Genomic DNA, 72,089 nt, shown 5'->3' on the forward strand with positions numbered 1-72,089 from the left:
ACATGGCACTACTATTATTTCTTCCGTGAGGCGAACATCATCCGAATTCAGCTCTATTGGAAAGGGAAAGAGGAAGAGTCACTTCTATTAGGAAAAAGGAGAGACTAACTTAGAAATTTTCATAGACCTTCATCTAATATAATGGAGGATGAGAATGGTATTGATCTGATTCATATCTCAACAAAGAGAAAAGAGGTAGACTTGACATATGATACTTAATTGGGCCATAGAGAAGCGACTCGGTTGCACAACAGCAAGAGAACTTCCTGACAAACCAACATGAGAATTGAGAGTGAGGGTAACTCATGGCCAGAGGCTTTTAAAAGGTGTAATATGCCAATTGAGGAAATGAAGGACCAAAAGAAGTACATAAGGGAAGTTGAGTATGCTGATGTGCATGGTAAGAATTGTATGGGCATTACGATTAGTGAGTTTACATGTTTTGTTAACTACTAAAGAGAGTTCGTGCCTTAGTGAGTTTGCATGTTTTGTTAACTACTAAAGATAGTTCATCTGCTGAAAATGAGGACTGGCGGATTCCGAAGTCGAATTCTCAGCATCAAGGTTGATCTCTCAGCATGACGATAATGTCAAACAGTATATAGATAGTAGCTCTGAGGTTGAGAAGTTTACCCAAGGCCAGAAAATGTCTCAACATCTTTAGAAAAGAATCTAGCCTTGAACTTGGAAACTTGGGATATGGGGTTCCATCATCGACCCGACAACTGAACTTGGAAACTTGGGATATGGGGTTCCATCATTGACCCGACAACTGAACTTCATGTTTGGACATTACTTGCTACCTGTTAAGGTGGTTCCTACAAATGCGGCTACTTATAAGTAACCAACAATTGTTTCCTCACCCAGTATTATGCAACTGATGCCTTTTGCAAATGGTGAGCAACCCAGAATCCAATCGATCAATCCTGACATTCAAGTGGCTTTTGGTTACTCAGCAGTTGCTGGCATTGGAGACAGATTCTTCTCAGGGGGTGGTTTCTCATCCTCAACAGCTTTTTGGGTATTCTAGCAGAAGGTTTGGTGACAGAGTACCAAATGCAAATCATTCCAAAGATTACATAAATACATCGCAAGGTTCCCCTCTCTTCTGCCTTTTGTGTTTTTACATATGTACTAACGTTGCTGTTGATGTTGCTTATTCAACTTCTGTTGGCTTTTATTGTCTCGTCTCTGAATCATATGTGCCTATTATCATCGTCAGGTCTATGCTGGCAGTGTTTATGTATCATGAGTAATATAAGGCTTGTGATGGTGCAATACCCAGGGATGGGGCATTTTGGCAACTATGGAAGATTAATCCATTCCCATTTTATTAGATGATTTAGGCAGGGAATTTATGTAACTTGAATGAAGTTCTTGGCCACTATCCTGTCCAGTGTTGTATAACTTGGGAAAGCGTTGACCATGGTGTGCTTTTCCCCACCAGTTCTCAAACAGTGGCAAGTTATTCACCACAATATAAATGTACCTTACTATGGACCATTATTTTGTGGGCCCCATTTTGGATGAAGCATAGGCCGTAATCATGTTAATTGTATAATGTTAACCATTGCATGTTGCCCATTAAATTTGCACCATGGACATTTCTATTTTTTTTAAAGGTCCATTTGATGGCCATCGATTTGATGTTAATTGTCTGATCAGTGTGATTTTCAGGATTTATGCCCCCCAACAATGGGACTCACATTTTGGATGATCTAGATTGACATACATTTATGCAACATGTATGGTGGATGAGTTATTGCAATTGAGAGTCTAGCCCTTCAGGAAGTCGATGTTGATTGCTGAGCAAATCACTGATGAGTATTGGTTGCCGGAAGGAAAAGAAAATAATAGAAGACACAGTATATGGAATGCTAGTATTAATTTAAAGGGTCATGGGCCAAGCTTGTAATCTTCTTTTCTTTTCTTTTCTTTCTTTCTTTCTTTTTTTTTTTGTTTTATTTTATTTTATTTTATTTTATTTTTTTATTTTTTATAAACTGATTTGGCAGAAGCTGGTGGCAAATCACATGTCCTTGAAGAATCTAGTACATGTTCATCTTCTCAGATAGAGGAGAATCAAAGAGAAACAACACAAAATTCTGCATGAAAGGAGTTTCAGACCAACTGGCTGCAGAGGGCTTTCTCAATGAAGGTACAGCTATAAAGCCAGGTGGAGCTTCTGATCTAAAATTTGGGGTGTGTGGTTCATATTCAGATCTGCCATGGGTGTCAACCACTGTACTAGTTTAAGTGGAAATACCATTTCAGGCTTTCCCTATAGGTATAGAAACAGGCATATAAGGATTGTTTGTGCATGCCATGGTTCCCACATGACCCCTGAAGATTTTGTTCAGCATGCTGGTATGGATGCCTCTAAGCTTGGAAACAACACAGGTTTGACATCATTTTCCAGTAACTACCCTGCAGCATCAGCTTAGAGATGATATTCCATGCTGTACTTTTTTTTTTTGGTGATGTGAAATAGAAGCATGAAGTCTTCCTTTCCTACATGACTCGTTTCTATGCAATTGAGATGCGAAATTCAGATACTAGACTGTCATTATTCATACGAAAATTAATCTTTTATTAAGGCTAGCACATGGCATCAAGGTGTTGGCTTTCAATGCTTATGTGGTTGGAAACACCTTTGCAACAGTTGATTTATGAATGGCTTTGTTTACAATGCAACTTCCTAGGAATAGTTGTTTCCACTCCTTGATAAGCAGGTGATCCATGACAATGTCATAGCTAAAAACCATGGAAGAGAAGGAAGGAGTAACACAAATAGGAAAATATATCCAAAGGCATTATTTTAAGGGTGATCGCGTATGAGCTTTTGCAAACTCTTTCTCCATTCTCCACTTCCACGACTTGAAATAATTCAGTAATTTTTTGTAAATGAGTTAAAATTAGAAACAGTCCCTAATTTCTGTTCATTAGAAAGTGAATGGAAGACCCTGATCCATAGCTCAAGTGGTAGACCGAGTGAAGATACCCTCGTTTCAACACTGAGGTCTTGGTATTGATTCCCAAGTGGGGGTGGCTTACAGTGGAGTGTCTACTAACAGTGTTGTGTGTACTAACAAGCTAACCCAAAAAAGAAAAAAAAGTGAATGGAAGACATGTTAAATTAAAAACAAGTCAGAAATACCCTTGAATTGTAGTTGTTTTCATGTTTTAATTTTGGGAACCACATGTTGTATGGTTTGTATCATATATGTGGTATTAAATACTACAAAGTATTACACCTTTCACCAACAAGTTGTGAGAAGAAGTTTTACTTTGCAAGATTAAATTGATTTCACAGCTTTCTTATCGAATATAAGCGAAGATTTAAGTCCCCCTACCCAGCTAGTTGAAATTAGAAGACAAAGAAGTCTTGTTTCTCTGCTGTACTCCTTTTCTTGTTCCCCTCTTTCTTTTGAATCCACTATGTTTTGGATCTTTGACTATTGTGTAAAAACCAAAATAGATTGATGTCTCAAGAGCTGTATTCACCTTCTGAAGCATCTCACAACTCAATAGAATCGACTTCATTCAAATTATGTTTGGATTAAGGAAATCACATCCTCATGGACCTTCTCAGAGGTCTTCAATCTTGATAATATCCATGGCGTGAAACCAATCTCAGCTGTAATATCCATGGATCTTGTCAGTCTTGAAACCAATCCAACTACTCTCTCTCTCTCTTCAACCCAACCCCTCTGCGCCACACACACACAAAAATAAATAAATAAATCAAATTGGTGTTAGTGGCTCTAATGAAGCAGGGATTAGAGCCTTGAGAATTGGTCAAAGTTTGGTTGTAATTTTCTAGAGCATATGGCTTGCAGTTTGGGAGTAGTTTTCTTTTGATGGACATGTCTGTCTCCTTTTATGTAAATCTTTCTTCTTTTTTCAGTAGGTTACACTGTTAACTAAGTGGTTCGGGTCACTCGGACCAGAACTTGACAACCGAATTCCCCTGTTGAAAAATCTGGCTACCTATTTTTTACTCGAGTCTTTTTTTTTTCTTTGAACTAATGGATGGTGGACCAGGGGAATGTGGTTTTTATATTTTGCATATGAGTCAAACTTCATATGGTAATCAGGTGCTTAACTGAAATGTAGGATGTAGAGTCGGACTAGACATACTTAGAAGACCTCGAATCACATGAGAGTAAAACTCTATGAACTGAACTTTTTTCAGCATTTTATTTACATATAAAAGTTCCACTCTATGAACTGAACTTTTTGCAGTGTTTTATTTACATATAAAAGTTCCATGGTAACCATAAGGTACTCTTTGAGGTAGAGTTATTTTGGCCACAGGCTTCTCAGTGAAATTCTTTGCATCAATTATGTGAACCTGCAATATAAAAAGAAAAATGGGTTTTGTTAGATCTACAAATATATCCTAGATTTTAGGAGTCATTGTTCAAAACTCACTTCAGTCATTGAAATTGGTCTCTCAAATTATGATCTCGCCTTTATTGGTTGCTGAATATCTCAAGCTTGCCAATGGAATTGGAGTTTACACTAATACAAGGCGGCCTACATAATTGGGCTGACTTGGTTGACTTCTAAGTGAGTCAGTGAGTTTTTTGAAGTATGCTAGAAGTTAGATGATTGATACTCACTTGGGAGATATTTGTTTTCTCATCATGAACGTAACAAATGAGCCAACCATCGTCTTCATCAATGCCTCCAGGTTTTGGAATGAAGTGAAGACCAGAACAGAACTGGTTTTCCTCCAGGACATGATATTCTACCTTTATCCAATCTTCTCCCTCCTGGAAAACATTTCACACAAGAAGTAAGTTGAGCATTAGAAGATACAGGCATCACAATCTCTCAGTTGATGTCAAAAAGCTCATGCCTTCAACTTGAGTTAGGACACCAAAATTAGTACAAGCAATAACATAATGATAGCATGGCTAATAACAAAAAAAATGAATGGTAGAACAAAATAATCAAAGGAATAGAGGGAGAAATTAAGAAATCACGTAAGAATCTGAAACGAATATGGAAAACTAAGAACTGATTTAAGAAATGAAGGCGACATGCTGATGATGAATCAGGACTGAGTCATGATTATCTTAATGATCTAAACAGGACAATGCATACTTCTTGTCAGTTTGCAAATAAAATAGTGTACCAGTCCATTTTCCTGATTCATCTAGTTTTCACACCTCCTAAATTGCTTTAAACATGAAGGTTGTAGTTTGTTCTACCTTGATCACAGGCTTCTTTCGTTCTTCAAAGTATAGCTTCGCAAACAAGTTAAACGCAGATAACCCTGTATGGATCGATGATGGTTTACAAAGAGTCAAGGCCTATACATCTGCATTGAGAACTAAGGTGAGATACCAAATAAAAGCCACAAAATAGATTGAGTTACCTGTTTTAGAGCTTTGTACTGAATCCAAAACTTGGGTATAGCAATACTTGTTCTTCATACCCATGAATGTGTCATTGATTGTAGGGAAATCCATGGCAAAGTTTGTCCCTGTGAGATAACCTTCTTTTACTGCACCAGTTTTCACATTCAATCTCCACTCATAGGGACGGGGAAATACTACTCCATCGACAGAAGGGTCAAATCCTTCGGTTACAGCTGATACTGGCCTGAAGGCTCTTCTAAACCATTCTTGTTTATTAGTTCCATGATCTGGGCCTGGGAAGATGGAACCAATTGCTCGACACCCTATCACAACCACCTGTATTAATGAATTAGTCATCCTACTCATCATAATTACCAAAGAATCAGATGTAGAGATTTCAATTGGCAGTGCACCTCGTCTCCTTCCTCAAAGGAATTGATGATGTGGAAAGTGCAATGGTTTTTTATGCTGAACCAGATAACAGACTCTACATCACCGTATCGAGGCATGACTCCAATTCGTGCTCTCTGATCTCTCTCGTATTTGATTAATCTGCATTCTCATTACATATGATTTTATTGTCAAAGAAGTTTCGAGGCTAGTTTCTTTTTTTTTCCCAAGTTCATGAGGAGAGATTGATTGAAAGCTTTGAAAGGGTACTCACGAGCCACCTCTGATAAGTCTGCCGACGTCTATTATCAGAGGGTAATCAATGATAATGTTGTAGCTGAAAACCATGAGGAAACAAGTATAGGATTATCATCTATGCAAGGAAAGCAAAAGAAAGATGAAAGGAAAATGATCAAGTGTTATTCTCAATTATTGTTGATTTTAGAACTTGGTAATTGTTTGCTGATTGCAAAGGATTCACTATATTTCAATCATCCATCCTAAGCAATTCAACTTACAAACCTCTCAATCTATACAAATATAATGATAGAAAGTCCCTTGCAATGCAAAGCATTCTTTGTTAGAAGATTTTCATGGGTATTTTCATGAACCTTTCGGTCAACAATTGGTGCTAAACTCAGTACTTATTACATGTATTTTTGTATATTCTCTTTGTTTGTGTTGGAAAATAACAGACAGTCTTACTTTTCTGTGACACCCAAATCATGAGAAAGGGTGCTTTTCTCAAACTTCAGGTCAACCTTGTGAATCAGTTTCTTCCCGTCTGCTGAAGACAAAAACCCATGTTAGTTCATTTATCATCTGAATTTCCAGCATGTACTGTCTGATATGAATGCACAAAGATTGCCATGAAAACAAGCTAGCTAATGCACACATGCCTGATATTATGCCTAAAACATAGTATGGCTTCTTAGCATCTATGCCCATGGCGACCATCTCTCCAGTCTTCATATCTATCTGGTACAAATCAACATATATTAGAAATAAGAGATCAACATCTGTAGAGGTTTAATTATCCTATACTAGGTATATAGCCAATCCTATCTCTATGCTAGCAGATTTGCAAGACTGGCATGTTTGGTGAACATCCCAACCATCCATCATGTGGTTGCATTTATAATTTATGCCCTAGCCCAAAAGTCAGGCCATTCCACCCAACAGGAGGGTCACAGTATATAAAACAAATATGCACCTGGAAAGCAAGTGTTTAGCCATCCATTTTGTTTCTTACATAGTGGCCCCCTTGATGAACGTCTCAGACGCCACATTCCTATGCCAGTTTGCCACGTGTGCTTGTATGTGTAGGAGCTGGCCTACGTGCGTATATTGGATTAGCAGATCTTGACCTAGTGGAGATCAAACAAACCTTTGGATGACTTGTAAAGGGGCGATTCCAAGCATCCTTCAACTCCCAATCATTCAATGTTTCCAGATTGGAGACATCAACCTCATATGGCATATGGTTCTCTGTAATGGAATAAACCTTCCCTGCATGCTTGAACAAGTTGGTGTTGTTCAAGTCCTTGTTTACTTTGCCAAATCTCAGCTGTCATGAAACAAGGAAGAGGATGAGCACATAAACCCAACTCTACCAATTAATTTAGATTTCATTGCTAGGCCTAACACATCTGGAATAGCTATGACTTACCAGGTTGAGTATATAGGCAGCTACAACAGCAGAAGAGTCGCCTTCTGTTGCTGGAAGAAATAAGGCTTTTTTCTTCTCCTTCTCTACCATGAATGTTTCAGCTTCCACATATCTGTTTTTGTATGTAACAACCCAGTTTTCTCTCTCGTCTTTGCTAAAGTAAGTGGCATGAAGCATCCCATCTCCCTCAAACCATAACAAAGTGGATTTTCCGAATATCGATATCGCTGCTGTTTTATCTGCAAAAATGGGATTTGGACCTGCATTCATCCAAATGACGTGTTGGATCAGATGTGTGTTGAAGAAGATGCTCATGGAGTCATGGGGAAGAGAATACCCAGCAACCACCATTCACAAGCTTTTGCATGCTGAACTCACACAAAATAAAGAAAGAAAATCCATTTACACAGGAACCCAAAAAATAATATCCTAGATTTTTAAGTACATTTAGGAGATCTTCTACATGATCTTTAACATGTTTAACATTGAAGTTCTTAAAAATGAGTTCCTCGTTTGATCTGCTTATGCTTTTAAGAAACTGCTTTTGCACTGCTCGTGTTAACATACCCACCATTTCTTATATAAACACCTTCAGGGAAGTCCTTTGGAATCTCTCCTTCAATACTTGGAACTACCACTGTTTCGCCAATTTCATTGACTGGTGCAAAATTTCCCTGTGACAAATCAATGAAGGGGTTCAACAGACATGAGAGAGACCATAGTGAGAAAAGGTAGGATTTTATAAATTTGTGTTTGTGTGCGCCTTTGCATTTATGATTTTTTTAAAAAGGAATAACAGATTGCATTAAATAAAAAAGAAGCAAGTTTCCAAAATACAAAAAAGGGAGTGACGACCCAGCTATAGCTAGAGATACAGTGAGGTTACCTTTGCATTTATGATTACATGCAAATGCGTATCTGTGCTTTGTCTATGGGCATGCATGCCCGATGTGTTAGAAACTTCAGTGTAACTTGTACGTGTTAGCATTCCCCATTGCATTTAGAGGTATTACACATGGCTTGTGTGGAATGTTTATCCAACACCATTGAGGTTTTCAGTTTGCCCAATGGTATTGGCATGCCCGATCCTACTGGTATTTTTTTGGCCTTTCTTTGGTTGAGTGTGAACCATTGCTGTATTTGCTTTATTAGATGCCTGTTTGTTATGTTTCGTTGCCACTTAAACATGAGTTCATCTTATTTTAGTAACAGTAATTATGCATTAGGGATCATAGCTTATATAAATCTCTAACTCATAATTTCTGTTCAGTAAAATGATTTGAAATCATTTTTAGTTGGCAACCAAACAGGCCCTAAGATTCCTCCTGTCTTGAGAACTTCTGGTGTGTTAGATAATCCTCATTAGTTGTGGACGAGTTAAAAATTTATTTGAAGGAAGAGATCCCATGGCGTAACGCCCCGAAAATCGGGGGTCGAGCAAAGCTCAACTCCCAAGTTCCAACGCATCACATATGCAACATAGATAATGATAATTAAATGTAATATTTGTGCACTAAACATGAGTGGGATTACACCAAAACAGTATATCATACTCTAGAGTTACTTAAATTGGGCAAGCGGAAGACTGAGATGAACATATAAAGTATGTAAGTGTTTATCAATCCCCAGAGTATAAGTATGTTGTCAGGTTAAATAGATACAAGTATTTGTTCCAAAATTTACAAAATATCAAAATGTAATTGTCCAACTAATCCATGTAACCCTGTAATTCCGTCGAATTAGAACAAGGTATACAAAGACCCATCTGATAGCTGAATATAGGAGAATTCCTCCTCCTCATCCATGAAGTTCGGCTCCGACACGTAAGCCGCATCACAATCTACATCTAAATCAGAGTCTGGTTAGTGTTTTAAAGCACCGTCCCAGAGTGGGAGTGAGTGATCAACTCAGTGGTACTATAAGACAAAGGTTAACATGTTATCAATTCAGTCAAGCAGTAATGATAAAGCAATACAACAATCATATCCTAAGTACTCTTGTTAATGCAGGAATGATATGCGTAATGATGCATGCCCTCGCCTGCACTCCCTCAGCGACATCATCTCACGATCGCACATGGCAAACTCCCTAAACGTGCACTTCCTCGCCAAAGCACATGCAATGCGGTGCATGGTCATGTTAGCCAAGTAATTTATTAGGCTTATTCATACAGTAGATTCGGGAAGCTAAGGTACCTCCCTTTATATCACTTACCCAAACAATGATCCATCTAGGGTCATCAATCCTAGTTACTCACATATGATAGGTAAGTTGTAGGGCATCACCCCTGATGAAAGCAGTGGATAGGTAAGTTCACGAGTTTACACTCAAGGTCACTACGGAGAGGCTCGTCACCTCAGCGTAGGCCTAATTTATACTCGAGGTCACTACGGGAAGGCTCGTCACCTCATCGTAGGCCGACAACTAAAATACAATGTCTCATACCACCGTATTCAACTCACGAGTTTGAGTTGCTCACTAGTCATTACGGGGAGGCTCGTCACCCCAGCGTAGGCCGACAGCTCGACCACGGTGTCTCATACCACCATGTCTGGCTCATGAGTCTTAGCAGATCTTGGAACTATGGTTGAAACGGGTTTGTATTGGTAAGTGGTACCTTAGATTCAAGCAGTAGCGTCCATAAATGGTAAACACACAATAGGCCAATCTGGTTATTTGATAAGTGCGATTGGTATGAGAGTACATTGAATTAATCGACATAGAGTGCATAAATACTCCTCGTAGCCTAACCACTGTCGACAATCACCGTACGACTCGGATTCTTTGAACACATCTAACATGGCAAAACTAGTTCGGCCACTCACTTAAGAGCCATTACCGATTGCCTGGACTAGGTGGTAGTCTCAAACATACTCAAACGCAGCATGTGGATACATATGATATTCATAACAGCATTTAACCAACAGTTTAAATATAAATCCCATTCGATCATTTTATCGAACACATTGAACATATTGTTATACGTATGCATTTCAACCATAAATCACGTAGTAGCAATTTACATTAAATGAAAGAAACTATAACTGTGGACAAGTTAGTTGAGAATCCTATCTCAACACCCTTGTTGGAAGCGATTTACCAAACAATTTCTCATTCAAACATTTTATCGAACACTTAGACTACATAATACTATATACATAGACTAAATTAGTTATAGCATATATTATGACAGATCCTTTCATAAAGGAGTTGTCATATATACAACAAACACGTATACTAGATTAATAGTCATGGCAAGCATAAATCATAATAGCAATTTCATTCAATCATTTCAACAAAAACATGGAATGCATAATATATTCACCTAGTTCACACACATGTAAAATTTATCGAATACATCGTAACTAAGGTCATGTGGCAGCAATCAAGTCAGACATAAATCATTCCTGACATTGAAAGCCTTAAAACCCATAACCTAAATGTTTATAGTCTGCACCTTTCGTCGGTTTGCTCGTTACGAACTCGGTTCGTACACTACGCTTCCGTCTACAACACAACGGCTACCTAAATCACGAAACAGGTTAGCTATTTTGTCGTTTCCTCTATTTGAATTCCTATAACAAGATTAGGGTTAGGATTTCTCACCTAAATCGAAGTCAGAATCGACAGTGTAGCGATGGTGGGGTGGCGATTCGGCGTGTGGAGTCGTGGGAAAAGATCCTAGCAACGATCGCCCTATCTCACTCTCTTCTCCTCACTCTTTCCTCCTCTTTCCTCTCTTCTCTCTCCTAGGGTTAGAGAAAATCGTATGGAATGAGAGAGGGGTGGTTTAAGGGCATTACATAGGCCCAAAACTGATGACAATGGCCCTAGGGCCATGGTATACTTAGGTTATAGCCAGAAGGCGTTTGTTTCGGGCAAACATAACTCATCTGGAGGCCCATTACTCACCTATGTCATGGAGTAAGTTCCCTGACTATGGATCTAAGTCAGGCTAAGGTTTTGGTCCGATCGGATTTGTGGATCGACTGTGGAGGACCTGTTTCAGTTCAACGGTCATCGTCACTCGATCAGGGCCACAAGGATGCTGACTTATGTAGGGAAATTTTCCTAATCCACAGGTAAAGTTTGGTCAGAAACTGACAGTCTGAAACCTTCAAGTTCGCCTGCAAGCAAATGATCCAATTCACTTAAGTTCATTTTCTAAAGATATTCGCATTTCTCACACACTTTGCTCCGGGCTCAAGTTATACATTTTTGGATACTATCTGGGCTCGATTCTCGCAATGCTTGTCAAGCCCAGCATGGCGGTCATAACCTTAAAGTTTGGAGGTAATCGGACTTTCGATGCGTGGTTTAGATCCGATACGGAGTTTCAATGTGCTCCCAAGAGTAACTGGGTTTTGAGATTGCTCCTGGGTCTTTAAGTAATGTTGAGTTAGCGTTTCTAATGGTTTTGGGTCTTGCAGTTCATACAGATAGTGGTTCAAGATAATTCATCGATTGATTTAGCTTAGTACTTAACTGATTTTCGTTTAATTTCTAAAGGATTCGGTCATTAAGGATTTCTGCCTGAGGTGGTACTCGGGTCTTTGTATGGATTTTTTTCCGAGATGTTATAATCTACCCCCTTTAAAGAAAAATTTCGTCCTCAAAATTAGTACATTTTTGTACTCTTCGAGAATCTGAGGGTAGTTCTTGCGGACCTCGGCTTCTGTTTCCTAAGTAGCTTCTTCCTCAGTGTGGTGAGTCCACAATACTTTCACAAGAGGGATAACTTTGCTACACAGCACCTGTTCCTTCCTATCCAGGATACGTGTTAGCCGAAGTACGTATATAGCATCTTCACTCAACTGCACTTTCTCCCACTTGATAATGTGAGTAGGATCAGGAACGTATTTATTCAGCATCGATACATGAAATATGTTGTACACACCTGCGAGTGGTGTGGATAAGGCGAGGCGGTATGCTACCACACCCACTTGGTCTAGAATCTAGAATGGGCCAATGAATCGCGGCGTAAGCTTCCCCTTCTTACCAAAACGAAAAATTCCCTTCATTGGGGAAACCTCAAGAAATACATGGTCCCCAACCTTGAATTCCAACTGCCACCGTCGTGTATCGGCATAACTTTTTTATCTGCTCTGTGCTACAAGAAGTTGACACCTGATAATGTCAATCTTCTTAGAAGTCGCCTGTACTAAATCTGGGTCAATCGGGCTTCTCTAGTCAACTTCTGCCCAACAATGGGGTGCTCAACATGGGCGCCCATACAGTGCCTCGTAGGAAGCCATGCCAATGCTGGCTTGAAAACTGTTGTTATACGCAAACTCTACATAGGGAAGACAGTCATCCCAACTATCTTTGAAATCGAGCACACATGCCCGCAACATGTCCTCTAACACCTGATTTACCCGTTTGTCTGCTCGTCAGTCTGTGGGTGGAACGCGGTACTGAACTCAGTTTCACTCCCATTCTTTTTGGATTCGAGTCCAAAAGATAGACGTGAATCGCGTGTCTCGATCCGACACAATCTCCATAGGCACTCCATGCAGACGTATTATCTCTTTGATGTACAACTTGGCTAAATCATCTGCTGAGTTTAAGACTCTAATCGGAAGAAAATTAGCCGATTTCATCAATCGGTCCACAATCACCCAAATGGAGTCGTGTCCCTTTCTTATCTTCGGTAACCCGGTAATGAAATCCACAGATATGAAATCCCACTTCCATTCAGCTATGGGCATGGGTTGAAGAAATCCAGGAGGTCGGCGATGTTCAGCCTTGACCTGCTGGCACGTGAGACAACGGGATACATAATCCGCTATGTGGGCCTTTATGTTGTCCCACTAGTACGAACGCTTCATATCTCCATACATCTTTGTACTACCAGGATGCATCGCCATCTTCGAATTATGAGTAGCTTCGAGAACTCACATGCTCAAGTCATGAAGGTTTGGGACACACAGGCGGCCACGATAATATAAACTCCCATCCGAACCAACTCTCCATTCAAAGCCTTCATCGTCACTTGCTTACTCTCTCATTTTCACCAACAGCTCGTCCTCTTTCTGTGCAGCAATGATTTAATCATCAATAAGTGACTGCACGCAGATGTGTGCGACACTCTCGAACGGCTCTTCTACTTAAGCCTCTGTTTGAAGACTCGTACAAATTCAACCATATTCCATTCATGTATCATCAGTGGAGCAGCAAATGCTATCGTCTTCTTGCAGCTCAATGCTTCTACCATAAGGTTGGCCTTGCCGGGATGGTAGGAGACCTCAAACTTGAAGTCTTTCAAGGTTTCCATGCATCGCCGCTGCCTCATATTTAGGTCCTTCTGCGTGAATATGTACTTAATGCTCTTGTGGTCGCAAAGGAGCTCGAACTCCCCTCCGTAGAGGTAATATCTCCAGAGCTTTAATGCGAAGATGACTACTGCTAATTCCAGGTCGTCCGTAGGGTAGTTTTCTTCGTGCTTCCTCAACTGTCGCGAGGCACTCTGTCCTTCTGCAAAAGAACACAACCCAAACCAACACGAGACGCGTCGGTGTATATCGTATATCTGACCCCTTACTCTGGCAATACTAGCACGGGTGCGGACGTCAACTTGTCCTTCAATTCCTGAAAGACTGCTTCTACCTTCTCATTCCAGAACTTAAGATCCTTTCGAGTAAGCTGAGATAATGGTCTGGCTATCTTGGAAAAATCTCTAATGAATCGGCAATAGTAGCTAGTAAGTCCCAGAAAACTCCCTACTTCTGTAACTGAACTGGGCTGCTCCCAGTCCTGAACTGTGGCCACCTTGGCAAGGTCCACAGCGATACCTTCCTTGGACACAACATGTCCCAGGAACTTGACTTCTTCCTTTCAGAAGTCGCATTTCTTGTATTAAGCAAATAATTGGTTCTTCCTGAGAGTATCGAAGACTGCTCGCAGGTGCTCTTCGTGATCCTTTCGGCTCTTAGAGTATATTAAAATGTCATCTATAAATACGATGATGAACCGATATAGGTACGGTCCAAACACCCGGTTCATGAGGTTCATGAACACTGCCGGTGCGTTTGTAAGTCCAAACGACATCACGAGGAATTCGTAGTGCCAAAAACTGGTTCTGAATGCCGTCTTCTGCATGTCTTCATCCCTGACCCGCAACTGATGGTACCCGAACTGTAAGTCGATCTTCGAGAAATACTGCGCCCCTTTCAACTAGTCAACAGATCATCTATCCTGGGCAAAGGATACTTGTTCTTGACTGTTACTTGGTTCAACTTGCGATAATCAATACACAATCACAGTGATCTATCCTTCTTCTTCACAAATAACACAGATGCTCCCTAAGGAGATACACTCGGTTGTATGAAATTTGAATCCAACAAATCATCAATCTATCTCTTCAATTCCTCCATTTCACAAGGAGGCATGCGACACGTGGGTAAAGAAATGGGTGTTGCACCAGGTACAAGGTCGATAGTAAAGTCGATCTCGTGCCGAGGAGGTAATCCAGGGATCGTCTTAAACACTTCTCAGAAGTCCTAGACTATAGACGTGTTTCCAAGTGTCGGACCATTATGATCTTTCAATACGGAAGCATAACAAAAAACCCAAAAGGGGCAACTGACCTGAATGGGGAAAGTGAAGGTCGTGTTTTCGGGCTCGTGTGCCGTCACCAGTCGGGTCCCGCAGTTGATCTTGGCCTTCATTTCAGTAAGTCAATCCATGCCGAGGATGACGTCGTAATGGTATATAATGGTGACGATCAAGTCAACAGACACCACCCTGCTTCCTAAGTCTACAAGTAACTCTTACAAAGCTTAGTGGCATCTGTGAAGGTTCCTGCTGCTACAATGACTCTCACCCTAACCATAGGGGTAGTATTCAACCCTAAATGCTTGACCGTAGAGTATGATATCATTGAAATAGTGGACCCGGTGCCCACCAACAGAAAAACTGGTATACCTTGGATGTGGGTAATGACTTCGAAGGTTAAAGGCACTGTAGCTGCTGACTCAGATGCTTCAGCTGCAAGCGCATGCACATGCACTTGTTGAAGACGATTCGACTATGCTGCTATAGGCTGTTGAGGTGGCCTACTTCGAGGTACATTCAGTCTGTAAAAAGGCTATGCTAGCGGTGCTGATCGTAGAGGTGGAGCTGAAATGGCTTGTGGTAATTAACAGTTGATCTTCTAAGGCGGCGTAAAGCCATTATCCCTCATCTTGGTAAAGCAGTAAGTGTCTGTATGGCCCAACCTCTTACAGTAGGTGCACCATAGATCAGATCACCTCTACTGAGTCGGTGGAGCAGTAAGCCTAGGAGGTGAATCTGCACGTGGCCTCTTGCCGAGGAATGGTCAGTTTGGCAAGTCAGGTCGGGGCCTCGGGCCCATGGGCACACGTGTACGGGACAGTCTGTCCCCATCCTGCTCAGCGTACAGGGACATGCTCACTAGCTTAGCATAGTTGGGAATGCTAGTGCAACACATCTTCATGCGGATTTCAAGCTGCGGATCCTCAGAAAATCGTCGCATATTCATCGGCTCGTCTGCTAGTATCAAAGGAGCATATCTAGCTAGCTCCGTGAAGCGGTTCTCATACTCTGCCACGGTCATCCCTCTCTGTCGGAGGTGAAGAAACTCACTCTCCTTTTCATTACGATAAATGAGGGGGAAGTATTTTCCATGGAAGCGAGTCTCAAAAGCATCCATGTCCACACGTGTCCTGTAGGAACTGTTCGTAGGATGTTGTCCCACCATAGACTAACATCCTTCTCGAACATATACGTGACCAACTCTACCTACTTTACCTCAGTGCAGTGCAATGGCTTCAGCATCTTAGAGATGCGGTCGAGCCAGTATTCGGCCTCCTCGGGCCTATGAGTGCCTGCGAAGGTGGGAGGTCAGAAGCGCTGAAAGCACTCAAATAAACTGCTGGCATTCATATTTTCAGCAAGTTGCACAGGTGTTGCAGGCAGGACCACGTTCATGTTTTGGGCAAGGGCCCCCGCAATTGTGGTCCAAATTTGTTGTTGCTGCATTAGGAGCATCATCTGCTCCAGCCTATCAGGAGGAGGAGCCGCCTGAGGCATGCGTGGCATCGAAATAGACGCACGATTCTGATCTGGAACCGGTGGTGCACTAGGTGTTGGCCCATTGGTGGGGCCAATGACCGGCTGAGAATCCGGCATGGTGTCACTATCAGGGTCTAAACTGGGGTCTGTGTGGCTATCGCTCAGGGGAGGTGCCCCGTCAAACGATTCGCCAAGTGCAAGACGTGTAGTGCTCCAAGTACTCTTAGGTGGCATTCCTTATATACAACATAAGATGCAACATGCGTAAGATTCTTGAATAACAACATTCAATCTTTCCAAGCATTCTACATAATCCAATTCAAAAGAAGCTTCACACATTTCATTTAACCAAAATTACCACAATACATGAGATGTGGTCTTACATGGATCATGACAGAAGATGCATGCGAGATGATCTAACACAAGTTTTAAAACTAACTACTAATATCCAACTAAGCCAACAAGGGCCATTACATAGAAAGCAAGGAAATAAACAAACCAAAAGATGACTACACATACGACTAGTCGTCTGACTCTGGTGAAGGCGGAGGCGCACCCTTGTCCTGCATACAGTACAGGACAGCTTTCAAGGTGCGAGACATCTTCTTAAATTTCTATTTCACATAAGCCTGATTCTCTTTAAGCTTTTGCTTAAGTTCGGTCTGGGTCTCCTTGACCTCTTGTCTTAGGGCGGCTTGGTTCTCTTCAATCTGAGCCAGACGGGCTTCCAGGGCGGCCCGATCATGGTGGTGCTCTGGTGTAGCAGTAGGAGATCCCCCATCAGAATCTTGGGCCTCCTCATCATCCTCACTGCTTTCCTCATCATTTCCCTCCTCAGAACCTTCCTCTTCACTACCTTCTTCCCCTTCACTCTGTTCTTCCTCTTCACTCTCTTCCTCAATCTCATCTCCATATTCATCAAGACGGGCTTGCTATTGTCGTGGGCCGATTCCCATGTTGTTGAGTGTAGTTTCATTAATGAAGTGGATCGGTACAAGCTTATCCATTTTAAATCTGTAGCCAAACTCTCGAGCAATCTTGCATATGAGTCGGCCGAATGGAAGTGAAACATCTCTCCTAACAGAACGTACGGTCTGGATTATCTGTAGTAGGGCGAACGTAGGCAGACATAGCTTGTCTCCCTACCTAGCTCTATACAGGAAGTCCACCATCAAATGAGTGCATTCGGTACGGTTGCCCCACATAAGATACACATTATATGTGAATATGTGGTGGAGCAGGCAGAAATCGTCTGCCAATTTGGTCGATGGGAGGCAATTGCCTCGCTTCCAGTGGACCAGTCGGCCACAAAGAAACCGCGTATGGTGATCTCTTTCTCGCATACTCTTGAGATGGGATTCATTAGCATGCACTTCACCATGTGCAATCCCCATAATCCAGGCCATCACATCCACATTGACTATAGCTTCCCGCCTTCCTACGGGAATAGTGAATTGTAGAAGCTCCAGTAGTGGATCCCGAATGTGGGCATAGAAGGCTCGGACAGTGCTCTCGCAGGTATGAGACTTGCCTTCAAATATGGGACCCCACCCGGAGTCCAACAAGAGGTCCATTACTGGATATAACCCAAATAGCCTTTCGTCCACATGTGCTTCAAACACAACTTTACGGCCACGAAGCTTACCGTGTCTGATGCCCGCCGGTAGAACTCTTTCAAGTGAAATCTAGGGATTGAGATCCCGCTTCATCTGTTGCTCTCGTGCGGCGCTGGTACTTGCTTCTGCACCCGCTTTCTTCCTTGGACGGGTTAGGCGGCTAGGCCCGGCTTCATCATTGGGTGCCCTTCTCTTTCCCATGAGAGAAAGGAGCATGAAGAGAGAAAAGATGGCAGCCACTAGCTCAAAAAGAGTCATGGAAGTGAAGAAAGCTTGTTGAAGGGGATGGGTTGGTGGGTTTTGGGGTTTATGAGACACAATGGTGGACTTGTGTGCTCAAATGAGAGGAAATGAGGGAGATGAGAGGTTGTATGAGATGAGTTTTGAGGAAAATGGTGGTGGGTGTATGTGTATTGAAGAAGAAGAAGATGGAGTATGGAATGAAGATTTGAGAGGGAAAATGATGTTTTTGAGAGCTAGGAGGGGTGAAATTGAGTGGAAATGAGGCAAATGGGGCAAAATAACAAGCCCTACATGAGTTTGCATGGCCCCACACATGTGGGAAGGGCGGTGGGCCGCTGGACCCGCGGGCCCACCGTGACCCGTTAGAGTGGACCGCGGTGGGCTGCGATCGGCGAGGTGCCATAACCCAGGTATAAGTATGATCATTTTTATGTTTTATTGCTCCCACCTAAGTCAAAGTATGTCTATGTGCGTCATGTTACCATAATCCAAGTCCAGTTTAATCCAAATCATGCTTTGATACCAACTTGTAATGCCCCGAAATTGAGGGTCGAGCAAAGCTCAACTCCCGAGTTCCAACGCATCACATATGCAACATAGATAATGTTGATTAAATGTTGTCAATATTAGTGAACTAAACATGAGTGGGATTACACCAAAACAACATATCATACTCCAGAGTTACTTAAGTTGGGCAAGCAGAAGACTAAGCTGAACATATAAAGTATGTAAGTGTTTATCAATCCCCAGAGTATGAGTATGTTGCTAGGCTAAATAAATACAAGTGTTTGTTCCAAAATTTACAAAATATCAAAATGTAACTGTTCAACTAATCTATGGAACCCTGTAATCCCGTTGAATCAGAACAAGATCTACAAAGACCCGTCTGATAGCTGAATATAGGAGAATTCCTCCTCCTCATCCATGAAGTCCGGCTCCGACACGTAAGCCGCATCACAACCTACATCTAAATCAGAATCTATTTGGTGTTTTAAAACACCATCCTAGAGTGGGAGTGAGTGATCAGCTCAGTGGTAATATAAGACAAAAGTTAACATGTTATCAATTCAGTCAAGCAGTAATGATAAAACAATACAACAATCATATCCTAAATACTCTTGTTAATGTAGGTATGATATACGTAATGATGCATGCCCTCATCTGCACTCCCTCAGCGACATCATCTCAAGATCACGCATGACAAACTCCCTAAATGTGCACTTCCTCGCCAAAGCACATGCAATGCAGTGCATGGTCGTGTTAGCCAAGTAATTTATTAGGCTTATTCATACAGCAGATTTGGGAAGCTAAGGTATCTCCCTTTATATCACTTACCCAAACAATGATCCATCTAGGGTCGTCAATCCTAGTTACTCACATACGATAGGCAAGTTATAAGGCATCACCCTTGATGAAAGCAGTGGATAGGTAAGTTCATGAGTTTACACTCGAGGTCACTACGGAGAGGCTCGTCACCTCAGCGTAGGCCTAATTTATACTCGAGGTCACTACGGGAAGGCTCGTCACCTCATCGTAGGCCGACAACTCGAATACAGTGTCTCATACCACCGTATTCGGCTCACCAGTTTGGGTTGCTCATTGGTCACTACGGGGAGACTCGTCACCCCAGCGTAGGCCGACAGCTCGACCACGGTGTCCCATACCACCATGTCCAGCTCATGAGTCTTAGCGGATTTTGGTACCATGGTTGAAATGGGTTTGCATTGGTAAGTGGTACCTTAGATTCAAGCAGTAGCGTCCATACATGGTAAACATACAATAAGTCAATCAGGTTATTTGACATGTGCGATTGTACGAGCGTACGTTGAATTAATCAACATAGAGTGCATAAACACTCCTTGTGGCCTAACCATTCTCGACAATCACCGTACGACTCGGATTCCTCGAACGTATCTAATGTAGTGAAACTAGTTCGGCCACTCACTTAGGAGCCATTACCGATTGCCTGGACTAGGTGGTAGTCCCAAACATACTCAAATACAGCATGTGGATACATATGATATTCATAACAACATTTAACCAATAGTTTAAATATAAATCCCATTCGAGCATTTTATCGAACACATTGAACATATTGTTATGCGTATGCATTTCAACCATAAATCACGTAGTAGCAATTTACATTAAATGAAAGAAACTATAACTGCGGACAAGGTAGTTGAGAATCCTATCTCAACACCCTTGTTGGAAGTGATTTACCAAACAATTTCTCATTCAAACATTTTATTGAACACTTAGACTACATAATACTATATACATAGACTAAATTAGTTATAGCATATATTATGGCAGATTCTTTCATAAAAGAGTTGTCATACATACAATAAACACGTATACTAGATTAATAGTCATGGCAAGTATAAATCATAATAGCAATTTCATTCAATCATTTCAACAAAAACATGGAATGCATAATATATTCACTTAGTTCACACACATGTAAAATTTATTGAATACATCGTAACTAAGGTCATGTGGCAGCAATCAAGTCAGACATAAATCATTGCTGACATTGAAAGCCTTAAAAACCATAACCTAAACGTTTATAGTCTGCACCTTTCGTCGGTTTGCTCGTTATGAACTCGGTTCGTACACTACGCTTCCGTCTACAACACAACGGCTACCTAAATCACGAAACAGGTTAGCTATTTTGTCATTTCCTCTATTTGAATTCCTATAAGGAGATTAGAGTTAGGATTTCTCACCCAAATTGAAGTCAGAATCGATGGTGTAGCGATGGTGGGGTGGTGATTCGGCGTGTGGAGTCGTGGGAAAGGATCCTAGCAACGATCGCCCTATCTCACTCTCTTCTCCTCACTCTTTCCTCCTCTTTTCTCTCTTCTCTCTCCTAGGGTTAGAGAAAATCGTATGGAATGAGAGATGGGTGGTTTAAGGGCATTATATAGGTCCAAAACTGATAACAATGGCCCCAGGGCCATGGTATACTTAGGTTATAGCCAAATGGCGTTTGTTTTGGGCAAACAGGACTCATTTGGAGGCCCATTACTCACCTATGTCATGGAGTAAGTTCCCTGACTATGGATCTAAGTCAGGCTAAGGTTTTGGTTCGATTAGATTTGTAGATCGACCGTGGAAGACCTGTTTCAGTTCAACGGTCATCGTCACTCGATCAGGGCCACAAGTATACTGACGTGTGCAGGAAAATTTTCCTGATCCACAGGTAAAGTTTGGTCAGAAACTGATGGTCTGAAACCTTCAATTTCGCTCGCAAGCGAATGGTCCAATTCACTTAAGTTTGACTTTATTTTCTAAAGATATTCGCGTTTCTCACACACTTTACTCCGGGCTCAAGTTGTGCGTTTCTGGATACTATCTGGGCTCGATTCCCCCGATGCTTGTCAAGCCCAGTATGGCGGTCATAACCTTATAGTTTTGCAGTAATTGGACTTTAGATGTTCGGTCCAGATCCGATACGGAGTTTCAATGTGCTCCCGAGAGCAACTGGGTTTTGAGATTGCTCCTAGGTCTTTAGGTAATGTTGATTTAGCGTTTCTAATGGTTTTGGGTCTTGCAGTTCGTGCAGATAGTGGTTCAAGATAATTCACCGATTAATTTAGCTTAGTACTTAACTAATTTTTGTCTAATTTCTAAAGGATTCGGTCATTAAGGATTTTTGCTTGAGGTGATACTCTGGTCTTTGTACGGATTTTTTCTGAGACATTACACATGGTGTATGTTGCTTGTGGATGACATAGTTTTGGTCGATAAGATGAAGAATGGCATAAACACGAAGCTAGATTTATGAAGGGGCGCTTTAGAATCTAAGGATTTAAGACTAAAAATTTTTGGTGACAATAGGAGTGGAAACGAGGAATTAGTTAGGAGTGTTGACCAAGAAGTTTCCCAAAATAACCATTTTTGGTATCCTTCATCGATAATTCATGAGAATAGAGAGATTGAGAAGGATGTTGCCCATAGAATTCAAGTTGGGTGGAAGAAATGGATATGTGCCTTTGGTGTTTTATGTGATTGTTGTGTACCACTCAAATTGAAAAGATAATTTTATAAGGTAGTTATAAACCAACTGTTCTTCATGAGACAGAACATCGGGCAGTCAATGAACATGTAACTGAAATGAGGATGTTTAGATGGATAGATAGTAAGATGTGGAGGGAGAGAATTAGAACTGATTATATTTGAGGGAACTTAGCAGTGGCACCCATAGGTAATAAGGGTAAGTTGACTTAGATAATTTGGGCAAGTGTAATGGAGACCAAGAACCGTGCGGGTTGGGAGTGTAAGTTGATGGTTCCGAAGGAGCAAGGGAAGGTGTAAAAGGATGTGGGTAGATACAGTTAAAAAAAAAAAGACTTAATGACCTATAGTCTAACTAAAGTTATAGTCCTTTATCGAATGGAATGGTGAAGCAGGTTCATGTAGTGGATCCCAATTACTCAGGATAAGGCTTAGGTGATGATGATGATTCTATTTTTTAAAAATAAGTGCTCCCTTGAGACTCTGAACCATACTTCTCCCAACACAAATAAATACAAAATCATTTCTTTCTCGAACATGGTGCACGGGTCATTGACAGTTGGGGCCACAATATAAATGGTTTGAATGACTCATCACTGCATCATGTGTCCCACCTGTAAAACTAAAAATCCTAATGATATTGTACAAACTTCCGGCACAAGCATGGTAATAGTACCTCCAGTATTAATGGCTGTGTGCAGCCGTGTCGTGTGTGTGCTCTGATTTTAGGTGCGCGGGTAGCTTTAAAATGACTTGGTTAGGACTTAGGACACAAAACTTCTAATTGTTAAAAGTAAATTAAGGCTATTTTAGGATTTAGGGTTATAGTTCAAAGTGAGTGTGGGAATTTGTTTCATATAAAGAGTTATTTTTAGGTTTCCTTCTCTTACCCAAACATGATAGACAAAATCTTTCTTAAAGAATTTGTCCTCAAAACACTCCATCTTTTGAGATTCTAGAGAGCCAAACAACCCCTTAATGACAACCCGTGGAATGCACGTTGCCTACTGGACGCTGCTCTGCAGTTCCCACTGTGATGTATTTGTTTTTATCCACGTTGTCAATCCATTTTGAAAACTCATATTAGGGCATTACACAAAAAAATGAGGCTGATCAAAATCTCAAGTGGACCATGCCATAGGAAATAGAGGTAATTGAATGCCTACAATTAAAAACTTCTTAGGGCAAGGAAAGTTTTAGATGAAGCTGATATTTGTGTCTTGGTGACCTAATCAATAGGTAGGATGGCAAATAAACGTTACAGTGGGCCGTAGGAGGCTTTTAATAGTGAGCATTCGGTCATCACTCTTTTCTTGTGGTGTAGTCCACCTGAGATTTGTATCTGCCAATTTTTTTTGTCTCATGCTCTAAAATAATGATCCAAAATGGATGGACAACGTGGATGAAACACATTTTACCCGTACAAATCTTGACTTATCAATTATTTGATAATCATTAATCTCAATCTTAGTCTTGCATGATTGTTGACATAAGCAAGGAAGTACCTGCAGCAACATTGGTTGTTCCACGAACTTAAACATCGAATCGACCAATGCATCCATTAGATTTGTGGATGCCCTTTTTACGGTTTCAGGGACTTGAATTCTCAGCTTCCATTCTTTTAGAAGAGGCTGCAAGACACACCCAAGCACACACAAAATTCAAAAAAATAAATAAAAGAAAATTCACGCTATGATGATGATATTTACCATAATTCTCTTATTTCTAAGAGATACTCTGGTCTTGATTTTCTGAGCCTCCCATGATAGAATATATTATGGAGGTGTATTTGGTGCCCTTGAGATACAAAACACTTGACCTTTTGCTACAATACTATATCAAATAACCACTTGCTCTAAAAGCTAGAACCTTTAGAAGATGGTGTATCAATATATATCAAATGACTTTTAACAATCCAAGAAGCCCTCCTGGCCGAGACCATCTGTTGATCCCCATCGAAGATTGGAACCCATAACATGCAAAACTATAAAAGGCTAAAATTTCACTATAATTTGTTGTTACAAGTTCGCATTAGAAAATACACCTATTGCCATGTCTCAATGGTAGACTCTCAGGAGTTTCAACACAGGTTAACCGGTCTGAGCATGCCTTGTGGTGCTAATGCGCGAGAGTGTTTCGCGATGTGAGGGCAGGAGCGTGTGTAGGTGGGCTGTGAGTGTGTGTAGGAAAAAAAAAAAGCTGGCATTTGAAATTCACCCTAACTACATTAGAAACAGTTCTGCTGCAGGAGTATATCATTCAAAAAGGGATTTTTCCCATTAGCTGCCTCTGTTTTGGTCAATGTACAAATTTTTTTTTTTACTTTTAACTTATTTCTTCAAAACTGTACGGACCATTTAAAGCGTGGACTGCTTTGTTAAGTGGTAAAATGACAAATTTATCCTCTTCAAAAGTGAAACACCACACCTATTCTATGTGGAGAGAGACCGTTTGAATGTGCTTGGACGGGTTTTGAACATATTTTCTGTGGGTGTAAGTGTGCCGTCTTTGGTGGAATCGGATTGGCCACTCCCCCTGCCACCGCCCTGTGGCTGGTAGTCGGTGCTATGTGGGCCCTACCATGATGTATGTATTTCATCCATGCCGTTCATCCATTTTAACATATCATTTTAGGGCTTTATCCAAAAAATGAGAGGGATATAAATCTCAGGGACCACACCATAGGAAAACAATAGTGATTGGATATCCACCATTAAAATCCTCCTAAGGCCCAATGTACTGTTTATTTGACATCAAATCTGTTGATTAGGTCATACATGACCCAGATGATGGAAAAAAAAAAACAAATATCAGCTTCATCCAAAACTTTTATGCCCCGAAAAGTTTTTAATGGTTGACGTTCATTCAACACTGTTTCCTATAAAGTGGTCCACTTGAGATTGGAATATACCTCATTTTTTGTCTCATATTATAAAATGATCTATAAAAATAAATGGACGGCATGGATGAAACACATACATCATTGTGGGGCCCACATAGCACCGACCACAGCCATTGGCGGGTGACAGGGGGAGTAGCCAATCTGATTCCGTCTTTGGTGCGCTACATGTCATTGCTGCACACGTGGCATAACTAGAATAGATTGGCGACGGGCGCGGATTGGCTACTGACAGGTTGGGAAGCGAGACCGCAACTGAAGTGACGTCATCAAGTTCTGTGGGCCCACCATGATGTATGTTTTATATCCACGCCATCCATCCATCTGGAGAGATCATTTTAGTATAAAATGCACAGAATGAGTCATATCCAAAGCTCCAGTGGACCCCACCAAAGAAAACAGTGGGTAGAGTTACACCACCATTAAAAAATTCTAAAGGCCACAAAAGTTTTCGATCAAGCTGATATTTGTGTTTTCCCTTCTTTAATGTCTTTGTTAACTTTTGAACAGGTTGGATTTCGAAAAAACATCATGGCGGCCCTTAGGAAGGTTTCAACAGTGGACATCAATCTTCCCACTGTTTTCTGTGGTGCGGTCCACTAAAGATTTGTATATACCTCGTTCTCTGGGTCATGCCTAAAAATAATATCTCCAAATGAATGGACGCTGTAGATACAACACATACATCATAGTGGGGTCCACAGAACTTGGTGACGTCACTGCAGTAGTGAGTCTCCGTTTGCGACAAACATCACAGGGTTTCTTTGATGTACATTAAAAAGTTTCTACCATAAAGAAATGATAGCTAGTGGTTTCGGAGCTAACGGTGAAAACGTTAGGCAGCTTTAGAGCAATAGTTTGAAGTAACAGTTTTTTGGTCCATGTAAGAAAGCACAGGCAGCTTGTGAGAAAAACCCCCCAGCCTCCTACTCTTGCCAGACCTTTAAGAGTTCGACAAGATCTGTGTGGGCCCACCGCGATGTATCCGTTTATCAACACCATTCCTTTCTAAGATCCTGTTAAAGTATGGTCCCAAAAATGAGAAAAATCCAACGCTCTAGTGGACCACCTCAAATGATAAGCTTGGTTGCATTAAATGCAAAAGTCATGTCTAGTGTAGTCTACTAGAGCATTGGATATGCCTCAGTTTTGGGGCCATACCATGTCATGATCTTATAAAATGAACATACGGCATAGATAAACAAATACATCAAGGTGGGCCCCACGCATATATGGTCATATGCAATACACTTCTAAAAAAAGGGGAACGCTTATTCTTCATGCGTACTGAAGAAAACATGGCAGACAGAAATAAAAGGCATATGCATGTAAATTTTCTTAAATTAACAATACTATAGGTGGTTTTACCTTGATAGTTGAAGATAGGGAAGATCTGAGATGGTGGAAGGGTGCCGTAATTGGAGGTTTGCGGATGGAACAGGTGACAGCTGACCCACATCTGATCGACTCCATTTGTAAATTATAAAGATTTGACGATGAGAGGAATTGTTGTGTCATTTCTCTTTCATATATATGCTTTTAAAGGTTCCATTGCAAGCTTCTATCAGATTCCTTGTACAAAGGACAAACCAGAAGGTCCCCATGTTAATTCCTACCAGAAAGGCCTACTCGGTCTTCTTTGCCCTGTAGGCATGCTGTGGGCCCACAATGATCTATATATTTTACCCATATTATTTATTTAATATCATTTTAGAGTATTATTACAAAAGAAGGCAGATTGAAGGCCCAAGTGAACCACACCATATTAAGCGGTGGGGACTAAACTCTTTAGTGCTGAAAATTTCCCAAGGCTTATTGTGATGTTTATTTTTCATCTAATCTATTCATAAGGTCACGGGGACCTGTATGATGGTAAAACATAAATATTGATCTGAAATTTCTATATCCTGGAAAAGTTTTCATTGGTGGGCTTTAAATCCCTAATGCTTCATGTGGTGTGGTCCACCTGAGCCTTTGATCTTATCTTTTTGGGTTTATAATCTAAAATGATCTTTCAAAATAGATGGATGGCATGGATAAAACACATAGATCCTAGTAGGCCCCATGGAGCCTTGACACTAATAAAAAAGAAAAAAAAAGGAAAAAAAAAGAAAAAAAAGAAGTCCCTCCTGGTGGAGAGCGGATCAGGTCAGCCCCGGGCACAACCGTGATGGTGAGGTCCTTACTGTGGAGTTACTGTGGGGCCCACCTTAATGCATGTATTGTGTATCCGCATTGTCTATCCATTTTTCCAGTAAATTTAAGGTATTATCAAAAAAATGTAACAGATCCAACTATCAGGTATACCATATCATAGGAAAAAGTGTTGATTGATCCTTAATGAGTGACACAACTTTTGGATAAGCTGATATTTGATTTTCCTTTCATCCAGGCTTACGTGACCTTATCAGTAGATTGGATGGTAAATAAACACTACAAAAACACGCAGCTGTGCCTTAAGAAAATTTTAATGGCAGGGCAGTCAATCACCACTGTTTCTTTCGGTATGGTCTACCTGATAATTGTATCTGTTTAATTTTTGGAATAATGCCCTAAAATGATATGAAAAAATAGGTGGACGGAATGGATACATAATACAAACATTAAAGTGGGCCCCACGGTAACCACACAGTACCACCGCACTGTCTTGGGTGTGGCCGGAGTCTCACCTAATCCGCGGAAGCTGATTGGCTAGTGTACCTCACCCCAGCTATATAGCCACTGTATTTACGTCAGCAAGTTTAGTGGGTTTGATCACGAGGTAGGTGTTATATCCAAACCATCCATCCATTTGATGAACTTGTCTTAAGGCTTGAGACTAAAAATAAGAAAGATCTAACTATTAAGTGGACCACACTGCAAAAGCAGTGGGGGGATTGAACGTCTACCATTGAAACCCTTTTGGGGTCACAGAAGTTTTGGATCAATATGAAACTTATTTTTCTTCTTAATTCAAGTCTTTGCGACCTTATGACAAGATTGGATGAAAATAAACGTTATGGTGGGCCCTACGGTGAAAATCATTATCTCCATTCTCCACTGCTATTTGCGGTGTGGTCCATATGATCCTTGGATATGATTCATTTTTTGGATAATGCTCTAAAATAATCTCTAAAAATAGATGACCGGTGTAGATATAATAAATATATTAATGTGCGGCCCATGTAACTTTGATCTCCTTTGAACCGTTCGTACAACTCGGAGGTCGAGGAGCGTCAGTGCTCATCTTCGCCCGACACGTACGTACAGCAGCTATATAGCTGATGTGTGGTACACCAGCAAATCCGCTTCCCTAATCCGCTGTCGTCCTGGTGGGGTACCACCCAATCCCTGCACATGGAAGACCATGCCCCTTATTTCTGATGCCTATGTGAGACCGACTCCAACCATTAGATGAGAAATCTTTTGTTAGGCCATGGATGAAAAAATCAGGATATCCTGTGATTCAGGTGGCGACACCAAGAAAACAGTTGGGAGAGACATTCACTCTTAAAAGGGCCACCATGATAATTATATTAAATCCATTTCAATTATTAGATGTCACACTAAAACTTAGTCGCAAGTACAAAAACCAGACCGTTCATGATTCAAGTGGGTCACATGGATGAAAACAACTTAAAAGGCAAGCATAGCCATGGTCATATACGGTTTCCAATTGTGTGGTCCACCTTAATCACAAAGGGAGCTGATCTATGAGACTTGGCCTATCATGAAATAGCATGCCAGTAATCAAGATGGACATTATATAAATACCATGGTAGGACCCACCAAAGCGGGCGCGGATTAGATACTGACAAGGTCAGCAGCCAAATCGCTACTGAAGTGATGTTACCAAACTCTGTAGACCCCACCATGATGCATGTGTTGTATCCATACCGTCCAACCATTTTTAGAGATCGTTTTATGTCATTAGAAAAAGAATGATATAGATCTAAAGTTCAAGTGGACCCACCACAGAAAACCGTAGGATCAGTCACACCCACCGTTGAAACATTTATAGGGCCCACCATGATGTATTTTTTAGATCCAACCTATTCATAAATTAACATAGAGATGGATGAAGTGAAAACAAAAATATAAGCTTGATCGGAAACTTCTGTGGCCCTAAGAAGTTTTGAACGGTGGATGTCACTGTCCCCACTGTTTTCTATGGTGGGGTCCACTTGAACTTTAGATCTATCTCATTATTTTTATCATGCCATAAAACGATCTCTCCAAATGAATGGACGGTATGGATATAACACATGCATCATGGTTGGGCCCACAGAGCTTGGTGACGTCACTTCAGTAGCGATTTGGATACTGACCTTATCAGTATCTAATCCGCACCCCACCAAAGCAATCCACTCCATTCCCAAGTGGTGAAGTAATTCCTCTCTGCACGCATTTATTAATATTAATTATTCACCAATGTGACTGGTTGGACCTAATGCATGGTTCAACCGGGTGGACTATACCTTAGGTCCAACCAGCTTAGATGCCATTCATTTGGTGTTGGATCTTATAGCATTTAATCTTCACTTAAATCCAAGATAAGGTCTTGTTTAAGGACTAATTCACCTTAGTAAATGTCGTCTCGAAAAAAGTTATTTTAATCAGAAATGGAGTTGCCAGCTTGAGTGGGCCCAAGTTGGTGTAATGCGAATTCCATCCCAAGCACCAGGTAAGTCACCCTATGTTAGACTAAGGGGCTGAAAATCAGCGCCATCCGTGGTTTAGGTGGACCACGTGATTGGAAATAGCGTACATAGATATCTTACCCTCCGAAATGTTTCCCTTGGTGTGGCCCACTTGAACCACTACGAGCCTGATTTTTTTACTTCAATCACAACTTTTCGTGTGACACCTAATGGTTGGAGTGTATTTCACATGCCCATCACGGTGGGTCATGTAAAAATCAAGGTTGGATGTTTCCTTCCCAACCATTCTCACTATTATGGCCCACTTTAATCACATGACAACTTGATTTTCTGATCCTGGCCCAACATGAAATTACACGTCTAATGGTTAGAGTGGATCTCATATGCACATCAAGGTGGGCAAATAAAGTATAGGCCTCCGTTGGACTGCACTTAGTTTGTACCAAGGTTGCACATGTTGACGTGGCAAAGTTCCATGGCCCTACCATGATGTATCTGTTACATCCACACAGTCCATCCATTTTACCTACCATGATGTATTTGTTACATCCACAAGGTCCATCTATTTTCCCAAGTTAAAGGGCATGAGTCTAAAAATGAGGCAGGTCAAAAGCTCAAGTGGACCACACTATAATGCTTACCATTGAAAAATTACCTAGGGCTAAAGAACTTTTGGATCAAGTTGGTATTTGTGTTTTCTCTTCATCTAAGTCTACGTGACTTGATGAACAATGTTAGATGAAAAATAAATATTATGGTGAGCCCATAAAGATTTCAAATGTGGTTGTCATTGTCCCTCCCCCCCTCCCCCCCTATTATTTTTTTTGGTGGTGTGGCCCACTTAAGCTTTGGATCTATCTTATTTTTGAGATCATGTCCTAAATGGATATGAACAAAAATAGATGAGTGATGCAGATATAACACATACATGATGATGGCCACAAAATTTTGCTACATCAAAGCAGTACCGGATTGGATACTCCGTACCCATGGGGACCTACCTAAAAATGGACAACCTTGTCTGTGTTTTATGGGTCCCACTATATATATATATATATATATATATATATATATATATATATATACTGTCCCTCAAATCTGACATATCATTTTAGGGCATTAGCTCAAAAAGTAAGCATATTTAAGGATCAAGTGGACCACAACACAAGAGGCAGGGATTGAATTTCTATCTTTGAAAACTTCCTAAGGCCACTGATATTTATTTGCCATCCAACTTGTTGAGAAGGCCAGGTAAACCTATATGAATGGGAAACATGAATATCAGCTTGATCCAAGCCTTTTATGCTCTCGAGAAGTTTTCAAAAATAACCTTTCAATCCCCACTACTTCCAGTTGTCCATGTGAGCCTTCAATCTGCGTCCTTCTTGGGCTCGCATCTTAAAATGATTTATCAAAATGGATGGAGGGCGTGAATAGAACATACACATGGTGGGCTCACAAAGCCCCTATAGTACCCATAGAAGTAGCCCTTGAATGAGTCCCCCCCCTCTCTCTCTCCCTCTCATTTATTAATATGAATTAGCCCTTAAATGAGTCCTCCCTCTAGGATTTACTTAGAGATTAAACGTTGTTAGATCCAGCCCCAAATCAACGACATTTAAGCGAGTTGGACATGAGGTGTTAGCCCTTAAATGAGTCCTCCCTCTCTCATTTAAGTAGACATCAAGGGGGTGTTTGGATCTCAAGTTGCTTAAGATAAACTACTTGTTCCACAACTAGCTTATCTTAGTTTCTACTTATTAAGGAGATAAGTACATTTGGCTAACAACATACTTATCACCTTCTCCTCTCTTTTGTATCTCCAGCTAGCTAATTTTATTTTTTATTTTTATTTATTTTTATCTTTTTTATTTTTTTTATAGCAACTAATGAAAAGTAGAAAAGCTAAAAGAATTAATGGAAGTGATCATGTACTTTTAAGTAAAACAGTTACTTATAACTCATCATAAATTAAATTTACTTATATGAAATAAGCCACTTATATACTATTATAAGTAGAAAAAGTAACTTATTGGTGGTATGCAAATAGGCCCAAAGTGTTATATGATCCAATCCCAAATTAACTGCATTCAAACTGGTCAGACCTGAGGTATAGTACGACCGGTTGGACCTGAGAGGCTCATATACTGTAACAACCTGTTTTTTGAGTTCCACTTGAATACCTGATCCCACAGTTTCCTATGGTGTGGTTCACTTGAGCTTTGGACCAGCTTTATTTTTGGGCCATGCCCTAATATGGGTGAGCAAAACTGATGGACAGTGTGAATTTGCCACATCATCACTGTGAGGCCCACCATATTAAAGAGAGAGAGAGAGAGTCCAGTGACGTGGGGCAACCCCTCCCAGATTGAAATCATGATCGGGTACTGATTCTTTAAAATCATAACCAATCCATGAAAGCCCTAAAAAAATTAGATGAATCAAATTGTTGATTGGACCTACTGCTGTGAAAGTTATATATATTAACCGTCCATATTAAAGAACATTGATAAAATGATTATATTTGTCAGATCAGTGCTATGTTTGCATGATAGCCCCTGAAATAAGTGCTGAACCCAATGAACAATCTAAATCACTGAATTGGATAGTCTAAGGGCCAGTTTGGTAACGCTGAAAATTTTGACTTAATTTGGAATTGGAAAGTTAGTTTGGTTTGTTAACACGGAATGCAGAAACTACTCCATGTATTTTTGCTGAATTTTTTCATCAAAGAAGGTCTAGCTTCATGGTGAATGGAAACATAACCCAACTTTTGACTTGAGACACTTCTCTAGGCGTATTATGATTTATGTGTTAGATCCACACCGCTCATCAACTTTTCTATATCGTCCTAGATCATGATCCCAAAAAATGAGGCACATCCAAACCTCAAGTCAACCACACCATAGAAAGTAATGGGAATGGAATGGCTACCGTTAAAACTAAAGTTGGGCATGTCTGACCTAATCTAGTGGATCCGACCTGATCTGACCCGATCCTAACTGAACCGACGGCCTGGATCAGTGTGTATCGAGTAGGGTCATTCAGATCTGACAGTTTATCAGATCGAGTTCAGATCGGGGTCAATCCTGACCGATCCGATCCCATCCGAGTAGGGCCACTCTCTCTCTCTCTCTCTGTCTTTCTCTCTGCCACACACACTCTCTCTCTCTATATCTACAATTCTACTACAATGGCTGATACAGCTAAGTACCTAACAGAGCTGAAGAGCCTTCTTTCCATTCTCCAAGGACGAAGAACAATGGTATTCGCATATGGCTTCATGTTCGCATTCATCGCTTGCAACATCTTCCTCATCTTCAATCCCAACGATGGTTCTTCGCCACCTTGGGTCAATCGCATTTTCACAAATTCGACTTCAAATTCGACTTCTTACAAATCCCAATTCTCTTCAATCTACTCTTACTTCTTCCCCAACAACCTGACTTCCATAGTAGAGAATTCCAATTCCAGTAAAGAGAACAAGTTCGGAATGGTGTTTGTAGTTATTCTTATTTTAGTTCTCTGTTTTTAATTCGCTGGCTAGGATTATAATTGCTTAGTGGAGTTCTTCTGGTCACTATTCCTCATTCAGGAATGGGAATTCATGGCGCCGAATGGAACAGCGAGGGAGACGCTTCGATTGGATTTGATTGAGGATCGTCTCCGGAATACAAGAATGCAGATCTTGTTGTCCTCAATACAGGACATTGGTGGACTCATGAGAAGACTATTAAGGGGTATGTTTTCGCGATTTGGATTTTGCATCTGGACCAATCTTCAAACTGTGCCCCATCCGATCCGACTCGGTTTTCCTGACTGAGTCGGACTCGGATTGGATCGGGCCAGCAATGGTTCGGATCGGTTCGAGTCAAATAACCCGGACTCATCTCAGATCGAATCGAGTTTGGGTCAGGTCATGTAGATTTCGGACCGAGTCGAGTTGGACCCAATCCGATCCGACTCGGTTCGATGCACAGCTCTAGTTAAAACCTTCTTAGGGTCCATTGTGAAGTTTATTTGCCAACTAACTTTTTCATAAGTCACACAAAATGAAGGGAAAACACAAAAATAAGCTTGATTAGATGCTTATGTGGTCCTAAGAAGTTTTTTATGGTATGCACCCAACTCCCACTGTTTCTTGTAGTATGGCCCACCTAAGCCATAGATTTGGCTTGTTTTTGGTCATTTTCCCTAAAATGATATGAAAAAATGAATGAACAGTGTGGATAAAACATATACATTATGGTATGGCCCATGGAGCCATTTGACAGGACCACCCATCTCTAGCTATACCATTTACTGAGTGGGGTATTACGCAATCCCACCCACCCGGATTTGAGGGAGCGGACCAAGTTGAGTAGTAGACTCGATGCTGAAGTGATGTCACTGAATTTTGTGGGCCCATCATGATATATGTGTTGTATCCACACCATCCATCCATTTGGAGAGATCATTTTAGTGTATTATCCAAAGAATGAGGTAGATCCAAAGTTGGAGTGGACCCCACAGAGAAAATAGTGGGGAGAGTGATGCCCACCGTTGAAACCTTCCTAAGGTCTACCATGATATTTATTTGAGATCCAACCTGTTTCATGTGTTAACGCAGACATGAAAGGAGGGAAAAAAATATCAGCTTCATAGGAAACTTTTGTGGCCCTTAGAAGCTTTTAATGGTGGCGTCACTCTCCCCATAGTTTTCTATGGTGGGGTCCACTCGAGGTTTGGATCTGACTCATTCTTTGGATAAGCCCTAATATGATTTCTCCAAATAAATGAATGGATTGGATACAACACATATATCATGATGGGACCCACATAACTTGGTGACGTAACTTTCGTAGTACTCAACCTTAGCTAATCCGCATCCCACCACGGGGGTTTAGCATATTGGGTTGTGTGCCACGTGCCACTTACCTTGGCCCTAACTGTGGGGCTCACCTTGATGTATGTATCCTATATCCACTTTGTTCAGCCGTTTTTTTTCAAATAATCACAGGGCATTATACAAAAAAATGAAGCAAATCCAATTATCAAGTAGGCCATATTGTAGGAAATATTGGTGAGTGACCATTAATGGGCCAAGAAAGTTCGGGGCCACATGAGATTTGGATCATCCTCATTTTTAGGATCAATCCCTAAAATGATTTGGAAGAATGGATGGACAGCATGGATAAAACATACAATACGATGGGGGCCACACAATACTGACCAATAGCTAGGGGCTATTGAAGTGGTTAGTATGCAATTTGGATCCACCGATGTGGGTGGGACCTTGACTATAAGGCCCACGGTGATGTATATGACAACATTCATACTATCCATCCATATTGAAAGCTCATTTTACGGCATGATCTAAGAAATGAAGCAGATCCAATGGGCCATAGTTCAAGAAAAAGTGATAAATGATAATTAAAAATTTCTTGCGAGCTGCAAAAGCTTTGGATTAAGATGATTTTTGTGTGGTCTCTTCATTTAGGTGTTTTTAACCTTATAATGAATAAACATTTTGATTGAATCTATGGAGATTTTAATGGTAGGATTTAGTCATGATTATTTCATGAGGACAAATGTGTCAAATTAACATGTTCCAAGCATTTCAGACCTTAGTTCATGACGCAGGGATGAACGTGATGAGGATAACTACTCCGAATCCACGGAGCTTCTCTGGACTCCTCATAGAGACTTCTCGAATCCACGAGGAAAGAAAGCAGAAAATAGAAATAAATTCTAATAAATTCGAAATTGATTAATTGATGAATAAAAACGAGTTCGCAACCCTTTAAATAGGGCTACCAAGCAATGAGAAAGAAATTAGAAGCAAACTACAACTCAAACTCTTAGAATCCGCGACTTACTATAAATAGTAAACTTACTATTTATAGACGGTCGTGATGTCTACTAGTGCGCAAGGTTTTTGGCCAAAAATAGTAAGTGTCCTATTTGGCTTCACCAAACCGTTCTCCTAATTATTCTAAGCTCTTTTCACGTTAGGCGCGACTCCTAAAGCCCGACGGATGAAGAGTTATAATCAAACTAAAACTTACTATTTATAGTAAAAACGAAATTAAAACAGGGAAACGACCGTCAATCCAGGGGTTTTTCGCAATTCCGGGCTGCGCAACCCGGCGCAGCGGGGTTGGTTAGCTTCAGTAGCTCGTTCTACCCCAAAATCATATATTTTACGTCAGATAACTCATTCCGGATTGCAAGATACGCCCGATTTAAGGTTCGATGGTCTGGATCACTTCTGTCGTCGACCAGGCCTTTTCTGATCCATCTTGGCCATGTAATTGTCTGCGACCCGCTCTACATCAGTTCACAAACAGGTTGCTCTAAATCCAACACTAGGTTTTCCACTTTCAAATTCATATTTCTGATTCGGACTTCTAACTTCAGATTTAACAAACAGGCCAACAAACAGCCCCAAGAGTCCAATGCAACTAGGAGCACTATGACTGATAGGGAAATTAGGTGGGTTACCCATACTGTGGGGCCCACGTTGGTGATGTGTTGTATATTCACGCTGCCCATCCGTTTCTCCAGCTCATTTTAGGACTCAATCCCAAATCTTAAGAATATCTAAATCTCAGGTGGGCCACACCATAGGAAACAGTAATGAATAACCATTTAAATTTTTCTGTGAGCCACAAGTTTTGGATCAAGCTGATATTTATATTTTCACTTCATCCAGATCTTCTTGACATTATCAACAAGTTAGATGGAAAATAAACATTATGTAAGCCTTATGATGGGCCTTTTCAAATTTTTAATGGCAAGTAGTGATTAAATTGGTCCAACTGAGATTTGGATATTCTTAAGTTTTGGGATTATGTCCTAAAAGGAGATGGTAAAACAGATGGACGGAGTGGATATATAACAAATACATCAAGGTGGGCTCCACATGGTAAGGGTAACACCATAGTGGGTGTTGCCCGGGTAACAGCTAATCCGCCCCCAACTAATGCTCTAAAAGCATTGGACATCTCTTAAAAAATAAAAAGAAAAGTCTCCTCTAATATACACACACACACACACCTGGTTGGGGTGGAGATTTTTTACAAACATAACTCATAGAGACTAAAGAAAGAAAAGCTCCCAAAAATGGCCATCTCCTCTTCCATTGCTTTCCAATCACATGGCTCTATGAACAGACCTTTCAACCCGCCCAAATTTCATCATTGCAAGTCCCCGTTCTTTTCTACTGTAAAGGTAATCCTCCGACCTAAAACAAGCTAAGAAAAATTTCCAAAGTGTATTTTTTGTCTTTTCTTTTCTAATCCTTTTCTTTTGATTAATTACATAAATGAAGATGAATGCTGATTCATATTATAACCACTAAGCATCATCTCTAATTAATTATTGTTATTATTTTTTTGTGATTTTAAAAGCAGCCTTGGTTTAAAGAACTGCGACAAGTTCTTCCAATGGGGATAAATGTTTCAACAATGATCAAGAATGCTTCTCTAATGATGTTGGACACTTTTGTTGATTCCATATTTCGATTCGTCGTCGATCAACCTATGGTCCCATCGCTGGTATAGATTATAACTCGTCTTCTTTGATTATAACTCCAAATTCCAAAGAAGATGGTCACATGACTTTGATATGATTAAATGCAAAATCTAAAAAGGTTAGGCAGGTGTGTCTATAATGATATTTCTGTACCATCAAAGCAACACACGTAAACACGAGGAGGAATATTTTGGTCATCTCTTCGACACACCTAAACACAAAGCAACACACGTAAACACAAGGGGAGGTATATTTTGGTCATCTCTTCGACACACCTAAACACAAAGCAACACACGTAAACACAAGAGGAGGTATATTTTGGTCATCTCTTCGACACACCTAAACACAAAGCAACACACGTAAACACAAGAGGTATATTTTGGTCATCTCTTCGACACACCTAAACACAAGCGAAGGTAAGGTATATTTCATCCTCTTTTCGACATACCTAAACACAACAGAAGGTGAAGAATGTTCTGGCCATCTCTTAGTGACATGATATTTACTATGAGTGAGTGATCACATGGCCCAATTGCCATAAGCTTAATATGATGCCCATGTCTTTTCTGACTATGTGTCACATATTGCAAAAGGTTGGATTCATCTGAGATTATCGGACCAAAAAATCATGCCCATCAATTTATGAGTTGCCCTAAACGTGCATTTTTGTCAAATCGTTGGCTTTTTAGTAGTTTCTATTGTGTGATCCACCTGATACCGGTACTTGGGTCGACATGATTTTCACATTCAAAGGCATTCACGACACAAGGCCTTTTGAACGGCTTGGAAACATAGTAGGCTTATGGTAGTTGGTGCTGAATCTCATCATTCCTCTTCATATATCTACAAATGTTAGGCTAGTTTTATGAGAATGATGGAATCTCTCTTTAGGGCCTGTTTTGTTTGATATAATTACATGTATTTTCTCTTAAACCAGCATAAAATAAAATGCATACAACAAACAGCATCACAAGTGAAGAGGAGGTGCCCCGGATGAGATTTCATGATAATTCAAACCCAAAGCTTGGTGGGCCCCACCACATTATGTGTTATTTCCACTCCATTCATCCATTAGTACATATCATTTTAGGACATGAGCCAAAAAAATGAGCCATATTCGAAGATCAAGTGGACCACACTACATAAATATTGGAAATTGAACACTAACCATCTAAATATTCTTCTCATAGTATGGTCCACTTGGAGCTCTGGATCTATCTCATTTTTTAAGACATACCCTACAATGATCTGGCCAAATGAATGAATGGCGTTGATAAAACATATACATCAAGGTGGAACCTACCGATTCCATCTCATTTTCCATACATAAAAGTTTGTACTGTCAATGCCATACAACATCCCTTCCACCATATATTCTGTAATATGTAATTAATAATTAAAACATGAAAAATATACTGCAATTTCCCTTAGATACATCCAACCAGATAAGAATATTTTTCACATAGAAAATATCGCCATTTGTCCGGATATAGTTATAGACTTATCTTAATGAGGCCCACCTCCCTTTCCCAACATGATGTTTGAGTGTCAATGCAATCCGTCCACTAGATTCGCCACTTCATCTTAGGCCTAGTTCCACGTATAGAATGTGCGGTCCACTAGATTGTGTATATTCAATCCAAATCACTCATCAGGTGCACTCCACTACAATGAAGGAACACTCCAAAACTCAGGTGCTCGCACCATGTGAATATATACGTTTTAGGCATGATCATATAATACTCCCTGTGTTGTGTCCCACTTGAGTTTTTTATTAGGACGATTCTTGAGATGTACGGTGAACATGAAGATAAAAACCAGATTCATGGTTTTGATTCAACTCACACATCATTATTGGGCCCCACACAGCTTTTGTGTATGGTAATTACCATGCTTTTCAACGGATGTGATTATTTCCCATGGGTTTTTTTGTGTGATCTGTGGTGGACGTGTGTTGAGGTCATGACATGATAAATCCATGACTAACCAAAATTCCATCCGTGTAAATTACATTGCAGAGCAATTTTGCACCGGTAGAAGAAATCGGACGAGCGGTCCAGATTTCAAGTATTGAAGGGGATATTCCAATCGATTTTCCTGAGGGCATTTACATCAGAAACGGTACATTGTTTTCTTGTTGCTGTTACTGTCGTATGTTTGGGCTTTTTGTTTTTTTCCATTGGTTTCTTGCAAAACTACTAACATCACCCATAGGGACGCGCGTGATGACCCCAACACCACCTAGCTACATGATGTCAGGACTCTGTGGAGCCCACCGTGTTGTATGCTTGTTGTATACGTTTTATCCATGCCGTCCACCCGTTTTGTCAGCTCATTTTAGGGCATGAGATCAAAACAGAAGCATAACCAACGCTTAAGTGTACCACAACATAGGAAACAGTAGGGATATGAGAAGCGGATTGTGTAGAGTAATCTGTACGCTAGAACGCAAACTCTGTGGGGCCCACCGTCATTTATGAAACTCCATCCATCCATTTTATAAGATAATTTTAGGGCTTTGGCTAAAAAATTAAGCATATCCAAAGCTTAAGTTCACCACACAACTGGAAACAGTGTGAATTGTACGTCTACCATTGAAAAGTTATTGGGGCCACAAAAGTTTTAGATCAAGATGATATTTGTATTTTCCCTTCATCCATGTTTGTGTGATCTTATGAACAGGTTGGATGACAAATAAACATCACTGCAGGACTTAGAAAGGTTTCAACCGTGGAAATCAATCCTTCCACAGTTTCCTGTGGTATAGTCCACTTGAGATTTGGATATGCTTAAATTTTGGGCTCAACTGTTAAAATGATGCGGAAAAACGGATGGACGGTGTGGATAAACCACATGCATTGACAGTGGGCCCAACAGAGTTTACTCAGTACGACAATGACGTCCATTGAAACCTTCATAAGGTCCTTGTGGGCCCAATTGCTTGGCCAATCAATGACGGGACCAGATGAATTTATGGATGGTTGATCTTAACCGTGAATGTATTAAGCAAACGCCTCGAAGGGAGGAAATAGTCAACCTCCATTGTCCAGACCAATCTAAGATGGCATCCATGCATGACCGACTGGGTTAGCTGACACATTAAAATCAGTTTCGAGGTTTAGAGGGTCACTGAATGGGATCTTGAGCTATGGCCCACCCATCGTGGGTCCACCTGATGGACGGTTTGGATATAGTTGGACCATGACCCAAATGCAGAGTTCTCATACACAAAACGAAGTTAATGATCAAATATGTGTATAAGAAATCCAAACCGTGCATCTGATGCGTCTTCTCATGTTCACAGTATATCCTAAGAATCATCCTGACAAAAAAAACTCAGGTGTGGATACACCATAGGGAGCAATGTACAATCATGCCTAAAACTTATATATTCACGGTGTGGCCCAGCTCATCTTGGAATGGTCTGATTTTTGGTGTATCCCTTTATACCGGTGGGTTTCACCTTATGAATGGTTTGGATGGAATATAAACAACACGGTGGATCTCATATCCCATCTGGACGTTTCTATGGTGGCATTATCACCCGAAGTGACTAACTCACTACGCTTAGCGTACTGAGTAAACTCTGTGGGGTCCACCATGATTTATGTATTTTAGCCGCTCCATCCATTCATTTTACTAGATAATTTTATGGCTTGAGTTCGAAAATGAAACATATAAAATGTTCAAATAGACCACACCATGGGAAACAGTTGATTGAACGTCGACTGTTGAAAAATTCTTGAGGGCCACAGAAGTTTTCGATCAAGCTTATATTACTATTTTCCCATATCTATGTCTGTATGATCTTATGAACAGGTTGGATGATAAATAAACATCACTGTGGGGCCTAAAAGGGTTTGAAATCATTATCCCCACTGATTCCTGTGGTATGATCCACTTGATCTTTGGATATGCTTCAATTTTAGGCTCAACCCCTTAAATTAGATGCAAAAAATGGATGGACGGCGTGGATAGACCTCATACATTCAAGGTAGGCCCAACTAAGTTTACTCAGTATGATAAGAGCCTACTAACTCAGTACGCAATCCGATTTCCCGCAATCCTCCCCGTTGTTCCCTTTGGTATGACCCACCTGATTTACGGATCACTCTACTTTGGGAATTTTGTGGGCCCCACGTATCTCGAACAGCGAAACCGTGGAACGCATGGGATCATACTCCAGTGGTGTATAAATTTGAGATGAATCATTTGAATTGCAGGCATTAGACTAGATGCGATGTTTCGTTCCTGTCTTTAGCATGATGGATGACTGACTATTCAGCTGACGTTGAGTACGTGTATATTAAAATGGCTGTGTGTCGTACAAGAACAGATACGTTATCCGGAAAGAAATGGCTGTATCGATACAGCCACTGTATGTTTCGATGGGGAGAAATCGTAGGGTCTCGATGCATCAGAACATGGATGGTTTCTTCATGCTTTTAATTGCTACAAGTGGGGCCCTTGGTCATTTGATCAAAGCGGTTAAACCGGTGGGCCCATCAAATGAAAGAAGACCTGAGATGGTATGAAATTCTGGGATTTGGTCCATCCACGGTGCAAATACCTATTGTCTGGAATGGATTACTGAAACATGGGCCCCACTTATCAGAAATTAAAACTCGGGTACTTTCTCGGGTCTGGACACTTGATGGATGCTTAACGTCTGCTTTTTAGAAAAATCTCATTAATTTAATCAAATTCTCTTATTCCTCTTAATTCTAATGCAAATAGATACTTGGGTTTAATCCAAATTGCAGGTCCAAATCCCCTCTTTGGATCTTTAAAATCAACGGTTTCGATCTTGGGAAGATCAAGTGAAACTTGGATTGAAGGAGAAGGGATGCTACATGCTGTATACTTTAGGAAAGACAATCAAGGAAAGTGGACTGTGTCCTACAAGAACAGATACGTTGAATCAGAGACGTACAAGCTTGAGAAAGAGCGGAAGAGGCCCTCTTTTCTTCCTGCAATTGAAGGGGATTCTCCAGCAATCCTAGCCGCTTATTTACTAAATCATGTATGCAATCACTTCTTCTAAATCAGACCATCTGTTTGAAAGGGTGTAAATAAAAAAGTAACTGAGGAAAGGAAATCAATTCTCTCTGATATAACTTTTTAATTCATCTGCGAAACGCAGAAAAGCTAAAAAGATCGATTTCCTTCGTGCAGTCAGATCTAAAGAAATGGATATTCTTTCCTAGCTACTTTTTTATTTCCACCAATCTAAATAAATAATTCATTCATGGGGGCATCTGATACATCCAAACCATACAGTTTGTCTCATCATCAAATATTTCATTGAGCAGATGAGCTTAGATTTTCAATCAAATTTATCCGTTTGGATAGAATATTGGACTGGTAAGATGATTACAAACATCAAATCAATGAATTTTTGTGCAATGGTCCATTGAAGATACGGTCCAATCCAAACCTTTGATTAATGGAAATGTTTTGTTAAATAATTTTCATTGTGACCATCCATTGTACGCCAACCAATCACCCAATTAAGTTATCAGTTCAATATTTGATTTACAACTCATCTAAAATGTGGCCCATGACTTCAACAGTTTATTCGAGCCACAACTTATGAGTACTCATGTGGTTGCTGCCACACACATCCATTGTATGATTTGTTCCATTGATTTTATCATTAACAAATGATCAATTATCTTAACACCTTCTTGGGTCATGACAGTTGAGATTTGGGAAAGTAAACAAGTACATTAGCAACACCAATGTCTTCGAACACTCTGGGAAATTCTATACAGTTTCTGAGAATCACATTCCGCAAGAATTCGACATCGCTACCCTAAAAACACTTGATAATTGGGACGCTGATGGAGCTTGGGATCGACCGTTCACCAGCCATCCTAAGGTCTGGTACATTCTCATATGTCGTTAATCACAAACAGGATTAAGTACTAATTAACTTCAATGCCTATATATATATATATATATATTTATTTCTTTTGCCAATTAATCAACTCCATTTGTAATGGTACAGAGAATTCCAGGAAGTGGGGAGCTAGTTATCATGGGGGTTGATGTAAAGAAGCCATTTTTTGTTTTGGGAGTTATATCAGGTATCCACTCCATTTAGGACATTTTTTGGATGTGAGCAAAACCACATGGAAATCCATGAAAATAGAAAAGGTTTTTCATTGATGTGACCTTTTATGTTGTTTAGATAGCAAAGAAAATGATGGGTTCCACCAAGTAATCATTAGTGTTTTCTATGGATTCACTAGCGACCGTTGTAAGAAGAATATGAGATTTCGACCTGCTATCCAAACAGGATTCCTAAACGTATAATCCAAGTCCATGTAGTTCCTTAGAAAATAATCATTGCATAATGATTGAATTTTCCAATAGGACGGCCAGCAACGCTTCCTCCGGTAAAAACATGCTCTGTTCATGTCATGGATACAGCCTGAAATTAAGCTGGTCCAATTGTTAGGTGGGTCAATGGATATGAAAGAAATGGAAGGTTATGAGGCCTGCCTGATGACTGCACCAGCTATATTTTTGGGACACATAAAAGCCTGCTCTCACAAGTAGCCATAACAGGGTCCATATACCAAGGAGACCATTTCATTATCTTGTCAATACATTCATGTGTATGACTTGCTTGCTTTCAGCTGATGGGAAGAGATTGTCTCACAAGGTGGATCTCAAGTTCAAGAGAAGCACCCTTTGCCATGAAATAGGCGTTACAGAACAGTAAGTTTGGTTTTCAAGTATTCGTTTTGGTCTGATTAAGTTAAAAATCTCTATAAGAAACCATCACCTCTCTCTCTTTCTCTCTCCCGAAACACCCGAATTTAGCTAATATATTTAATCAAATAGATTTATATTTTATGCCTTTTGATCTATAAAAACAAGGCCCAAAAACTCCCTCAATATGTAAACATTTGCAATGTTTAACAAATGGGTGCACTTTAGATTGCATTAAGATCCCAAATATCAATCTGAATGATTAAGGACTAATACTTTATTATGTGGTTCTTAGGTACAACGTAATCATGGATTTTCCACTTACCATGGATGTAATTAGGCTCGTTCAAGGAGGCCCGTGAGTCTTTCTCTAATTCTATGCATTTCATAAGAACTAAAAAATAATCAGGTGGGTCGGATTTTCTAAAGACATCAACTTTCATATGTAGATTGATCAAGTATGACAAAGAAGGGTATGCCAGGATTGGAGTGATGCCCCGCTATGGAGATGGCGATTCAATCAAGTGGTTTGAAGTGGAGCCCCACTGCACATTTCACATTCTTAATTGTTTCGAAGAAGCAAATGAGGTAAATTAGCAAAACAAGAGTCTACTGCTATCACCTAATCACAATTTCTTACCATTTTAACTATGTCATTGACATAGAGAGGATAAACTAACAAGAATAAGAGCAAAAAGATGGTGTTTGTTTATTTGGAGTCATCAACAGAAAGAGGTAGTTACATGAATTTCATTTGACAGTAGAGATGTTAACAGGTTGTGGTGCGGGGTTGTCGTGCTTTGGGGTCCATCATACCGGGCCCTGACATGGGCCACAACAAATTTGAATGGTTCTCAAGAGGATTCAAGCCTATCGTTACAAGTCAGGAGAACCTCGATCATTCTGCAGAAGATGGATTATTTTTCTCGCGTGTGTATGAATGGAGATTAAACATGGAAAGCAGGGATGTTAAAGAGAAGAATCTCACAGACACCAACTTCTCCATGGATTTCCCTATGATCAATGATAATTTTAATGGTTTAAGGAATGAATATGGGTATACCCAAGTCATCGACTCCGATGCAAGCTGTACATGTGGTATGAAAAAACATCTCTCTTATGTGGGTTCCATTTTTGTTGCCGTTGCTTCCAAGTAATGTTGTAGTTAAAATTGGAAGTATCTACTTTTTGTAGGTTTGCCGAAGTATGGAAAGCTAGCCAAATTATACTTTGAAGAAAATGAAAACAGGTTTTATAAGGTGAGAAATCTTCTACACCTCTAAAACCAAGCTTTAGTTTTTTTTCACTCGTGGGTTTGAGGTTTAACAGGAAACTAAGAGTAATAGGGTGAAGAAGTGATTAAAAACTGTCAAAGTATCACTGAAGAGATAATCAAGAATTAATGCTTTCTAGTGATATGTTACATGAGAAATGGAAGCTGTGCACGACTTTCTGTAGAACATGTGGTGGAAGACATGTACAAGATCTGGACCCGTCATCTGATGGGCTATGACCCAAAATCAGGCAGACTGGACAATCCTTCACCGCTTGATCAGGACGTGGCCCAAAAAAAGCAATGTGGCAATTTCTTAGCTCAGATTGAGAACTTGGTATTTTGCATTTTGCATGATTTTTTAGGCAGTGGTCCATATATGGTATGGCCTTTAGAATGAGTGCTCCAGAACTTGCACCCATCTGCTACATGCCATCATGAGTACTCAATTGCATGGATGCAGGCAAACCCATATGAGCAAGATAAAAATCCTTCAATTCCTTAAAGCTCATATATTGGCTATAAATTTTACATTATTGAGTCTTTTGGCTCTGATTCTGATAACCAAAAATTGCAAATTAGGAGGAGAGAGATTGTGAAGAGCAGATCAAGGTGGAGTATCATACACTTGAGGAAAACCAGTTCTGCTCAGGAGCTTCCTTTATCTCGAGGCATGGAGGTTGCAAGGAAGACGATGGTTGGATAATCTCTTTTGTTCATAATGAAGACACTAACATATCTCAAGTAAATTCATATACTGAATCTCTCTCTCTCTCTCTCTCTCTCTCTCTCTCTCTCTCTCTCTCTCTCTCTCTTTCCTCAATGGTTGCACAAGCAACCCATGACTACTATAAAATTCCCAAGGATAGATTCAAAAAATATACTTCCTGTCGTAACCCCTAGGTGAAACTGTACGAAAGCCTTAGGCTATGTTTGGATGCACTAGTGATTGAATTGCAATAATTAGTTAAGCAGAGAGGAATAACGATTGCAATTGCCTGCATATTGGTATATAGTAAATACACTCCATATTCTGATTGTACGATACTTTGAAGTTGGAAACAAAAGGATTTTAAACACAATTTGAGGGATGCTTCCTTGCCATGAAAATTTAAGGAAAGGAATTATAATTCGGCCCCTTCCACTCTATTGAACTAATTTCTGCCACTCAATCAGATGGTGCATCCAAATGTGGCCTTAACAATGCTCATATTAGCTTTTAATTTGTCTACTCTCTCCTTTCAGGTCCATATAATCGACACGAGGAAGTTTGAATGTGGCCCAGTCGCCAAAATAACACTGCCACAAAGGGTGCCATATGGTTTTCATGGAACTTTTATCTCAAAACCAGCTCAATGTTGGTAAACTTAAGTCATGGTGTTCTCGCTCCAACAAGTCAGTCTGCTGGATGCTTTAGGAGGCATTTGGATGCTGGTTGAATTGAATTATGAACATTCGGGTTGCATTTGGAAGCTCAATCAAATAGAATTGCAAAAATTCAATTCAAAAGATTGGAAATGGCCTGAGTGACACTAGCCCCAGCCATTCATAACAAGGGACTAGCACCCAAGTAGAGAATCATATCATCTCATGTCCGAATTGAAATGTGCAGATTTAATTGAATTGATGAAATTCAGTCCAACTGAGCATCCAAACACAATCGATTTAATCATGAGAAATAACAAAACTAATGATATTTCTTAGCATTTCATAATCAGTAAGTATCACTACAAGTCCACAATTACAAGTTGAAAGCACTGTAATTGAAATTTAGAGCCCAGACCCTCAATAGCAGAACATGAATGCAAAACAAGAAAACTTCTACTTTATTAGACCAACAATTGTAATTCAATTTGATAGTGCATCCAAATGCTTCCCCTTTTGCGTTGAAGGCTTTACCCTAGTTACAGATGCTATTCTACACAAGTGAAAAATGCCATGGTCAGTTTCGTTTGATGTTCATCAATCAACAAAGAAATCGGAGACTGAACATAAAGAGAGAAATTAGGCCGCTGGCAGACTAGAATATCTTGCCATCAGAAGGAAATCAAGCTTAAAGTTTTTATTGAAGATCGGGAATCAGTTATGGCTGAAGACAAGCTTCAATAACATCATTTTGTATTTCTCTAGTTTTTCTTTTCTGAATGATGTACTTCTTGAGTCCTTTTTAGCTGATTCATTGTAAATTCTCGTCTTGTGTATTATTTTGCCATTCAGCTGCCTTGGAATCACAAAATATACAATCTTTGGCTATGTTAGATTTAACTCTCTTATTTAATTTCCTACTAAAAAACTACCCACATATTTAGAAAGATTATTTCATCCATTTAGCCTTGCCTTGGTTCGATGAAGAGTTATGAATATTGATATGCCTGTAAAGCTCCTCTTTGTTGTTTTTCCCCATGTTTTCTCTATTTTCATTATTTAACCCTAAGAAGAAGATTACAACATATTTTCTACTATAGCTAGGTTTAACATGACAATTGAGGAGGATTCGATGAATCAAAGTTGAGAGGGCCATTTTGGGAAAAATTGGAAAACGGGTTAACCTATCATTTTCCATTTTTCTCTGTTTCATTTTGTTGTATTACAATGTAGTGGGACCTAATTAAATTATGCTTGAGTTATAATCAACCAGGGCCTATTTGGTTGACTCTCTCTCTCTCTCTCTCTCTCTCTCTCTCTCTCTCTCGACAATTTGACATTTCTTGTCAATTTTAGACCAATTGAATTGTGCATATTAAACAGTTAGATTATGAAATTTACACAATAAAAAAAATATGTTATATGCTTTGGGGTTTGGGGTTTAGGCACCGCCCATGAACCCCCTACTAAGGGTAAGGGCTTTCCGTTTTGATCTTGGATTAAGTTGGAATTACATGCATACAATTATTTGTGATAGTATGCATATATTTTTACTAGATGTTAGACAAAATACTACCATATCATTAAGCATATGTTCTAACACTCAAGTACAAACTAGCAAAAAAGTTATGCTCAAATGTATAATTTCATCCAAACCATGATGTTTATTTTCCATCCAACCTATTCATAAGGTCACATAAATATGGATGAAGGGAAAACATAAATACCCTCACTGTTTTGTGGGGTGTGGTTCACTTGAGGTTTGGATCTGCCTCATTTTTGAGCCCATATGATCTTGCAAAATGGATGGAGGGTGTGGATATAACACATGCGTCATAGTGGATCTCAAAGAACTTTGTGACATCACCACACCACACCACACCACACCACACCAGGTAATCCACTTCCTCCTAGTTGTATGAGATTGACAATAGATCACCTCATGCGTGAGGATGTTAGCAAAACCTTCAAATAAAATTTTTAACACTAAAGTTTTTAGATAAAAAAATTAAAAATAAATTTACAATTACAAGTTTTCCTTGAAAATATTCCAATTCTAATAGGTCCGGGTTGTATTCAAGCAGACCCCAACACCATGACACCTTTGCTCTGTATTGGATGACCTCGAAATATCTCGCCAATTTGGATCATTTTATAGAACCTACCATGGCCTGTGAATGTACAGTTGGCCAAACCAGGGCATGAGTCTCTACATCCCTAGAGCATCTGGAATTGCGACTTGCGTGCATGTCAATTCAAACCTGATTAATGTGGGTTGTCAAGGTCCTAAGGTTGCTTTTAGTTGGAAAATGCCAACCTGATTTTAATAAGTTCGGTGTGGATGTAGAAAATAGGTTCAGGTTAGGTTAGGCTGGGAATAATTACATATATTTGGGTTGGGTTAGATCAAGTTCAATTAAGTATATAAGGCTTCAATTTACATTGGGTTATGCCCCTTCAGTTGGAATTCATGTTAGGTTGGGTTCTCTTGAGGTCAGGTTGAGCCCACGAGATGGATGTTCACGATCTACCATCCCTGGTCATTGGCATGGTAGAAGGCACGGTATACAAAACAGGGGATTCAATTTTGGTGGTGACTTGGTAGGTTCTGTGGCACCACCATGATGTATGTGTTTTATCCATGCCATCCATCCATTGTGCCAGCTCATTTACATATCCAAATGTTGGGTGGAGCACACAATAGGAAATAATGGTTAATTTGGATCAACCTGATATTTGCGCTTTCCCTTCATTCAGATATGTGTGACTTGCTCAATAGATTAGATGACAGATAAACATTAGGCACTACACCAAAATGCCTCTTTAGGAATGGTTGAAAACCGTTCTTAAACCATTTAGGAACGACTAAAAACTGTGGCTAAAAAGGGCGTCACAAAAAATTAGGGACGGTTGAAAACTGTCACAAATTTTCAATTTCTAGCTCACTTCTAAATCATTCTTAATTTTTGGGAATGGTATTTTTTCTTATTTAGAAATGGTTTTAAACCAAAAAACCGTGTAACTATGTGCAAAAGCCAATGAAATTGTAGTAGCACATTATACAATTTTAAGCACATGAGAAAAGCCTGCATCAATAATAAAGATTCACCAAAATGCACAAAAAAATGTCCAAGTTGATATACCCTCTTCTTCCGTCATCGCTCCCAATAGAACTAAAACAATATCTCTGATACTAGTTGTGCAGCACCCCAACAACACAGTGAATCGAGATCTAATCTCCAGTCTCACTCACAAATGATAAACAGAAAGAAATATAAACTAGAAAAAGAATCAAAGCATTCCATGTAAGCTCCGTATCCTATACCGTACCGTTCCGTAGACTCCGCGGTCTTTCCGGTTGAATTCCGGCAACCTTCGACCCTTAACCGGTATTTGCGCGCGACCCTAATTCTCATGCCGTCAACCTGAGTCGACTCAACCCAAGACCTTTACCATAACGACCGCGCCGTCGCCGCGGTTCCGATGCCGTGACTCGCGCGCCGAGGCGATACCCTGGTCAGGAGATGTGGGCCAGCGTTCTGTGAGAGGAAAACGCCGCGCGTTGCAAAACCTGAGAGAATCTCTACAATATGTCACCTCAATCAATCCCATCATATCATGTACATGTCAAGTACACATCACCTTTCACCCTTTCCCAAGCAAGCCCCAAAGTCAAAAAGTTCTTACACAAGCCCATACTTTTCTTACACCATTTGCCACAAAAGTCAAAAAAATCTCTTACACCCATCACTCACCACATCCATCACTCCATCACCCATCACTCTCTTTCTCCCTTTACAACTCTCTCTCTCATTCATTCTCAAACCACTCTCCCGAGCAAGAGAAACACCATACGTCCAAACCCTTTCCAAGCATTCCCAAGCAACAAGTGTGGCCCACCTTCCCACCCTCTCATCTTCCATCTCAACCATCCAAACCTCATCTCCTCCGTTGGAATCAAAGCTAAGGAGCTAAGGAAGCCAAGGGAGCAAGAAGATCAAACGGTGGGTGTGTCATAGGCTAGATTTTCATGTGTTTATGATGGGCCAAGTGAGGCCAACTGATCAATGGTTTGAATCTCACTTTGGACCCTAAGATGTGGCCGATGGCCCACTTGGATCATCATGATCATTCCATGATGGGGCCATTCTCCATGGACTCCATCATGATGTTTATTTTCATTGCATACTTAGGGTCATTTAGACCGTCTATTTTAGTGGAGAAGGGATCTCCACCGTTGGATTTCGATTTAATGGGCCTACATGAAATGGGACCCACTTGATTTATGTTGTAGATCATTGAAAGGAGGGCCCATAGTGCCGGGGTCCCTCCATCATGCGTATCCCACTCTCTATCTCTCTCTCTCCCTCTCTATTTCATTTTTTTTCTTTATGTGATCATAACATGGTTGTATGGCCCACTTGGATAGACCCCACCCTGAAACATGTATTTTATCCAAACCATCTTCAAGTGGAGCCCACCTTATATGTATTGTACCCACACCACTTAAGCATATGGTGGCCCACCTGAGCAGGGCCCACCTTAGATATGTGTGTGCCTAGACCGTCCAGCGTCCTTGACGCTGGATGCTGTAATGAAAAAAAAAATATATATATATATCACTTTGATTTAGAACTTGAAGTGGACCGCTCACACAGGCCCCACCACTAATCCATTGATCCGATCCATGCCGTCCATCTCATTCCCTCGATCATTTTAGGCGTTGAGCCGAAAAATGAAGTTGATCTGAGCATCTGGTGGGCCATAGCATAGGAAACTGTGGTAGTTACCGTTGAAAAATCGCCTATTGTTTCTATTCACCAAAGTATATTCAATATTGGGCTCGTTTAGTTTGTATTAAGCCATGAGACCCGACGGTTGGGTCGGATTCATCTGATACGGGCCCTACTGAGGAAAAACCTCAGAAATCCCCCAAAAAAAAAAAAAAAGAAAATTCATAAGCAGCAGGTCGCTGCTGCTGCCAGAGGCGCAGGCAGCGCCTGTTGCGCACGGGCGGACGGGCGAGTGGACAGCAACCCACCATGCTGTATATTTGATATCTAACCCGTTCATTAGGAGGGTCACCCCCAGAAATAGGTCCCCTCCAAATATCAGCCACATCCAAATCTCAGGTGGCCCACACGATAGAAAACAGTGGGATTGAGTGGCTGCCATTGAAACCCTTGTGGGTCCTCCCTCTTAGCGGATTGGATGGAAATTAAACATTTCGGTGGGACCCACGTGGGCCTACACCTGATATATGTGCTGTCCAGGCCATCCAGGGCCTGGACAATGATAATTTTTATTATATTTTATTTTTATATAATATATGGTATATATTATATATTATATTATATATATTATATATGGTATATATCACTGTCCAGGCCGTCCAGGGCCTGGACGTGGAGTATATTATATTATATATAGTATATATTATATTATATATATTATATAATACATACATGGTGGTGGGCCCTATGTGGGACCCACCTCTACCTTCCTAGTGCAGCTACAGCACGTGTAACAGCTATATAGCTGTCCCTTTTTTACGGCAACAAGCCCACTAGCCCCACATTGATGTATGTATTTTACACCATTTATTGTTTGAACGTTGGACCCCTATGATGCATGTGCTCTCTCTTCATGCCGTCCATTTGTACGGGACCCACCATGATGCAGGTGCTGCACCCAATCTGTCCATCCATTCTTGAAAGCCCATTTTATGGCATGAGCTAAAGGATGAGCCAGATCCATAGTCCAAGTGGACCCCACCTTGGCATGTTGTAAGGCCCATTAGATGTATTGGGGCCTATGGGTTGAGGCCCATTGTGATGTATTTTAAGGCCCATGGGCTATGGCCCATTGCAATGTACGTAAGGCCCGTTGGTGAGGCCCATTAATGCGGCCCATTTGACGAATGTAAGGCCCACGTGATACGGCCCATTTGATATATTGAAGGCCCAATGGGATGTACCTAAGGTCCATTGCAATGTGTGATCCCAATATGGTTTATGTAATGATGTTTACGATGGGCTATGCCTTGGGAGTAATGTTGGCTTGACGTCCACCTTGCAAGTATAGTGTTGGTTAAATGTCCACATTATGACTCTCCCTAGGGCCCATTGATAGGCCCGTACATGTAATGTGTAGGCCATCTAAGCCCATCTTCGTTATGAACTGCATCCATTACCATATAATATGTTTAGTATAGTTCCATGATTCATGATCATATGCATCATATGTATGCTTGATATGAGAAGTGACTGATCATAGCATATGCCTTCGAGCAGATTGTTTATGGGCTCCCGGATAGGCGGTGCTGCCCTACATGAGCGCACGATACGCGTAGGACTGCTGCATGATTGGATAGTGTGATTCATGCATTTGCATTGTGTGACATGGTTACCATACGCCCTAGCGACATTAGGGCCGTAGCCTCCACAGGCATATCGTGGTTGGTAGGATTGGATACTGAAAATCTTGTTCTACATGGGGTGCTATAGATATCCCTGGGTGAAAGTCCCTAAACCCTTATGGTACTAAGAGATTGCTCCAACGTCTAGACCGAGTGGTATAGGAGCGCCGAGTGCCGATTACCAGACGGTCGCGCTTTCTACTGTGTCGTGGTCGGTTGGAAGGGGGTGCAGCCTTACCCGCCCGAGAGTAGGGGGCAATACTAGGCTGAGTCTGACCAGCTCGAGGAACGGGTCCGCTATTGACGAGTCGAGCCCGATATTGGCAGGCAGATAGTGGGTCTTTTCCACTCACCTTATTGCGCGTGATGGGGCGGCAATCTGACTTGCAGTGTACTAGACCCCAGTGATATTTCAGATTTGAGCTGTATTGATATGTGGACTTAGATGAAGATTTGTATGCTTGAGTTGCATTTCGCATTACATGGCCTTGGTATGGTCAACATCATTCATGCTTTGCACCGCATGGCCTTGGTATGGCTAATGGTATTCTTGGCTTTCATCAGCATGTTCCGCATTACTTTGATACTGCATAACTGCATTACCACCTTGAGCACACACTTTCATCACCCTCTAAGCTTTCTATAAGCTTATGCACGACCGTTGCGTGCAGGTGACGTTGGATCGCAGTAGCGCTGAGGGGTTGAGCACGTGGCAGATTATTTTAGAGTTTTTGTTCATCATCATTATATTTCCCTTTATGCTCATTGTACTTTTAAAGTTTTTGATCATAGTGGAAATGTGATGCAGTTTTTGGTTGTTGTTTGTGGGTTATGCCTTTGGTTATGCTTATTATGAATCAAATTGATGTTGAAAATCCTCCTCGTAGCATCCCAGAATCGGAACCTGGCGAATGGGCGCTGGGAGCCGAGAATGGGGTTCTACGGAGGTTGTCGGCGCTGGATTCGGCGATCGAGAATTTTGTGAGCCTGGTTTCCGAGTTTGGGGCGTGACATTCCAAACAAACCATAAGACAAGATGTACGTGAAAAATCCCAACAAGGGTAAAAAACCACGGATGCAAACTTCCACTCTAAAGAAAAATAAAGATTACAAGGCAATATACTAACCTCTCCCTTGGAAGTACAGAGAAAACTTTTTGCCTACACCTTATAATTATTTTCCATCATACCTAGAAAAGCCCTAGGGACACCTATTTATAATTTAGGCAACTTCCCTTTCGCACATCTGCGAAAACCAACTCGAAAATCCGCAGTTCGCATCAAATCGGGAAACGAATCTGTGTAACCTTGACTGGTCGAGCAGACCCTCGACCTGTCGAGTATGGGCCACGATCGGTCAAGCACGTCGGAACCCAAAACCTGATGCTCGCTGGACTTTGAGTTGAGCCAGTCCTCGACTGGTCGAGTGGGCCACTCGACCGGTCGAGCAAGGCACTCGACTGGTCGAGCGGCCCCAGATGATCTCAACAGGTATTTGATAATAAACTTGGGTTTACGGGCCTCAACACCATTCACTGTTTCTGAAAACAGAGAGATAAATTCGTTGAAATGGAAAAAAGAAAAAGAAAAAAAGAAGACAACTAAATGCTTAAATAATGCTATTAACATTCTACTATGGAATCCACAGTTTTTTATTTGGCTTGACCTAGTCCCAACTCATGGACAGCTGTAATAAATCTGGGCAACAATGTCAGGGATTGGCTCAAACATGTATTTTACATTATAGTGATGAAGTTGACCTTCACTATTCTTGCACCAGCATTATATGCATTCAAAACCGTTATAAGCATTAAAAGAGTGGACTGAGCTCAAAAACCCAATTTACATTGCAAAAGCTTAAAAAGACGTGAAGAAAAAAAAAATCCATCCTTCTGTTGGAGTCATTACTCCAGGGATGTACATAACATCACTACCATGGAAATCATTTGAGATTTCCTGATGAAACAAAAGCATTAGAGATTTCCTGATGATATATAAGCATTAGAATTCATGAACAACCACAACCGTATATCTTCAACAAAAATTTGATCAAGGGGCGTTTCCATAAATTAAGATCAATGCTTCTTGAGAAGATAGTTAATTTGTTATTTTTGAGTTCCGTAATCTGAATATGCTACACAGCTACACAGCTCGTACATTAACAAAAAGTTATTCAGAATAATATGGAATTTTCTATGCAAATTCATCGGTGTGACCTGAAGAAGAAAAAAAAGGAAAGAAACATATGGAAGAAGTAAAGTTCCATCATTGGAGTTTGAAAATGATGCTTGCTTATGTTGCCTATGGTTATCCAGAAAATCCTTAGGAACCTCTAAAAGTTGACAATAGGACCCAACAAAAAAAATAGGGGCTGCTTTCATTTCTCCAAAACTAATATGATGTGCTAATTACATGGAGAAAAATTGTGGCATCCAAAGGGAATTAAATTCAACATATAGACAGGAAGGTCATATGATAATTAGCCATGATATGTGCTCTATTCCATCTGAATCCCATCCAACCAAATTCAATTATGGTTACAAACCACCTAAGCTAAATCCTATTTCTGCCATCATTTCAAAAAGAAAGAAAGAAAGAAAAAAAAAACTGGATTACTTTTTCACCATTTTTCCATTAGGTATCCAAACATTGAAAAAGACATTGCATATGCTCCAAAAACTAAAGAAAAGTAAATTTAGAGTAACATGATGATTGTAAATTTACAGTCAAGGTATAATTGTAAATTTACTGTCAAGGTACTTCAATCAATGAGCAGGCTGGCCGGGCTTGTGTTTTGCTTTTAACACACATGATCCAGGCATATGCCTGATTTTCAAGTCTAACAAACAAACACCACAGAACCTACACTTGGATTAAACAGCATCGTCTACTTGTGGCATATCACAATCCAGAGGTGGGAGTCCCTTTTTAAGAATATTTTTCTTGTAATTTCCACCATCAGGCGCATCAGATCACCAATTAGTGGGCCCCACAAAGCTCAATTTAAAATTGTAAAACAAGTAGAACTGAACGCAAATAGCTAGACAAGACTGATGATGATTAATTTCAGAACCACACAATCTGATAATCAAGATAATTTACATCTTGAAACATAATGCTAGACTACCACATCAAAACATTCAAAAAGTTCATGAATATTTTCATGAGTTCATAAGAGAAGCGGTAAGCTACAGTGACTACGTGATATCATTCGCCTTGGCCCCCATGTTTAAACTGCAGAAGAACAGAAAGCAGAGAAATGATAGGAAATACCTAGAACGATCTACATGCATATTCTAGAGACAAAAAAAAGATTACCAGCTTGGCCATTTGTCTCTTTCTTGGGGATCCCCAACTCAGTCAAGATCGCTTCAAGATCTGCAAGCTCCTTTTTCTTCAATTCCTTAGAAAGCTTCCTTTCTGTATCTTTGGGTACCAAAGAAGCTGATGGAGGATTCTTTACTACCAGCTCAGTAGTTAAAGGAACCTCAGGCTCTAGTTCATGCTCTTCCTCAACATCATCAGCATCTTCATCAAGACCATCCTCTTCGCTTTCACTTTCCTGCACATCACAGAGACAAACAGCACTTAAATTTGATTTCAAGACCATCCTCTTCATTTTGGACTCATTATTTTGAGAGCATTTTATGGAATTGTAGAAGGACATGAGAAGATGAAATTTTTTTCTTGCTTGTCCGCCCAGGAATAACAGCACCTATATTAACAGTGTTTCTCACTTTGCACAATAGACAGCTGAAAAAATTTATTCAAGCACAGAAGAAGAAAATATAAGGAGGAGAACATCCATCAAAAAATTCGAGCTAGAGAATCATGCCATAAATCTGTTCAAGTGAATCTCAGGCAGTGACAAATAGCATGCTCCAAGGATTTCATGGTAGTATAAGCACACAAGGAGAGAGCCCATTATGAGAATAACGGGGAGAATATTCTTTCCAAGACAGCTTGCTCTCTAATCCAGATGGACACGCATATTTACTACCCTATGCATGACCAGCACTGCCTGTGAATCCAGCACATGCTACACGCCATAGCAAGATTTGCCATTACCAGAACAACGACAGGTGAACAATAGCTAAAGAGAAACAGAGCCAGCTGGGCAGAATAAAAACAAGCAAAATATCAGCTCAACAAACCCAAGCATTGCCCATACCATAACACCCACTACTTGAAGTCGATCCTACCCTTGTCACATGCTTGGAAGAGCTCTGTTGTTCTTCCAAGCATGTTATCCCAAAGTTTATGTTAAGAACATATCCAAAACCTCCATTGCAAATGCACAATTTTATAAGCAAGCGTCCACCATTTCAGAATTTTCATGATGAAATCATGCACTATGATCATACTCATACTTTTTATATGCTCAACTGTAAGAGCTTTGTCTTTGCTACCAGCCAATCAAACACCACCATACTACTAAAGAGGACCTTAGTACTTCCATATTGTTGGAGCCAGGCCTCCACACTCAGTCCCTCACTGCTATCTCTGATAAGATTTTAACATGAAGTCAAAAGATCCAACTGCAATATCTTGGTGATCAGCTTTCAGCCCCATGAGAGAATCTGACCTCTTCTGCACAATCAGCTTTCGGCCCCATGAGAGAATCTCTCCTCTTCTGCACAATCGGCTTTCGGCCCCATGAGAGAATCTCTCCTCTTCTGCACAATCAGCTTTTGGTCCCATGAGCTGTTCTCCCACTTGTTCTTCACATCTGCAGCTTCCATAGCAGCAATCAGAGACTTCTTTTCGGGATTCTAGGAATGTCAATCTTGAGACTGTCTCATTTTTATTTGGACTACATTATGTATTCTTTTCCACCTCCCCATTCACTATGGCATTTTTACAAGCATCTAGTGTGCATTCTGCCCACATCATAGTTGAATGGGTTGCATGCCATGGTACCCCCCCTGCACATTGTAGAAAACAATGGCCAGCTGTGAGCCACCTAAGAAAATCAAGCCTATCCAACCATCACATGGCCCATACCATAGAAAAAACAAATGCAGTCCAAGAGACAATGTTCCTGTCGGGCATATTGTCGAATAGCTTATGGGCATGTGCCAAATCCTCACACCTTGCATACATATTTATTAATCCATTCATTAAAAAGAAGAAGAAGAAGAAGAAGAAGAAGAAGACATTGAAACTGAACATTCTCTAGGTGATGTACCGTTCGCATGGTTTCAAATTTTTGCAGCAACCAATGCCCAAGCTTGGATTCTCCGAGCCCGCCACGATACCACATCGACTTCATAATGCACGGGACGATCTCATTAGGTTCATGAGGGGAGGATTTGGGAGAGGAGAGGGTTCGTGAGAGAGAGAGAGAGAGAGAGAGAGAGAGAGAGAGAGAGAGAGAGAGATGGGCCTGGCGTACGAGAAAAAGGAGAGGTCCCTGGGTTTTTTTTTTTTTTTTACACGGTTTGGGGAAATGTTGGGTTAATATGATAAAGGGTACATTTTTTTAATAAAAAAAAAATGCATTTGGCACGATGTGAAACCATTCAAAATTTAGAACGACCTTTAACCATTCCTAAACCAAATATATATCCGCTCCAAATTCATAATTTTGGTGTAGTGAGGGCGGGTCCTGAGAAATTTTTATTGGTGGGTTTTTAATAACCACTGTTAACTATGGCGTGGTCCACCTGAGATTTGGATCTACCTCATTTTTTTGGCTCATGCCATAAAATGAACCGGTAAAATGGATGGACAACATGAATCAAACACATCATGGTGAGGCCCACATCACAGACTATGTACTGAGATTTGGGTACTGGAGCAAGGGTCACTGTGTTCGAAATGGGCATGGATTAGCTCTTACTCGGGTAACAGCTTAGTGGGTGTTACCCTTACTGTAGGGCACACCTTGATCATATATTGTATATCCACTCCATTCATCCATTTTTACAGCCCTTTTTAGGACATGTTGATAAAAATTAGATATATCTAAATCTATTTGCCATCCAAACTGTTGATAAGGTCAACCAGAACAAGATGAAGGGAAAATACAAAATATTAGCTTGATCCAAAACTTTTGTGGCCTACAAAAAGCTTTTAATTGTCATTCACTACTTTTTCTAGCGGTGTAGTCCAATAGAGATTTGGATCTGCTTAATTTTTTGGATGATGTCCTTAAATGAGCTGAAAAAATAGATGGGCGACGTGGATATGAAACACATTCATCAAGGTAGGCCCAACACGGTAAGGGTAACACTCACTAAGCTGTTACTCCGGTAACAACTAATCTGCTGCCGTCCAAAATTGCATTTTGCATGCAACCATTTATACCCATAATGTTCTATGAGCTTTTATTTAATTTTTTAATGGTGTGTTACAGTATGCTTACCAGGATACTGTATTGTGGTGTGATAGAACATACTTCATCGACGTTTGCATATGTAATGTCCAACTTATTTCCATCTATGACTTTCTTGTTGGCAATCCTCTTCAGGTACAACCCACTCATTTCATCAGCCCGAATATGGTAGGATTTGTTTTGATTGGTGGAATCCTTTTGAAAACCATGAAAATGAAATCTTCACAAATTTGGCAATTTTCCCTAGTAGTAAAAGCACATATTTATGGCAATTAATTTCCATTTTTATAGGGTCCTTACTCATGCTTTGGTGGTAGAGAAGAGTTTTAACATGAGGTCATGAGTTCAAGTATACATTGTGGTGAGATCCCACTGTAATGTGAGCATGCATATGTCAATGGCGAAATAGTATAACACTAGCATACAAAAACCCATTAGACCTGCATACAAAAACCGTGTTCTTTGACGTCCTCGTAACAAAAGCTATGATCCACCTCCTAAATCAGCTTTCTTATTGGCTATCGCTAATCCTAAGGGCACCCTACTTTTAAGATAAAACAAAGAACCAAGCAAAACTAGAACTGAAAGGACCCTTTCATCAAATGCCAAACACCAGCTATTAAGCTTCTTGTGTTTTTAGTTTCAGATTTCCCTTTAAAATCACAATCAAAAACTCTATCAGTAGATAATTTTTCTACAGTACATCAAAAACAGCAAAACAACGATGGACCAAGTCCATTGATAAACGCAGTTAACGATGGAAATCGTCCTTAAAAAAAAAAACGACGGATTGTCATACACAAACGATGGATAGAATCGACAGAATAATCTGTCATTCTAAAAGTTTACGACGGATCATATCCGTCACTACTCTTTGCATAAGCAATGGTGGGTAGGGTCCATCAAAAACAATGACGGATTACCCGCTGTAAAAAGTGCAACACAATCTTCAGTTTGCCAAAAACAGCGAAAAAACAATGGATCATGTCTGTCGATAAACGCAGTTAACGACGCATATTTTAAAGTGGTAAAGCAAAAGATGGATAGGGTCCGTGGCAAAAAAAGACGGATTATGTCGTAACCTTCAAAAGCACAAGAAGTGATGGGTCTGTGGTTCTAAAATTCTACGACGGCTCCTATCCGTCGCTTCTCTGTGCATAAGCAACTATCGATTCGTGCAAAAAAAAAAAAAAAAAAACGACGGATAAGGTCCGTGGGGAAACAAAGGATTATCTGCCTTTAAAAGGGCAAAACATTTTTTGCATTTCGGGTACAATGCCAAATCAGTGAAAAAACGAATAAAATGCAGTTAACGACGGTCTTCGTCCGTCAAATTTTGCTGTCGTAAAACATAAATGATGGATAGTGTCCGTCGAAAAAAATGACGGTTTGTCGTAAACCTCGTGGAACTTTATTGAGTGACCATCATTGTAAAATTTTATGACAGATCATATACGTTGCTACTCTTTGCATTATTAGTGACTGGTACGGTCCGGCCAAAAGAAACGACGGATAAGGTGTGGGAAAAAAAGCGACGGATTAACTACAAGGCGTAAAACATCATCAAGTGAAAAATTGATGGTCTATGTCCATCGTGAAATGAATTTAGTGGTGGATGTCCATCGTCGAACACATTTATGACGTATAAAGACCGTTGTAAACCGTGTTTGACGACTGATAAAGTCCGTCGTAAACCATATTTAACGACAAACCGTCCGTCGATATTGTTTTAAAATAATGGATAGGGTTCGTCCAAATAAAATGACGAATGAAATCCATCTTTCTGAAAGTTTACGTTGGATAGTATCCGTTGCTGTGTATTAGCTGCAATGGATCAAAATGTAAAATTTCATGATGGATAATATTCATCGATGATTTCAAAGCAGCGACAGATTTACTCCGTCGTTAAAATTCTTGCAACAAAAAATGGTTGCATTCATTATTTTTTGATTCTATTGCACTTGATAGCATATTTATATATATTAAATTCATAATATGAAGGCATATATGACCATTCAAATGCATGGATTATAAAAATTAGAAGAATATGCATATACATGAAAATCAAAAGATAATACCAAGAAAGCATATTTAAATCAATTTGTGATGTTTACTTGGGCAGTCCGTTGTTAAAATTTGAAAAAAAAAAAAAAAAAAAAAAAACAGCAATATGTTTACCATTGTGAACTAAGATGAGAGCTCGTGTGTCTTAAGCAAGGAAAAAGATGCTAAACTTCTCAAGATTAATTTAATGAGGAATTGTAGGATCCTTGGCAACTTTGCACCATCTACTTTTTGATACTGGTAAGTGGGCTAGATGGCTTACTAATCCAGATCATTTTTTTTATTGTCCCAACAATGGATGCACCATGCCCCAAAATCCTACTGGGGTTAAAGATCCTAGACACCAATTGTGACGCTCCGAAAATCGGGGGTCGAGTAAAGCTCAACTCCCGAGATTCAACGCATCACTTATGTAACATAAATAATGATGTTTAAATGTTGTTCATATTAGTGCATTAAACATGAGTGGGATTATACCAAATCAACATATCATACTCTAGAGTTTATGTACTTAAACAAGCGGAAGACTGGGATAAATATATAGAGTACATATGTGTTTCATAACCTTTAGAGTATGAATGTGTTACCGGGCTGAATATATACATATGTTGTTTCAAAATATACAAAATGACAAAATGTGAATGTACGACTAATCCATATAATCCTTGTAATCCCGGCGATGCAGCTCTAGGTCTACACAGACCCACTCGAGAGCTGCATGTAGGAGAATTCCTCCCCGTCTAAGAAATTCTGTTTCGTCGCGTAAGCCTCTTCGTCATCTGTAACTAAAATAGAGTCTAGTTGGTGTTTTAAAATATCGTCCCAGAGTGAGAGTGAGTGATCAACTCAGTGGTACTATAAGGCAAATGTTAACATGTTATCAATTCAATCAAGCAGTAATGATAAAACAATACAACAATCACTTCCTAATTACTCTTGTTAATGCAGGAATGATATGCAGTAATGATGCACGCCCTCGCCTGCACTCCTTCAACGACTTCATCTAACGATCGCGCATGGCAAACTCCCTAAATGTGTGCTTCCTCGCCAAAGCACATGCAATGTGGTGCATGGTCGTATTAGCCAAGTAATTGATTATGCTTATTCATACAGCAGATTTGGAAAGCTAAAGTATCTCCCTTTATATCATTAACCCAAGCGGGAATCCATCTAGGATCTTCAATTCTAGTTAATCACATACGATAGGCAAGTTGTAAGGCATCAACCCTAATGAGAACAGTGGATAGGTAAATTCAAGTGTTTATACTCGAGGCCACTATGGGAGGCTCGTCACCTGAACGTAGGCCGACAACTCGAATACGGTGTCCCATACACCACCATATTCGGCTCACGAGTTTGGGTTGCTCACTGGTCACTATGGGGAGGTTCGTCACCCCAGCCGACAACTCGACCACGGTGTCCTATACCACCAGATCGTAGTACCATGGTTAAAACGGGCTTTACATTAGTAAGTTGTACCTTAAATTCAAGCAGTAGCGTCCATACATGGTAAACACACAATAGGCCAATCAGATTATTTGACAAGTTCGATTGGTACGAGCGCACGCTGAATTAATCAACATGGAGCGCATAAGCATCCACGTGGCCTAACCACTGTCGACGATCACCGTACGGCTCGGATTCGCCAAACGTATCCAATGTGGCAAAACTAGTTCGGCCACTCAATCGGGAACCGTTACCGATTGCCTGGACTACGTAGTAGTCCCAATCACACTCAAATGCAATAGGTAGTCACATATGTTGATCATAACAACATTTAACAAACAATTCAAACATAATTCTTATTTGAGCATTTTATCAAACACATTGAACATGTTGTTATACATATGTGTTTCATCCATAAATCACGTAGTAGCAATTTACATTACATGAAGGAAACTATAGATATGGATAAGGTAGTTGAGAATCCTATCTCAACACCCTTATTAAAAGTGATTCATCAAACGATTTCTCATTTAAATATTTTATCAAACACTTAGACTACACATTGCTACATACATAAACTAAATTAGTTATAGTATATATTATGGTAAATATTTTCATAAAGGAGTTGTCATACATACAACAAACATATATTCTAGATTAATATTCGTGGCAAGCACAAATCATAATTGCAATTTCATTCAAACATTTCAACAAATACATGGAATGCATTATATATTCATATAGTTCACACACATGTATAATTTATCGAATACATTGTAACTAAGATCATATGGCAGTAATCAAGTCAGATATAAATCATTGCTGACATTGAAAGCCTTGAAAACCATAACATAAATGTTTATAGTTCGCACCTTCTGTCAGATTGCTTGTTTCGAACTCGGTTCGAATCCTACGCTCCCGTCTACAGAACAATGGTTACCTAAATCACGAAATAGGTTAGCTATTTCATCGATTCCTCTATTTGGATTCCTAAAACAAGATTAAAGTTGAGATTTCTTACCCAAATCGAAGTTGGAATGGCTCATGTAGCGATGGTGGGGAGGCAATTCGGTATGCGGTGCAGTGAGAGTGAATCCCAGCAACGATCTCCCGAACTCTCACTCTACTCTTCACTCTTTTCTCCTCTTTTCTCTCTTCTCTCTCTTAGAGTTAGAGAAATTCGTATGGAATGAGAGAAGGGTGCTTTAAGGTCCTTATATAGGCCTAGAAGTGATGTCTATAGCCCCAGGGCCAGCCATGATATACTTAGCTTATAGCCAAAGGGTGCCTGTTTTTGACAAGCAAGGCTCTTAGGAAGGTCCATTTCTCACCTAAGTCACGGAACAAGTTTCCTGACAATAGATTTATGCCAGAACTGTGTTTATGGTGCGATCTGACAAATTGATCGACTGTGAAGGATCCATATCAGATCAACGGTCGTCATCTCTCGATCAGTGCCACAAGTATACCGATTGGTGTAGGAAAATTTCCTTGACCCATGGGTGAAGTTTGGTCAGAATCTGACAGTATGAAGTCTTCAATTTCGCCCATAAGCGAATGACCTAAATCACTTAAGTTTCAAGTCAATTTCTAAGGATATTCGTGTTTCTCACACACTTCGCTCAGGGGTCAAGTTGTGCACTTCTGTATACTATTTGAGCTCGATTCTCGCAATGGTTGTTAAGCCCAATATGACGGTTGTAACCCTATAGTTTCATGGTCATCGAACTTTCGACGCATGGTCCAGGTCCGATACGGAGTTTCAATGTGCTCTCGAGAGCAACTAGGTTTTGGGTTCTCTCCTAGGTTTTTGAGTAATGTGGAGTTAGCGATTTTAATGGTTTTGGGTCTTGCAGTTTGTATAGATAGTGGTTCAAGCTAATCCACCGATTAATTTAGTTTATTACTTAATTAATTTTCGTCTAATTTCCGTAGCATACGGTCTTTAGGGATTTCTACTTGAGGTGGTACTTGGGTCTTTTTATAGATTTTCCGAGATGTTACACCAATCTTGGCCCTTTCTCTATTGAATGTGAACCTCTGTTATATTACTCTTCCTAAAAGTCCAGTAGTAAACCACTAACCATAAGGTTAGGATTGTCCTATCCAGGAGATTAGCAGGGCATAGTCCATCCATCACAGGGCCAATTGACCAATGGTCTAGATACTGGCCCATGGACCCCATTTGTTAGAACTGAAACCCCATTTATGAAATCTCAGATTAAAGATTCTATAATCTATCCAATTCCTTTAATTCCCTTGTCATCTGTAGGACAAACAACTAAAACTTCCCCACTGGCCAATTCATGGTTCAATAACCACATACCCCTAAATTCATGTGTAAACAAAATGTGCGTTTGGTTGCACTATTGGTTTGAATTACAATAATTAGTCTAAGTGGAAGTAACCAAGTTGAAATGCCATCCTTGAACTTGAGCATTTTGGCCAATGGACTGGACTCCAAATTGCAATTACATCACTTTCAAGTGGGGCTTGAATGCCCAAGCTGAGTTGGGGAATTGTAGCTCTAGTTTGAGGGCTGCTTCCTATTATTGAAGGGCATGTTTGGATGCACTATTCTCTTGGATTTTAATAGTAGTTTACAGAACTAAAAGCGACCATATTGTTATTACCTTCCTCAACATTGATTTTGAGGGATTCGCTTCGAAATTGCAATTACATTTCTTTGAAGTTGGACTTGGAAGGAATATAACTGCAATTGGATGGCTGTTCCTTAGTATTAATATGAGGAAGAGGTGGCTTCCTCTACGACATTTATAGAATAAGCTTATTCTACAATGCAGTGTGTGGGACCCATGTGATGTATGGACCACATCCAATACATCCATAAGGTTTGCTGCTGAATCTTCACCCTATATGCTGAAACTCAGGCCAATCCAAGTCACAGGTGGGTCAGGGAACAGCTGGGATGAGGATGCCCACAATTAAAACCTTCTATATTGTTTCATGCTCAACCTGCTTTATGTAAGCGATCCAATCCATTCAAAAGATGTACCCCACCATGATGAATGGACACCCAAAAATCCCGCTACGCCAAAACTCAGGCAGGCCATATCATGTTATTTTAGAGGTTTTAGGCATGATTATACATGGTGGCTAACATGAGTTTTGGATTAGCTTGATTTTTGGGATCTAAGGAAAACATGAGAGACCGCAGATGGATGGATAGGATGTCATTAAACTTCATGGTGGGCCCCACACAGTTGTAGAATAAGCTCATTCTACAATCATTGTAGAAGAACAGGCCTATACTAGGAAATGCCATTCTAATATGGTCATATCCTCTTTATTAAACAGAATGTCCACGCTTCATTTCACGTGTGCATCCAAACATAGCCCTGAAACAGCTTATTTCTTCATGATTCAAATGAATGTCCGCAATTAGATTCATCTGTGCGTCCAAACACAGCCCGAACATGGAATGAAGCTTACCCTCTGCATCATATACAACATCGAATTTCTCGGGCAGTTCTTCGAAGTTCTCTTTTGTGTAGTTGATTTCCAAATCGGCTCCCAAGCTACTCAACAATTCCAGTTTTCTCGTGCTAGCAGTAGCCACGACTCTTGAAGCATTGAAAACCTGCTTCGCTGGCTGTCCATGAAAAAATGAACTGTTTCAGGCTCATACAGGTAAGAGAGGCTTGATTCTTATAAGAGGAAAAGGTAGTGTTGAGTGTCTCCAAGAAATTCAGTGTGAGTGCCAGTGAAAGAGAAGAATTATATGGTCCTTGATACAAGGATGTCAACCTAATGGACCCCACAAGTGAATGCGGCAAGCAATCCTAACCCTTCAATTGGTGGCCAGAAAATAGAAGGTAAATAAAAGAAATTCAGCCTCAGTCAACATTTAACTGAAAAGAGACCAAAGATTTGATCGATGGGATCTCCCAAACTGCTTTTTGAGACATCATCCATCAATGGCGGGGCCCATCATGTTGACAGCTTGGATAACTCGACCTTAGACCCACTTGTACAAACTAAAACCCTTCATACAATGCACATATCATATAAATGCAACTACGACAAGTGCATGGAACTTGGGATGGTTATGTACAGTGATCAGAACCATTGATTTGTTGCACCACCATAACGTGAATGGGCCATGTCCAAGAATCAAGGGGATGGGCCTCTGTTACCCACCCATCTGATATTAGCCAGATACAGGACACTTTGTTCAAAACAGAGCAATGGCCCACTTTGAACAGGCAAGAACTCAGAGCTGGATGGTCAGAGTAGTCCAATGTCTTATTTTTTATTTACATGTGGCCCACTAGATCAACAGTCACAAATTACCATTTACCAACCTAGACTTAATTTGTCTAAAAAAAGAAAATAAAAAAAGAAATTACCTGAATTACCAATAATCCAACCCCACCAGCGCCAGCCAATGCAAGGATGGATTTGCCAGCAGAAAATCCAGCCTTCTCAAGACCTTTGTAAGCAGTCTCGATTGCAAGAGGAAGGCCGGCAACCTGTACGGAATCAAGATTCTTGGGTTTTAGATCCAACAACTTGTCCTCTACGGCAGTGTATTTGGCCAATGATCCAAACTGTTTAGGAAATTCCAAAGCTTTCTCATTGATATCTCCATATACTTCATCACCTTCAGATTTTTCACTCTGCCTACCTTCACCACCACACTGGCAACATCGTAGCCTGGACCAGTCTATACAAAAGCTGAATTCAGGGACTATGAAGAGGCACTGTATGATTTGCGGTCTGGAGAACAGTCTACATAAAAGCTGCATTTGAGAATTTGAAAATTCACATTTGGAAATGGTTGCTAGAATCCTGCCGACCATTTAATGATGGGAGATGATTTGCATTCTAACTCCTGGTGCTCACTACCCTCATTGAACTCTTGCTTTTACCATGAGATCCTCTCCATGAATTAAGTCATTGAACTGGAGTGACCCATTATTGGATGATCTATCACCTAATATCCAGCCTCTTGATGAAAATGGACAATTGTGATTAATGATCCACACTTAGCAAAGGCCACATCAGCTACTTCAAATCATCTATGGGGTAGATTTTTTTAGGGTTATTTTGTTATACATGTATTGTGGAATTAACGGATCGTTTATACATCAATAATGGAGATTCAATGCCATATCCTTAAAGCATACTTGATAGGGAAGACATTCCCGATTCTTTGATATCGCCGACGGGAATCTTGATCTTCCGCACCTCATACCCTTCGGAGAACCTTCAATGGGATTAGAGTTTTTTCTCGTGTTGGTGAGGGGACCAAGAAGCTTATCCATCGTATTTCTCCCTTCTAGGGTATCCATACCATAGGTTTCCATATCTGCCTTAATAACTGTGTATAGGGACCACGGTTCAAGCGTCCCGCCCCAAATCTATTTACAATGATCACAACTGTAGCGAGGCCTACTAAATCGCTCAATCTGAATAATCCAATGGTCAAATCTAAACCAATGATCATGTGTGGTCCACCTGATAAGAGTCTTATATATTTCTCATCCAGCATGGATCAACCATATGAATTATTTAGTTCCATATCAATCTAGCAAAGAGCAGTATTTCTGGGTTCAATCTTGACGAAGACCCGATATCAGTTTCGTGGAGATTATCGAGTGTAGATCACTAATCAAGCAACAGGTGAAGATCCTCAGTTTACCCTCTTACACTTACTAGCAAAACAGGCATCTGAGTCCTGGGGTGTAGTGGTGAATGATGTAGAGCTAATTTGACCTTGTGGAAGAGGAAATTCCTTTTGATAGTGGCTGAGTGACTTTAATCAAAACACTGTTACTGAACTTGCTGGTGTATATGATACTGATGTTCAAATGCCCTTTGATGGTGGTGACTTGGAAAAGATGCTAGGAAAATTCATATAAGATGCAAGGAAAATTCATATGGAGCAACCGGAACATGACAACAAAATCTACCTTCTACCTGGGTACAATGTCTGTAAGCATATTAACGAGGGTGGGCTTCGGATCAGGCAAGCTCTCAAGTCAATGAGGCTCAAGTGGGGTTACATCAATTGTTTGATTGGTTGAGCACCAAGTGGGGTTAAATCAATTGTTTCATGTGGACCATGTGGGTGCACCTTCCACTTGATTCAGTTGGCTCGGCCCAACGAGATAGTTTGTGATCCTTCCAACTCATTGTGTTTCTATTGGGCTAAATTTTGTTCTCTGTCCTAATTTGCACATTCTAAATATATTTAACCGTTTAGATCAACTTTAGGATGGCCTGATAATAGAATTTGATCAATCTCATCATTATAAGTTATTCTTGTAATTACACTTCTATCATACTTGGGTTATAATATCAGATTTTTAACATCTCAGTTTTTTTTTTTTTTAATCTCAATTCTTTTCAAAATCTCAATTTTTCTCAAACATTGTTATTTTTTTTTTCGAACTTTTTAACTTTGTTTTTCAAAATCACAATTTCTTTTTTAAACTTTTCAATTTCTTTTTAAAAATCTCTTTTTATTTTTAAACTCAAAATTTCTCAAACATTGTCATTTTTTTTTTTCTCAAACTTTTTAACTTTTTTTTTTTTTTTTTTTCAAAATCACAATTTTTATTTTAAAACTTATCAATTTTCTTTTTCAAAATGTTAATTTTTTTTTAAAATCTCAGTATTTTTTAAATCATTGAAAAATTTTTTAACTAATTTTTCGTTTTCAGAATGTCAATTTATTTTGTCGAAATGTCCATTTTTTTAAATCTTAATTCTTCTTTTTCTTTTTCAAATTTTTTTTTTTTTATCAAACTTTTCAAAATTTTTTTTTTTTCAAAATTCAAATTCTGATTTATTTTTTTTCAAAATCTCAATTTATTTTTTCAAACTTACCAATTTATTCAAACTTCTCAAAAATTTCAAGATGCCAATCTTTTTTCCAAAAGCACCATTTTATTTCAACTTTTCAATTTTCTTTTTCAAGATGACAATTTTTGTCAACATCTGGGTGTTTTTTTAAATCGCTATTTTTCTCGAACAATTTCAAATTTTTTTTTTCAAAATTACAAATTTTTAACTTCTCAATTTTCCTTTTCAAAATGTCAGTTTTTTGAAAAAATCTCGATTTTTCTTCAAAATTTCTATTGTTTCGAACTTCTCCATTTTCATTTTCAAAAAGTTTTTTTTTTGTTTTTAAAACCAAGTCAATTCTTTATTCAAATTCTATTTTTTTTTTTCAAATTCTATATTTTTTTTTTTTTCAAAATACAAAATCTCAATTTCTTTTCCAAAATCTATTTTATTCAAACAAATTTTTTTCAGATGTCATTTTTTCAAGAACTCTGTTTTTAAATATTAGCTCTTTTCAAAATCTCAAAATTTCTCTAACATTGTTAATTTTTTTTTCTCAAAATTTGAACTTTGTTTTTCATAATCACAATTTTTTTTTTTAACTTAAAAAAATGTCAATTTTTCCAAAATCTTTTTTTTTTTTTTCAAAAATATCGACTTTATTCGAACTTCTCAATTTTTTTTGTAAATGTCAATGTTTTTTCGTCAAAATTCCTTTTTCTATTGAATCAAAATTCTTTTCAAAATCTCAAAATTTCTCAAACATTGTCTATTTTTCTCATACTTCTCGACATTTTGTTTTAACATCATAATTTCTTTTAAACTTCTGAATTTTCTTTTTCAAGATGATAATTTGTCAAAATTTGATTTATTTTTAATCTTAATTTCTTTTCAAATTTACTTCTTTTTTAACATCTTCATTAATTTTTTTTATACATATTTTTACTGTTTCGGCGTAGTGCCACACACACACACACACGGAAGTAGTAGTGTGAGATGAACCTCATGGGATGTCATTGAATGGTGGGAGATGGCCACACGAAATTCGCGTTACACAATGTGTGTATTGGGGCCATGCTTTGCATTCCATGGAGTCCCTGATGGAGCATGCGAACATGCCTGTTTATAATGTTAATGGGCTGGCTTGGGCCTGATATCAATAGGCCATGCCTAACATGTAGGCTTGATTAAAAATCTGGTAGCGGTCCGTTTAATGAACCAGCTGGGCTTGGGCCTTACTTTAAGCTCAATTAAAAACTAAGTAATGGTCCATTTAATGAATGATATCGACCCAGGAATCACATTTAGTCCTGATTACTTGGCTAGTAACCACCTGTAATAGCTCCTCCACCACATGTGTAGAGGAGTTGGAACTCTCAGGTCTCAATTTGGTGGGCCCATGTTGGAGGTCATCTTCCAAGAATGGAGGTCATTTCAGAAACTTATGGGTGCAAATTTGGCTCACTACATGGGTAGAATAGGCTTGGCAATGGTCGGTCCAGAGCTTTGAACTGGATGGTACGATTGCACATTTTCTATTTTTAGGCAGCCAACCTGCTCACATTATTATTTGTAGCATCTCAATATCTTGCAAAGAACTTGCGAATGTACGTGAAAGGGTCCTGTTACAATTTAGGTAAGAGTTTTTTATTTTATTTTATTTATTTATTATTATTTTAAATCCACTCTCTAAGATATTGAAAAAATAGGATATAAAGTAATTTAAATTAAACTGTCGAAAGTTGCATATTCAATTATGTGATATTAGATTGGGATATTTAAGGGGGGGTTTGGATCCTAAGTTACTTTAAATAAGCTACTTATGTTAGAGGTAGCTAATCTTGATTTCTACTTAAATGTACTTATCAGCCAAAAAAAGGAAAAGTATGTTTGGTTTCAATATCATAAGTATTTATCCTTCAAGTTTGTTTGACCCCCTTATATTCACTGTCCATCATGTGGAGCTAACATTTGATATAGACCGTTCATTGTGTGAGCCCCACCTTTGATGTCGGCGTCCATCAGGTGGGGCCAGCCTTGGATATGGGCCATTCATCATTATGGGCTGACCTTTCATGTCATCATCCATTGTGAGGGGCCCGTCTTTGATGTTGGTCATCCATCATATGAGGCCCACCATCAATGTTATCGTCCATCATATTGGACTCACCTTCAATATCCATTGCCCATAATGTAGAACCCAACTTTGATGTTGACTGTCCATCATGTGGGCTCCATCTTCGATATGGGGTGTTCATAATGC

At 39.9% G+C, this 72,089-nt stretch overlaps 3 protein-coding genes and 2 pseudogenes across 3 annotated transcripts; 2 read left to right on the top strand and 3 right to left on the bottom strand.

Annotated features, from left to right (window-relative positions):
* Positions 1-279: 279 nt before the first annotated feature.
* Positions 280-2,444, top strand: LOC131224133 (ninja-family protein 8-like; annotated as a pseudogene).
* A 1,896-nt stretch (positions 2,445-4,340) lies between these two features.
* Positions 4,341-24,383, bottom strand: LOC131224134 (carotenoid 9,10(9',10')-cleavage dioxygenase-like). Its single transcript, XM_058219681.1, has 12 exons — positions 23,843-24,383; positions 8,000-8,102; positions 7,429-7,688; positions 7,143-7,326; positions 6,659-6,733; positions 6,465-6,546; positions 6,034-6,096; positions 5,783-5,921; positions 5,387-5,705; positions 5,220-5,284; positions 4,673-4,778; positions 4,341-4,354 (listed from the first exon to the last, which is right to left on the bottom strand). The coding sequence occupies exons 1-12, from the start codon at positions 23,897-23,899 to the stop codon at positions 4,341-4,343; spliced, it is 1,467 nt and encodes a 488-aa protein (XP_058075664.1). The 5' UTR covers positions 23,900-24,383.
* An 8,686-nt stretch (positions 24,384-33,069) lies between these two features.
* On the top strand, positions 33,070-46,749 carry LOC131224135 (carotenoid 9,10(9',10')-cleavage dioxygenase 1-like). The gene is made up of 14 exons (XM_058219682.1): positions 33,070-33,372; positions 33,472-33,616; positions 37,284-37,414; positions 39,410-39,512; positions 42,155-42,414; positions 43,093-43,272; positions 43,402-43,480; positions 44,036-44,117; positions 44,407-44,469; positions 44,561-44,699; positions 44,888-45,209; positions 45,306-45,370; positions 45,967-46,128; positions 46,630-46,749. Exons 1-14 carry the CDS (start codon positions 33,070-33,072, stop codon positions 46,747-46,749), a joined length of 2,154 nt encoding a protein of 717 aa, XP_058075665.1.
* A 9,132-nt stretch (positions 46,750-55,881) lies between these two features.
* LOC131224046 (uncharacterized) lies at positions 55,882-58,520 on the bottom strand. The gene is made up of 2 exons (XM_058219624.1): positions 58,355-58,520; positions 55,882-56,728 (listed from the first exon to the last, which is right to left on the bottom strand). The coding sequence occupies exons 1-2, from the start codon at positions 58,436-58,438 to the stop codon at positions 56,450-56,452; spliced, it is 363 nt and encodes a 120-aa protein (XP_058075607.1). The 5' UTR covers positions 58,439-58,520; the 3' UTR covers positions 55,882-56,449.
* Positions 58,521-66,323: 7,803 nt separating this feature from the next.
* LOC131224136 (2-methylene-furan-3-one reductase-like) lies at positions 66,324-68,301 on the bottom strand (annotated as a pseudogene).
* Positions 68,302-72,089: the final 3,788 nt, after the last annotated feature.

This window comes from Magnolia sinica, chromosome 13 (assembly GCF_029962835.1).
Source record: "Magnolia sinica isolate HGM2019 chromosome 13, MsV1, whole genome shotgun sequence".
In the NCBI taxonomy this organism is placed as follows: domain Eukaryota; kingdom Viridiplantae; phylum Streptophyta; class Magnoliopsida; order Magnoliales; family Magnoliaceae; genus Magnolia; species Magnolia sinica.

What these genes read in the sequence shown, in the direction of transcription:
- LOC131224134 (XM_058219681.1), bottom strand. Translation starts at nt 23,899, where the DNA reads ATGGATGCATTGGTCGATTCGATGTTTAAGTTCGTGGAACAACCAATG. An exon ending in AACAACCAATGTTGCTGCAG is followed by an intron (nt 8,103 to 23,842) that starts GTACTTCCTTGC and finishes GATTTGTCACAG; the next exon opens with GGAAATTTTGCACCAGTCAA. An exon ending in GAAAGAAGCCTGTGATCAAG is followed by an intron (nt 4,779 to 5,219) that starts GTAGAACAAACT and finishes AATGTTTTCCAG; the next exon opens with GAGGGAGAAGATTGGATAAA.
- LOC131224135 (XM_058219682.1), top strand. Translation starts at nt 33,070, where the DNA reads ATGGCTGATACAGCTAAGTACCTAACAGAGCTGAAGAGCCTTCTTTCC. An exon ending in ATGAAAACAGGTTTTATAAG is followed by an intron (nt 45,371 to 45,966) that starts GTGAGAAATCTT and finishes ATTGCAAATTAG; the next exon opens with GAGGAGAGAGATTGTGAAGA. An exon ending in AAGACACTAACATATCTCAA is followed by an intron (nt 46,129 to 46,629) that starts GTAAATTCATAT and finishes CTCTCCTTTCAG; the next exon opens with GTCCATATAATCGACACGAG.
- LOC131224046 (XM_058219624.1), bottom strand. Translation starts at nt 58,438, where the DNA reads ATGAAGTCGATGTGGTATCGTGGCGGGCTCGGAGAATCCAAGCTTGGG. An exon ending in AATTTGAAACCATGCGAACG is followed by an intron (nt 56,729 to 58,354) that starts GTACATCACCTA and finishes TGTGATGTGCAG; the next exon opens with GAAAGTGAAAGCGAAGAGGA.